This window comes from Furipterus horrens, unplaced genomic scaffold (assembly GCF_987537825.1).
Source record: "Furipterus horrens unplaced genomic scaffold, mFurHor1.1.pri manual_scaffold_8, whole genome shotgun sequence".
NCBI classification, from domain to species: Eukaryota; Metazoa; Chordata; class Mammalia; order Chiroptera; family Furipteridae; genus Furipterus; species Furipterus horrens.
In genome coordinates, this window is record NW_028327178.1 from 30,341,299 (window position 1) to 30,413,387 (window position 72,089).

Below are 72,089 nucleotides of genomic sequence, written 5' to 3' on the forward strand. Positions count from 1 at the left end.
TGTTGTGTTTTGTTAGTTTGATTTTGAGAGACTTGGTTGTTTTCATTCCATTTATACAATGAGAAGATATTTACAAGGTGCCTACTAGACAGTGAGCAAAATGCTAAGTGTTGAGAATTTCAGCACAGTGGGTTGCATATGTCTCAAGCAAATTCCCAAGTGCGGAAAATGTGGATTTTTAAAAAATGTTTATGTGTGTCCATAAAATCCCCATTAAAAATCCACATTTCAATTCATCAAAGAAATTTGCTTTTATTCAGTTCAGGTCAGCCCAGGGCTTAGTTTCAGACACCTCAAAGTCCTCTCAGTCTCTTTAGGGTAAGCTCAGTCAGTTTATGAGCCTATCAATACTCCCTGTCACCCTAGAGTGGCATTAAAATTCCCAGAAGATTTATGAGAATTCAGGCATCCTCCATTCTCTGCGAGTTCTCAATGAAAAGTCCCTCTTCTGCCTTGTTTGGTCATTTTGCTCTCATTTTGCTCCATGGAGATGTTTTGGGTCACCATGTGGCAACTCTTCCTCGGGGAGTGCATCCCCACATCTCAACCCCAGGGCTTCTTGGCTTTCACTAGCCCTCCAGTTGGTGGTCCACACTCCTCTCAGGAAGCATAGAAACTTCCACACTCCCCATTCCTCCCTGAGTGCTCCTGGAAGGCCGAGAACTGCTGCTGACATCTGCAGAGCTCCTGGCAGCCATTGCTTTGTTTCCACTGCTGCTGTCTGGGACCACGGAGGACTTCCCAAGGGGGCACTGCCCGGGTTGCGCTCCTGCCCATCCCCTCTATTCCTTCCCATCTCAAAACCAACCCCTCAACAACCAAAAGGCCTTTTCATAGGGACTTATCTGAATGCTCCTAGTGGAGAGCAAGCTAAACTCTAGAAAGAAACTATTCTCAAATTGAAAAGTATTTTCTCTATCCCTAGGAGTCTGAATATCCAGGCTTCTTACTTGTTTACTTACTGTTTCTTTGTGTCTTGTGTCTGACTGTACTTTTATAATCTCTTCAATAGGCATCCCTTGAGGCAATAAATGTGACTGATTCAATGAGAGAAAGGTGGGAAATTTGTTAATAAAGTGAAGGATAAACCAGAATTAATATTTCTAATTTTTATTCTACCACTCACTCAAAGAGTAGTAAAGTAGTTTCTTACAGGAGCACATACTAATGAGATTTCTGATTCCACCAGCCTGCAAATTATTTGAAGGTAATGTAATTCAGGTAAAAATCCCATTTCCTGTCTTTAGAATCACACATGTGTTGCCTGGAACTTCTACCTCTACTCCTTCTTCTGTGTATTGTTTCTGTTACTGAAACTTACATGCACACTTCACACATACACTGACCAAGAAAAATGAGTTGGTCCACCCAAAATAATGAGGTCAACCCCAACATTTCACTTGCTATTTCAGCCCTTCGAAAAATTTTCAGATGGGAACAGGAGGATAAGTACAGACTTGTTAATGGATAGGAAGAAAAAGACCTCAGACATGTTGTGACAATAGCATTTCGGAAAGAGTTACCAAGCACTGTTTCAGCCACAAGAGCAATTTGCTTTTCCCTGTAGTGGGACACTGTAAAGGAGTATTTCATGGAGGACTGGCAAGATACAGAAAGCCCAACATATCCTCTAGGAGCTTATTTATTTCTAGCATCCTGAAAACCACTGAACAATCATCAGTCTAGAGCAAAATATTTTTAGTTATCTATTGTTCAAAAAAATGCTCTCTACTTATGTTTACATGGATCTTTATGGGATAAAGTTAGAAGAGCCTAAAGAGGTTGTAATCACTGCATCTTGGTGAGATTAGGGAAGCAGACATGATCAGCCTTCTTGGAAAGGTAAGATGGTGCTAAATCAGAAACCTGCATCTCTACATCACTGCTATAGGCTCTCAATATAAGGAAAGCATATATCCCAGTGTGATCAATGACTTGTATTTTCCCTCTCAAAATTTTCAGTTTGAACAATAAATAATATGATCACCCTTTTTGAGAGTCTAATTGTATACAGCAAGAGCACGGTGGATTTTTGGGACACCTTTGACAGTCCAATATGGAGTCACTGCCAGCCATGACAGTTATGTCAAGTGCTTTGTCAAGACTGAGGTAATGGGGTGTAATGGGAACATCCTTAGGAAAGGCCTGGAACACCCACAACCACAAGTCTGGACTCTAGGATAAGGACTCAATCTAGACACCAATATGAGTGAGATCTTCATCCATGGTGGGCTATAAGAACTCAGAGCTCCAACCACCCAACAACACTCAAGCTTGGCTGTACCACGGGTCACCTCGGAGGTGTGCCAGACTTCCACTTCACCAGACACCTGCCACCACTGTAGCCACCTCACTTGAGACTGATGCCTGTTTCTCCACCTGCAGATGCTGCCAGTGATCGGCGACTGGGACTTAGCACAAAACACTTGCTCTGCTCACTTCTGTCATGTAAGCTCTCCCTCTCTGTGGGTAACCTGTGTGTGACTCTGTCGGCTTACTGGGGAGGTCTCCCTTAATAAACCTGGGATTGTGGGAAGACTCTCATGTGTGAGTGATTCCTTTGGGGGATGCTCCCTGGCTCATGACACTAGTGCAGTTTATGACCGAAGTTTTTCTCCCATGCAACTCTAAAAACTGCTAACACCCAAGTTCCCTAATGTTGCCCAGGCATCTACCCCCTCCCTCACCAGAGTGGACCTCTTCCCTTCAGGACTGTCTTCTGCTTAAGAAATGCACATTATCATCTGGCTGGTGTGGCTCAGTGGATTGAGCACCGGTCTGCAAACCAAAGGGTTGCCAGTTCGATTTCTAGTCAGGGCACATGCCTGGGTTGTGGGCCAGGTCCCCAAGTGGTGGCATGTGAGAGGCAACCACACATTGATGTTTCTCTCCCTCTCTTTCTCCTTAGCTTCTCCTCCCTGTAAAAATAAGTAAATGAAATCTTTTTAAAAAGAAAGAAAGAAATGCACATTACCACCCTAATAAACTTTGCCAGCTTTTATGGAATAATAAAGCCTTGCTTTGAAACACCTACTTTGCTTTTTTTGTTAGGAGCAAAAGAAAACATATCCCCCTAGTAAACATATCTCCTATACCATGGCAAGTGAGAAATTGCCCCATTTCCCCCTCCTTCACTTACTTTTTTTCCCCATGCAGCATTTAGAAAACTCTGTCCAAGAATATTACTCTATAAAAAAAAAAAAAAAAAAAAAACCATCATCTCAAAATTATTAAAATCTCTGTGGGAATTCATGATTAATTTTAAGGCCTGGCAGATTAAAATACATTATTATGTACACTCTAGTGCATCCTTTCAGATATTTTCAGAATCTGATTTTGCTCTCTTGATACACATCAGTGACTCTACATGTATCTAGTAGATTGCAAGGAATAGATTAGCATTAAAGAGGCAGCATTGTGTTGTTAGGTTGTTATATGTAACTTGTGCTCATACATTAAGAAAAATGTACCTGGCATTCCCCTGGACATGACCAGGCCTCTTAAAAAAAGAAAACGCATGAGAGAGTCATTAATACTTGGTGACAATACAGTTGTGGCAGCAGTTCTGAAATTCTGACCTTTTGAGTATTCACTGATGTTTTTATCCAGTTCCCAGACAGAAGATAAACCACAACAGCCTGATACAAAATGGAATACAGGCATTTATTTTCAGAAGCTGTCAAATTCCCACTTCCTAATCATGAAAGAATTGTCCTTTGGCTTTTCTTAGGGAGGTCACATATGCAGCTGCAGAGAGGAGGATAAGCCTACAGCCTTCTCCTCTTTGTCAAGGACAAAGTGTAAAATCTATGAAAAACAAATTAAAAAACATACAAACCTTATCATGTTTCACTTTCAGAATATTTAAAGGAACTGACAAAGAAATTAGCTTGTCTCTCCTTCCAGGATATGACACACCCACCTTTGATTACCTTGCTCCTTGCATGACTTTGAACAAATGGCATGACTTTGGTATGTAGGTGTGGATACCTGTCACATAGGGGTCAAGCTGCTCACCTCCATCCAAGGTATTTTGTGGGGCGTATGTTATTGTTAACAAATAGCACTCATAGAAACAAAAATAGAAGATTTTGACTCAGTGAAGAACTTCACAAGGCTTTTCCTAATAGTAATAACAATAGATATAAGTGTTTTTTATCCCAAAGGGAATCCACAACAAATTATGTTAAAACTAATTTACACTTTCCTTTTTAAATGATGCAACCAAATGTACCCACAAAGTTGATCTTGAACTAAAAGGTGAAGTATCTTTTGGACCTCCCTCTCCCTTACCCCTGTTTTCATTTCCTTTGCCAGAGACTTGCTCTGTAATTACCTTCCTTCCCTACTTGCAATTTTATAAAATATTTGAGTTTTTCAAAATCCTTGACATGTGGGGTTGCTCTCAGCAGCTTTACTTTTACTAACTACTGTTAGATCGATCCTAGCTCAACATGAGCTTCTTATGTCCCGACTCTCTCCTGCCTGTATCTTCCCGCCTTTGCTCTCCCCTCGCCATCCACTCCACCACCATTTCCCTGCTTGCTATTGCCAGCCTTGCTCGACCCTTTCCTTTACTGATCTCTTTTACATCCCCTTTTCACTTTCCCCATCTGGCTAGACAGTTCATGGATGAGAGGGACAAAGAAGGGGCTATTTATTGACAAGGAAGGCCAAATACTGCAGAGGCCCTTGCTTGTCTTTACCGCTGACTATATTGTGATATTCTTCTCACTGGCTTTTCAATTTTCATAAAAATGTGTGTAGGACAGACAGTGAGGGTATTTATTCAAGGCAACTGTAATCAATCATAGACATTCCACTTTTGAAATTATCGTTATATATACATGCACACACACACACACACACACACAAACTTTTTCATCGTTATTCTAAGACCCACTACATGGTAGTTATATGTTCATTAGGGATTTTTTTTAATATTTATAATTCGGAAGAAGATGCAGTGATGATAGGGACTCCCAATGAAATGTCTATTTCGAAACATCAGACTTGACCTTCTTAATCAGACTCCATGTTGCTGTAAAAGACCCAGTGTATCACCTGGGTTTTCATTCTGCCCTCTGATATTTAATGTTTGTGTATAATCCTTCCAGATAACATATTAACATGGGTGATATTATTATATTTAATACATTTATATAATTTATATATATTAAATAAAATATATTTATATTTTTACTATTAACATATATATGAGAAAAAGTTTCACCTTAATCAACTAAGATAAATGATTCCTATAGAGGGAAGGCTACCATGGCAGAGGTCTGACTGAGTTCCTGGGTTACATAGGTCCTCAAATAGGCATCTTTCCAAATTCAGCCAATGAGAAAACTGGTAGAAATAACTAACATCATAGGGGAAGGGTTTTGGTACTTATCAGTTCATCTCAGTTTTGCAAGTCAGTTGAGAATAGAACCATCTCTCAAACCTGCAATAGGAATCCGACAAGACTCACAGGGAGTTTGTATTGCTGACTTCAGAGGTGACCTTCCCTGACCAGCCCTTGCAGAAACACCAGCTCTCAAGGAGAGAGTGCCCAACTCCAGGGTCAGCCTAGGCTCCAGGGCTAGTCCAAAATGCAAGTGTGGAAATGAGGCTTTGCCAAGTACTGGCCCGGCTCAATTTTAGTCGATAACTATCACAAGGCAAGGACAGAGTTTCTAAGTTTTTATTGTAATGAAAAAGGTGAAGATGAAGATTTTGTTAGTTTCTCATAAAGTAAATTTTCAATTAATATTAGGTGGTGTCTAATAAATATACATACATACATATATGTACATATGTAGATAGATGATAGCTAGACAGATACCATGTCACTCCCGAGTCGGACTGCACAGCCATTCTCGGCGGTGCAGATAGACTCTTAAGAAGCTACACCATCGTCTCTCGAGACGGACAGCTGCCGACGACGAGATAGATGATAGATAAAGTGAGATACACGCACGCACACACACACACCAGACAAAGAGAAAACATTCAGTACATGGTAGTATTATCTCTTTTCATCACATTCATAATATTGCCACTAAGAGACTTGTATATAAACCATGTAAAATTAAAATAGTATCACTAAGTTAAAATTTTAAACAATGAATACCATTTTTAAAAAATAATGAAGCTGCCCTGGCTGCTATGGTTCAGTGGACTGAGCTCCAGCCTGAGAACCAAAAGGTCACTGGTTCAATTCCCAGTCAGGGCATGTACCTGGGTTGCAGGCCAGGTCCCCAGTAGGGGGTGTGTGAGAGGCAACCAGTCTTTCTCATATATCGATGTTTCTCTCCCTCCGTTTGCCTCTCTCTAAAAATAAATAAATACAATATTTAAAAAAAAATAATAAAGCTACATGATATATTGGTAGAAAAAGGACAGTTTTTGAAAGTTAAACAGACTCAAGTTTTAATACTCTATGGTTTACATACTGTGTGACTTTGAGCACCTCAACATCTCTGAGACCTGGTTTCTGTATCTGATAAAGTACAATAAAACTTATTTTGTATGGTTACTGTGAAATTCAAACACATATAAAGTATCCGGCACATGAGTTTTTAAACACGTTTTAGCTGTCTTCCATTTCGCACAGCAGCGATAGCATAAAGCACAGAAGAGGATACTTTGAGTTCAGACAGGAAGATAGCTTGCTTTCTTGAAGGGTAATTAGCAAGGACAGAACTCTGCTGCAGAACTGAAATCAAGTCCAAAACCAGAAGGGCTAATCATAGGGCCCACAGACAGCGAAAAATTAGGAAATAAATCTTGTAAACATCAAGAGTTTAACGAGCCACAGGACGAGAGGTGAGCAGTGTGGATTCAAGCCAGATGTGACTGAACCAAAAAACATAAAAGTTTTGTGCTCAGGAGATAGGAGCAAAAGAACCAAACTACAGCCTTGGTGATAAGTATTTAGATAAATCATTAAATGTAAACACATGATCTGGAGAGACTATTGATGTATGAAGGATTTACTGCTGTGGCCCTCTTTCAGAAGGAATTATTTGTTTATTTTTTGTTTGCTTGAGTTGCTCTCCTCCTTAACAGGAAGGAGAAGGCAGCCATGGTCAGGCTACTGTCCACATTCACAAGTCAGTGGCCTGGAAAAACAAGGGTTAAAAGAGAATATCCAGCCTGGGAGTGGGGTCAGGAATCCTTCCGAGAACCAAGGGGCAGCTGTCTGCCTTGGCTGTGTAGTTTGGGAACTTCTTGAGGAAGTTGTACAACATGTTTATGCAATGCAACCCCCCTCACACTCCTCCAGGGTTATTTCAGCGTTAATAAAAATAATATTAATGATAGCTACTTGGTATTACATGTTTACCATGTATTCTATCCCAAGATCTTTAAATAAGTTAATTCTTACCACACATGAAGGAAATAGGTGTGGTCTTGGTCTTGGTCTTCATTTTGCAGATGAGAAGACTGAGGCACAAAGAGGCTAAATAATTTGACTGAAATTACCCACCCAATAAACTAAGAATGCCTGGTTCCAGAATCTGTACTCTTAGTTACTAGGGAGTGGCTTGGAATTCCAAAGTCCGATGTTTGTTTATTATTTTTACTTTTTAAATTTTTGTAATTATAGTTTATATTTAATATTATTTTGTATTAGTTTCAGGTGAATAGCATAGTGATTAGGCAATCATATATGTTACAAAGTGGTCCCCTGATACTTCATGTCCCCATGTGGCATCATACATAGTTATTACAACATTATTGACTATATTTCCTGTGCTGTATTTCACATCCCTGGGATTATTTTGTACTACCAATTTGTACTTCTTAATCCTTTTACCTTTTTCACCCAGCTTCCAAGCCCCCTCCCCTCTGACAACCATCAGTTAGTTCTCTGTATCTATGAATTTGTTTCTATTTTATTCATTTATTTTGCTCTTTAGATTTCACATACAAGTAAAATCATATGGTACTTCTCTTTCTGTGTCTGATTTATTTCACTTAGCATAATACACTCTATCCATTCATGCTGTCACAAGTGGTAAGATTTAAGGATACAATATAGGGAGAAGAGAAAAAGACAACCCAGGTTTATTCTAACCACAGGACGAATAGTAATAGTGACAATGTCCACTATACTTTACTTATAAATGTGCCAGTTACTGGTGCCAAACCCTTTACATGTTACCTAATCCTTTCAGCAACCCATGGAGTGGTCACTGACTATACAGTTAACTTTGGTGAGGAAACTGAGCTCATAAACGTTAAATAACTTGTATCAGTTTTAAGTGAGATATATCTTGCCCTAGTAGTTCCTGGTTTGGGGTTGTTTTACCTTTTGTATTAGACAATTCATCTAACTTAGGGGCAGCCCTGCACATACATATGATGTTATATACACATGCACACACACACACAACACTTCCCTCAGTGTTGGACCCTAACTTTCTCTCTCTCTTTCTCTCTCTGTCTTTCTCTCTCTCTCAACTTAAGCTGAGTAATATAATGTAGGGCTCAAGTGGAAGGCAAAATTCAGGCCCTCTTCTTGCTCTAGAGCTTCATTTTTCACAGCAGTATTAGATAATAACCCATAAAATAAGCCCTGACCCTGAAGAGTTTAAGTCCAAACATATTAAAATTTCCACTTACTATCAGGGTTAAAACCCTGTCTTGATTTTCTAAAACATTACAGTGGAGTAGGCACTGAATTCTAAATGGCCTACAATATTAACTCCCCTTTGTATTTGTGGCTTAGCCCGCAGCTTTGGGCATAACTGTGAGCAGGAAAAAGGAGAAGTGAGAGGAAGGAAAAGGGGTAATCACTGGTACATGAATTCAGGGAACTCAGCCACTCCTAAAAGGATTCCATAGTCAACATGTAAAAGATGTTCTTTGTAAATTCCCCACCCATTTTATTTGCTTCACTTGCTGCCAGATTTTTTTTTATCTGTAAACAATAGGAAACCCATAGGAAAGAATTATCAAAATCAAGAAGAAAATAAAAAGGGGGAAAGCAATACATCTTCTTATCTACAGCATTGAAAGTAAAGTATTTGTAACCTCAATATCCTCTTCTGGAAAATTAATTAATTCATTCTTTTATTCAACAAGTATTTGTAAAACCAGCACAAAGCCAAGAGTGGGAGATACTGTATAAACAAAGAGATGATGTCCTTGGCTTTATAGAGTCGTATTTTAAGGATACAGAAAAATAAGTAATTAAGCATATGTTCAAATAAACTTATTATAAAAGAAATGAACATAAATAGTAATAAAAGAGGTTGGAATAATATCTTGGGACCATATCAAATTGGGCAGCTAGAGTAGAAAATATAAAAAAAAAATCACATTTAAAATTATAGAAGTTCCCATTTCAACAAGCATTCAACACTGTGCTAAGACTGGATGTACTCTTGTTTTTGATTGCAAACAATCTAGATGAAAAATGAGAAAGATGGACACATCTTTACAACTACCCAAGACAACCACTCCACTGTGGTGTGGAAGAGGATGGAAGAGTAATCAGAGAAATCTCCCAAAACATGAGATATTTAAGCTGAGCTTTGAAGGATAAGAAAAACTGAACAAATGGAAGTACTCATAAGTCTGGAAAGAAATGTAGAATCATATTATAATAAAGAGATAGATATCTGCTCTGCTAAGGAAATTACGCTTTATCCTATGGACAATGGGGAGATGCAGAGACTTGTAAGCAGAAGAACAATTCCATCACATTAAAGAAAGATCACAACGATGGAAATGCAGGGAGTAGGTTAGACCGGTCAGGGACAGAGACAGGGAGACTAGTTAAGAAGGAATTAGGTCAAAGGAGAAAGGCCTTTCTGCCATGTTCGTTACAGTGGGGATTATGGAAGAAATAGGCTGGAAAAGAGACCACAGTCATGCATAGCGCTTGCTCAGAGGTTGATGGACCATGGCTGGAGGCACGTGGGCATGCTCTCCCAAGCTGACAGGTGTAAGAGCTGCGCAATGGAGAACCAGAGGTGGGGGTAGTCCCTTCCCTGAAAGACTGAGCTTACATCCTCAAATCACTGTGTGCCTCCACCCTGTGCAAATACAAGTCTGAGGAAGTGACCTGGCCTACAGCTCTCTATGTTCTTTGGCATTTATTGAATGAAAAAGGAATTCAGCTGGTCTTGCTTCAGAAAGACACCTGTGCGAGTAAGAATCAGAGGATCACTTCCTCTAGCCCTCCAAAAATTGAATTTTAGTTTGAATAACTAATTCTAAGCTAGCGATGTTTGAGTAAAAAATAAATATATCCTCAGCATTAAAAATTTCATTGATCGACTTTATAATTATTCACTAGCTATGGTCCCAATTCCAATATATTTATTTCTAATATAATATATTTATTTTCTTTAAAACCGCACTTGGAAGAAGTGTTGTTTTCAGACTTGCAGCTGTCTTTGGTCTGGTTTTGTGTCATTTCCTATTTGAGAACTTCAGGGGTTGCTTTCAACTCTTGCTGCTCTTCTCCATCACTAATGATTTGTCAGCCTGACATATCTAGCAGGACCTTGAAACTAGAAGCCTCCTACGTCTGTAGCCAGGAGGGAAAAGTTACATTTCTAATATGTAAAGATGACAGGAGAATAAAACAAAGCTATCCAAATCCAATGGTAGAACAAACCCATTCCCTTTTTCTCATTCTAATTACTGACTTTTCATCTTATCTATAAAGGTGCTTCCTTCAAACTCAATCTCTTCCCCTAATAATGCCTATGATAACAAGTATCCTTGTTTTGTGATAAGAGGCTTATTTTGTTATGCAGAGAACTACCAATACATGTATCACAAATCAAGGAGATACAATTCTCTTACCATGTTTCCCAGAAAATAAGACAGTGTCTTATATTAATTTTTGCTCCTAAAGACGCGCTAGGTCTTATTTTCAGGGGATGTCTTATTTTTCCATGAACAAGAATTCACATTTATTGTTGAAGAAAAAATATCAACATTTATTAATATACTGTAGTCATGTCATCACAAATATCAGCATAACCAGTCAAATTCTGAATTCCATCAAGAATTTGGGGGAAACTGTAGCAATGATTGTCACTAGGTCTTATTTTCAGGGGAGGCCTTATATTTCTAAGCTTGAAAAAAATTGCATGAGGTCTTATTTTCGGAGGATGTCTTATTTTGGGGGAAACAGGGCATTTCTTCAGGTCTACCTACAGAAGCAATATGACTCCTCAGAAGCCTAGAAATGTTTGCATCATATAAAATTGTATATAAACCACCCCCTTTAAAACTCAAAAGCCAGGGATACTTCCCTGGAGCATCCTGTGCTTTGAGATCTTCAAATTTACCGCTGAAACCTGAATTACGATTTTTCCCTCTTGTAATTATTTTTCTACAATATTTTTTCTGCTTTCTAGCTCTATGCTTGTCTCTTTCCTCTACTCCAGAGAGATGTTCCCAGATCAATTGTGCATGTGTGAGAAATAATCACCCCAGCCTCCAACCTCCAGGAGAGAAGGGGACCAGATAAGGGCTATAAAATGGATTTTGTATCTGGTTTTTAATGGAAAACAATTGGTAGCACCTGATGTGAAACACAATGACCCAATTCCCTCAACTCAGGAAAGGCATTCTGGTTTACCCATCCTCATAAGTGATCAACCCAAGGGCAAGGAAGAGCAAGTAATAAGGTGTTCTTGTCATGCAGCTCAAGATTTTTAAAACACATTAACTATAATTTTTAGATAGACAGAAATTAGTGAACCATTAAAAGTGACCCAGTTCACTGAACCAAAGTGAACTGAACAGATGGAATTCCACCCTTACTATGCTTGAGTGACTCCAAGAACAATGCAGAATCTTCTTTTAAATCCCTCCTCTCAGCTGCTTACCTCACTTACATAAACATATGGGAGATCCTTTGGCCGCTCTTGTATTTTTCTATTCTCTTATTACAACTGGAAGCCGGTACGCCGAACCAGGCAAATTGATGGGACTGAGTATCGTGCTTGGCAGGCTGTTTGTACATTGCACGTTGCCATTTTTTTCTGAATTTGACTCTGGATGTGAGGCTCCATGATCCTGATTGTTTCCTCTTTCAGAACCTGTGTCTGATCCAGCTCTCTTGATTTTGTGACTCTCTTCCTCCCTATTCTCTTTCTTCCCACAAGCATAAAACTCATACTGGAGGTGACATCCTTCAAAGTCCTTTCCCTGCTGTCTGCAGCCTTCCAGGCACAACTGATTATGGATACTTAGAAAATTAGGCATCTATTCTTCAACCCCATTCTGTTAAGAAACAGAACTGATAGGAACTTCCTCATGAATTGGAGAACAGCATCTCTATGTATCAGAATTCTCTCCACTAACAATGGCAATGCATCTTCTGTAATTTAAAAAATCTCCAATATCCTGAAGAACAATATAATACAAAGGTTGGAAAATGAAAATAAAAGGCCTTTCAGAGCCTCTAGGCAGTGAGGAAACAGTGAGAATATCTCACAGAAAGAGATACATAAAAGGTTAAAATTGTGGCAAAATAAGAATAAAACCCAGAGACCAAAACAGAGCCATCTGTATCTACACAGACTTTAGAAAAATAGAGATTAGAGAGGTTTCATTATTCTGGCTTTCACGTGACTGGGGGAAGCTGTAAAACAAACTGTGTTACGGTCTCGGGATGAGGTCTTAGAAGTGGAACCAGAATGGGTGCGCATTTGTTTATTTTCGTCTGTATCAGCTTTAAGTGTTAATTAACATAGTGCATTGCATTATCTCTGTGTCTGTGGAGCAGAGAGAGGACCCACATTGCCCCCACCCCAGCCCTTACATGGCTTTTGTGGGGCAGTTTGGTGTGGCCTTCTGGCCTCAGTGAAGGACAGAGAGATGCAAACTTTATAGCCAAATCAGAGCTTGGCTCTGAATTTGGACGGCCAGTCAATTAACCTCTGCATCTCAGCTCACGTCTCTGCAGGATGGGAATGTTAGCACTGTTCATTATGACTGTGAGGAAGCTCACTGCTCAGTTCTGATAGGAAATTAGGTCAGCAGCATTCAAAGCAAAAGTTGATGTTTGAGATTCCTTACCCCTGTTTTCCTATCCTTTACCAACCTCATGCTCCCTGACTCTCCAGGCTTCTCTACCACCTACCCTCACTCATGCAGGTCATGAAGGCAAGTGGCCATGAGTGCTTGTGTGCAATCTGACTCCGTCTTCTTCTATCAGCCATTCTGATAGCGTAGCCAGAGGAGCCTGAGGCAGCATGGCCTCATGTTCCTCATTTGTCAGTTACATATTACATGCATGCAACTAATCTTACTCTCATTAACATCCATGTAATGCATTCATTTATTCAAAATATTTCAAGCCCCTACTATATGCAGGTTCTATTCAGACAGAAAGATGAATAAGGCAATCATTGACTTAAAAGATTTCTCGGGGCAATCAGATACATGTGAAGATAACAATAAAATAACAATGCAGTGGCTTGCACTGTTTGGTGACAGTGGCATTCAAAGCAAACAAGCAAAAAAGAAAGTGTCCTACCAAACAACTGAAGTTAAAATAATAAAGGTTTTTGGTGTATCGATTGCTTTTCAAAAAGTGGCGAGGACACCCTCAACAGGAACTTTGCTGAGAGGGAAGAATGAGGTGTTCTTTTGTCCATTATCTTTATGTCCTTGCCTTAAAATAGTCACAACTGCAGCAGCACTGAGGTCATCTGGAATTTCTTCATCATTCTCAAGCTTCAAGATGAGTGTGAGGAGCCATAGTGTGCTTCTTCCTCAGCCGATTTGAGGATTTCAGCAGGGATTCCATCAGCTCCAGATGCCTTGTTGTTTTTCATCTGCTTGATGGCTTTTCTCACCTCATAAAGAGTTGGAGGGATTTTGAGATTGCCGCTGATTAGGAGTTGTGGGATGGAGTTGAAAACACTCCCACTGATAAAATAATTTCCACTGAAGACCTTGAAATGCTCTTTTCAATGTGTGTTGACATTTTCTTTCTCACTGAGCAGTTTTCAAGCACTCTTATCTTCCTGATAGCTCTTATAGAGCTTCAGTGACATCAAACCTAAAACATATGGATGTAGAATTGACTTCACTGTGACATCTCACCATCTGCCCTACAGGTTGGACGGCTCCTTCAGCCACTACCTTGACTGACAGATGTAACAGTCTCTTCTTTTGGGATCAATGCCAATGCCAAATGCCAGAAAATTAAGAGTAAGAGAATCATGCCAGATTTAAGCTCAAGATTATTTTAAGATTACCAATTTGTAGCTACTAAATAATGTCCTAGAAGGAAACTAGCATACTGTGGCCCTTGGAATGTTCATGTTAAGTCAGAAGTTGTACGTTGATTCAGTTGGGAATCCATTGTTTTTTACTTAAAGTCTGCTCTCAATAGCAAATTGAGCTCAGTGTATTCTAATCTGGCAGGAGTAGTTCTGAGAAAATTACTTTCTCTTGTTCCGTGAGGAGATGGCCCTTTCCTATTTACAGGAACTTATTTGGATTATAGCTTCAAATTTTATCATGAGAGTGTGAGAGCGCCGGTATTGTTTTAGAGTTTTTATAGTTTACTCTCTAGGACCATGTATTCATATGACCTCCCTGGGCATAGGGACATAATGCGGAAGTTTTTTGCCCCCTTTTTACTACAGGGCAAGCATTACATATATTGATTAACTTGGATTTATTCTCTTATGTTTCTGAAGTTCAGAAATCTAAAACAGATCAGCAGGGCTGTATTCCTTCTGGAGATTCTAGGGGAGAATCCATTTCTTTGCTTTTTGCAGCTTCTAGAGGTTCCCCACTGTCCTTGATTCTGGACCTCACATCACTCTTACCTCTGCTTCTGTTGTCACATCTCTCTCTCTCTGGGTCTCATGCCTCCCTCTTATAAAGACGTGTGATTAAATTGGGCCTTCTTGGGTAGTCCAGGACAATCTCTGTACCTCAGAATCCTTAATGTAATCACATCTGCAGAATCTTTTTTGCCATATAAGGTAACATGTCCATAGGTTCTGGGGATTAGGATATGAACATCTTTGTGGGTGGGTATCTTTCAGCTTATACCACGAGGCCTTTAAAATGCCCAACCAAAAAATGACTTGGGAGAAGTAGGCACATCTGTGAGACAGTCAAGAAGTAGACTTATGATTTGGTGATTACATATGGGGTAACAGACAGAGAAGTTCACCCAAACCCCTTGATTTTTAACTTGATCAGTTGAGAGGAGCGGTGCCATTTTCTGAGAGAGGATGTGCAGAGAAGCAAGATTGAGGGAATGGGGGAGAATAATGAAGTAAAATGTTGACATACTATTGTGAGATGCCTGTGAGAAATCCAAGTGGGGCTGTCAGCTGTCAGGTGAACATTCAGGTCTGCAGCCCTGGAAAGGAATTATAAATTAAAAGGTATATATTTGAAAATCATGAAGGAAGAAAACACGAATTGAAACAATGAGAGTAGATAAAATCTGTCAGAAAGGGTATATAAAATGAAAAGACATAAGGCCTAGGGACAGAGGAATACCAATATTTTAAGGTCTAACAAAGTTTTGGAGAGTCCAGAGACACAGATGATGTAGCAAGCCTGTTTTTCTTCTACTAGCCCCATTCTTGCTCTTCCTTTTCCATCTCTTTTCTTCACCCTATGGTTGGAATTTATTTAACTACTCAGTCTTTCTCTGATCCTTAAGGAAGCACTCGATTTTTTTTTTTTTTTGTATATTACCCCTAATAAATGTTACCACCAACACTCCCATTGAGAGAGTAATTGACATCTCCAAGGAGACAGAAAGAAGAGAGCAGAAAAATAAATGTCCAGGAGAACAGTGTGCAGCAGTTGACAGGGTAAGTGATGGAGAAGCCTTTTCTTGTCCTGCATCCTCCCCTCACCTCAACACTTCCCTCCCTGCAACAACCATCAAAATCTATCAAAAGGAAAGGAGAGGAGGGGTCAAGTAAAAATTCTGAGTAGTCCCCATTAGCAGGGAGTGAGTCCTTCTGGAGTGGTGCTGGGCCTTCCTCTTCATCACATGGGACTACCACAGGTCAGGAATAAACAAGACTTCCACAATGCAACAGGGCATTAAGCATATAGAGGTGATTTCTGCATGTTTGAAATATCAGTTCATCATTTTCTATGTTGAGTTGCTGAAGGTTTAGCAGTGTCAGTTCGAGTATCTTGGGGCCCACAAGGCATCAGGGACAAGAGGCACTGCAAGCCCAATGTCTCTGAAGCAATATGTGGGAAGACTTAATAGCTCCCAATGTTTCAGCGGACTCTGAAAAATCTGAGACCAGATTCGGTCCATGGCTTAGACTCTACGTTTCATGTGTTGCTCTGCTGTGTTTATTATATACCCAGCTACAAGTCACATTCTCATCAACAAAGGCCCCCCAAAGCATCACAGCTTGAAAGAAGAAAACAAACTTCTAGGCTCTTACTTCATAGATGTACTCTATCCAGACCAGAATTAACATGGATTCCTAGGCTGAGTGGGAAACTGGCTGCTCCGTGTAAGAGAAGTTAGTAGCTGTCACAAGGGTTTCTTTGATCATCACTACATTCTCTCGCAATTCTCTTAATTCACCTACTAAATCTACCAGGTCTCCAGTATGGGCTTGAAGCAACTAGGGAGCGCGCGCGCGCGCACACACACACACACACACACACACACACACACACACGCCTGCGTCCTACTACAGATCCCAGGTCCAGCAATTCTGTTTTTCTAAAATGCCTCCAAGGTGATTTTAACTTGTAGCCAGGGTTAGAAAAACTCAAGAATAAATGCTGTTTGGTACAATTGCTGATGAGTGAGGTTTAGCTCAGGGGCAGACTGATTTCTGTTTTGACAGCAACTAGAAGTAGTGGCTGTCACATCCCTCATCTGATAGCAAATTCCAAACTACCACAGCCAGAGATTCCTATCAGATTTTGTGTAACAATGACCTATGCCATCTCTCTCCCTAGAGGAAGCAAATACAGGGCTTCTGGAGAGAAGAGTAGTTAAAGGAATTCTCTCACTCTGAAACAAAACAATGAACACACTCATGAGAATTCTTTCTGATTTTTTTCATAGTTAAGTCAGAAATAAATTACTCAGTTCCTATCTGTCATCTTATCATTTAAAGACAGACCTTGCCATCGGTCAGGATTCCAATCTTGGTTCTACAACTTACCCTGTACAGCCTAGACATGAGACAGTGTCTCAGAGTCAATTTCATGCACCTTAAAGAAGACACAGGAATACCTACCTACAAGAAAGCAGGTAGGACCCTTTCCTTAAGAAACCTCCAATTTAAATAGAAAATTAAGACAAAAATTTATGAAATGCTGAAGCCCACTAAAAAATATATATTATCAGTTTAAGACAACACCAGATGGCACTTAATTGCCAAAATGTTTGCAGAGACCAAACTTTGCGAGTGAGTTCAGAGGAGGAAGAACACAACGGATTATTCATTTGGGGCTCCTAACAGTGAGGGAGAATTTGCAAAGAAGGATGGATTTGCTCTAAATTTCAAAGAACGGACAGGATTTGGATTAACTGAGAGAGAGAGAAGGGTTTTACTGATAAAGGAATCCTGAGAATCAATGCAAAGGGCTATCACTGAGAAAAGGGCCTGTTTTTCTCTGTTAATTCTTTATTTTCTGGTATTTCATATTTTATTATAATGCCATACGTTTTCTCCCTTCCACTAAATTAGATATGTTTTCCTGTATTCTTTTTCACATCCCTGTTTTTCTTTTAACTCAGCCTACCGGGGTCACCCCTGAAAAAGGCCAGGCGGACCTCGGTATGTGGCAATGCTTACTGTGGGGGAAGCAATCAGGGCGTGTTTTCCTTTGATTCTGAAGGGCTGTTTGGGGCACTTCTTGGGGGAGAAGGTGTGGTGCCAATGCCTTCGTTCCTCCAGACTGGCACTTCAGCACAGAGGACGCCCGCCCTTTGTGATTCCCTGCGTAGTCTCAGCGAGGGCCCAGTGCTGCTCCCCCCAAAATAGTGATAATGATCCATTTCTTGAATTTGTAATCCCTCTGTATTTTGTCACCGCTTGTGAAGAGCTTTGTGATGCAAAAATATGCAACATAAAGTGATCTGGGGATGAGGACAGCTTTCGCACTCACCCGAGGAGGGCTTCTTTCCTTCTAGCTCTTTCTCCTTCCCCCTTGATCTAGATGAGAAATTGAAAATGGGAGGAAGACCTTCACTTTTTTGTACTCTATCAGGTGAGAATTGGGTAAAACAAAAGAAACCCACCTGTTAGGCCAAAGGGAGAAACTCCCTTCCCAGGGTTTGGGGGTGGGGAGTGGGGATGAAACCCAAGGTGTGCTTTGCCGAGCCAAGCGTTTTTCTCCGTGAACCGACCCATCTACCCATGTGCGCAGCAAGGAAATTTTAGACTGTTATGTTTCTGATTCATTTACACTTAACTCATCAAGATACTGTTTTGAATGAGCTGTTTGATGTCTGAAGCACCTTATGAGCCTTTTCACGACCCTTTTATTGGAGGAGCTGGGAATTATGCCTAGCCAAGAATAAACAGAACTCAAATGTTGACACTCAGTTCAAAATTCAGAACCCCAGTTAAGGCAAAGGCTGAATGGTCTGTCCTTTCTGAGTTCGGCTGTGTTTAATTGGAAAGAGGCTCATGGGGAGTATGAGACAAGGAAAAACCAACCCTGATTTAAAATGCCTTACTTTTCAGTCCTGGGCATGTTTAGGGTTAATTAGTATGAAAAAATATATCATCTTTTATATCCCGCCTATTTCTGAAGCAATAGCGATAAGCAGATTTCATTTTGTTGTTTCCTGAGCAGCCGTTCCTCAGCAGATGAACGAACTTGTTTGTACTAGTTAACTTTGCTGGAGTTTAGGAGTTGTATTTAAAACAGATTTTATCCTACAGTGATATTAATTTGATAGGATCCCTGATCTGTAAACCATTGGTTATCTTGGTCTCTCCTGATAAGGGAGAAAAGTGCCGAGGATTTCCAGTTGGTGAGCACATTTGGGCAGAATCTTTCACACGTCACAAATTGCAGATGGGAGGCAGTGATCTCGAACATGCAGTCACATTGCGTGACCATCTGACACCTTCCATTTAGAAAAATAATACTTTCCTCCCAGCATACGCTCCCTGCTGCAACCAGCACCAAAAATTATGCCTGCTAGAGCCGTTCCTCCTAGACCAAGGTCTTAAATATTTCTTAGGCATCTGTTAAAAGATTCATACTGCAGCAACACCTAGCTCACACACGCTAGTCACCCTTAGAAAAATCCCCAAAAGGTGACTTCTTAAAGATGCAGCTGATAATAAAAAACATCCACAAAGAACAAAGGGGGTGGGCATGGGGAAACTGGAAGGAGAAGAGAAAATTGCACCAGGCACATTTGTAAGGTGATTTATTCTTGTCTTCTGTGTGATTTCAGCATATTCATGGTAAAGTCAATGGACTTCTTTGTCGGCTCATTTTTAAGCTGCTTTACAGTAGCACAGAATTTCGCAGTCCCCAGGAGGGGCACTGGAGTCACTGGGATTGTATATAACTTGCTCATCCTCCAGTGTTCTGCACTAACCCCTGCTCATTTAAGACAAGGAAGAGCATCTCTGCCTGGCCTCTTTCCCTGTACATTTAATGACCCCTGGCAATAGCAAAGGCAGTGATTTCCGACAGACATGTTCAGGCAGAGAGATTTTTAGCCAGCAATTCAGGATTCTGATTGAATGTCCAAATGGGTACAGCTTATTTGCTTATTAACAAAGGCCATGGCAAATTCCATATTCAATCTCTCTATATATACACACATGCACCCCCCCACACACAGAGTTTGCATGACTCTAAGCACATGCACACCCACATGCACAGAGCATGTGTGACTGTCCCCCACCCCTTTGCCCAGAATGAAAGCAAAAATATTAGCAAACATTGCTAATATCCACCCTGTAAGGGTGAAGAGAGCCTGAGTAGCTACTGTCCCATGAAAAAAGACCCAAAATTGTTTTTTTTGGGGGGTGAGATAGATGGGGTTGGGGGAGGCTATTATCTCCATCATCACAGAACAAAGGTGGCCAAAACAATTCACCACCTGCTTAAAATAAAAATAAAAATACTACCTTCTTCCCATTTTCACACTATTCTAGGTTTCGGGGGATTTCCCAGCAGCAGCAAGTGAATGGTTTTAAGGTTGTATATACATCAGGATTTAACCAAAATGTTTAAAAAGAAAAAAACTTCTTTTTATTAAAGCCAAAATGGTACTTCCAAGATCAATAGCCTGCTATTTTTTCTTATAGAAAAGGGGAACAGATAGCCTGATAATTATGTGTAATGATAACAGCATCTTTCAGTATTATAATGCAGGGAAAGTGCTTGAAAAGTTGCTCTATCAGAGAGATAGACAAGTGGATTTGTTCTTAAGAAAGCTCTAGTGTCAACTACAGAGGATTTGACTTAGTTTCCTATGGCTTTTAAAAAACATAAGAACAATACCCATTTGTAAAATCAGCTACACTTCTGTAACCAAGGGACAAGAATAGCAAGCGGAGGACTTTAAAAAGAAAAAGTGAACAAGAGAATGTTGCTTTGATCAGGATTGCCTCAGAAAAAAATCCATTGCTCCATAGGTTTTGTGCAAATATCTTAGCCTGTTGAAGTTCTCTCTAGGTCTTTTACTGATAAAGTCTATAATAATAATATTCTTTTTTTTTTAAGTATACTTTATTGATTACGTTGTTACAGTAGTCCCAATTTTTTCCCTTTGCTCCCTTCCACCCAGTACCCCCCTTCCCTCCAGCAATTCCCCCCCCCCTTAGTTCATGTCCATGGGTCATGCATATAAGTTCCTTGGCTTCACTCTTCCCTACATTATTCTTAACTCCACCTGTCTATTTTGTACCTACCAATTTGTACTTCTTAATCCCTGCATCATTTCAACCCCTTCTCCCTCCCAGCTGATAACCCTCCAAATGATCCCCATACCAATGATTCTGTTCCTATTCTGGTTTGCTTAGTTGGATTTTGTTTTTATTTTTTAGATTCAGTTGTTGATAGTTGTGAGTTCATTATCATTTTAATGTTCATAGTTTTGACCTTCTTTTTCTTAAATAAGTCCCTTTAACATTTCATATAATAATGGCTTGGTGATAATGAACTCTTTTAGCTTTACCTTGTCTGTGAAGCACTTTATCTGCCCTTCCATTCTAAATGATAGCTTTGCTAGATAGAGTAATCTTAGTTGTAGGTCCTTGCTTTTCATCACATTGAATACGTCCTGCCAGTCCCTTCTTGCCTGCAAAGTTCCTTTTAAGAAAACAGTTGATAGTCTTACAGGCATCCCTTTGTATGTAACTCTTTGCTTTTCTCTTGCTGCTTTTAAGATTCTCTATTTATCTTGAACTTTTGACATATTAATTATGATGTTTTTTGTTGTGGTCCTCTTTGTGTCTAGCTTGTTTGGGACTCTCTGTGCTTCCTGGACTTGTATGTCTATTTCCTTCACTAAATTTGGGAAGTTTTCCTTCATTATTTTCTCACATAAGCTTTCAATTTCTTGCTCTTCCTCTTTTCCTTCTGGCACCCCTATGATTCGGATGTTGGCACACTTAAAGTTTGTTCCAGAGGTTCCTAAGCCTCTCCTCATTTTTTTCAATTCTTGTTTTCTCATACTGTACTGGTTGACTGTTTTTTTCTTCCTTATGTTGCAAATCATTGATTTGAACCCCAGTTTCCTTCCCTTTACCATTTTTGTGTGGATTTTCCTTTGTTTCATTTAGCATAGCCTTCTCTTCTTCCCTTATGCCTTTGCCGTACTTAAGCATATATGTCAAACCTGTAAGCATCTTTATCACTAGTGTTTTGAACTCTACATCTGTTAGGTTGGCTATCTCTTCGTCGCTTAGTTATCCCACTGGAACCTTAATCCGTTCCCCTTTATGGGCCATACTTCTCTGTCTTCTCATCTTGACAGGCTCCCGTGTTTGCTTCCCTCTGTGTCTTAGGTAGACCTGTCGCACCTGTTACATTGTAAGGGGCGGAGTCTTAGGGATTCGTCAGTACAAGGAAACCTGTTTCATCACATTGTAGCGCTATGTGGCAAGGAGGGGTCTGAGAGGGAACAATGCTGTTTGCTCAGCACTTGCCCTTTTCCAGACACTTCTCCCACTTTCGTATGGGCCCGGTGCCTCTCTAGCTGTTGCCCTGGCTGTTGTTTCCAGAGTTGCTGGGCCTGGGGACATTCTAGGACCATGGGAGCCCTTTAAACAAGCAGACTCTGCTGAGAGACCAGCAGTTTCTTCCTCCACCCCAGCCCCCACTGGTTTCCACAGTCAGAAGCAATGAGGCTTTATTTTCCCCGGCACAGGAACTGTGAGCTGCATGGTCTGGTCTGGTGCTGGGAGCACTCCCCAAGTGTACCTCCCTAGTTTTTAAAACATGTGACTGCACTTTTCACTGGCCTGCCACTGCCACCACCACACTGCATCCTCTCCACCCTGGCTCTGCCCCTCCTACCTATCTGGATGAGTATTTCTTCTTTATATCTTTGTTTGTTGGACTTCTATGCAGCTAGATTCTCTGGAGCTTCTCATTGTCTCCAGTTTTGAGGTAGTTGTATTCCTTTTAGTTGTGGAGGGAGATGCAGCAAGTCTGTCTAGGCCTCCATCTTAGCTAGAAGTCCTATAATAACAATATTCTTTGTCTTACAATCTAGCTCTCATTTTCTCTCTCTCCTTGTTTTTACTTGCATGTTAATATTCAAATATATGCATACATATTAGAGTTCATGCAAAAAAACTTAAACAGGTATTTTGGAAAAATCCAAACAATTAAAACTTTCTAAGATAATCTGTCTGTAAGGTCTACAAACACCATAGCTTGGTACTAGGGTTGAACAGTGTTTGACAGCCTGATGGTTTCATTAGAAATCACTTGTACGTATAACCCCTATCCATTTGTACACCAGAAACCTATTAATATTTATACTGTTACATTAACCTCATCACTAACTCAGTGACAAGGTACATTGTATGACCCAGATAAATTAAACAAATGGAATGCATAATTCCTAGAAGCTCCAGATAACTAAAGAAGTTTGATTTGAGTCTGAACTTCTGTCTATAATGTCCAGATAATAGCCAATTTCTTGATTTGATGTTGAACTTGGGAGGTCGATCATAAGTGGGAGATAATAATGACAGATCACACTTATTGAGCACTTATCATGTGCCAGGCATAGTTTTAAACACTTTAAATGTATTTGAGCAATGTATTAAATGTATTTAAATGTATTTTTTTCCAAATAATAAGGTCTTTATTATCATACAAATCAGAGCAACATGAGACAAGTAGTTCTTCAGGCTGGGTAACCTGGAAGGCTGGAAAAATCCTTCAAAACTATCACATGAGACCAACAATGTCCATGAGGAAAGTAAACCTTTCCTGCAACCAGAACACAACTCAGGTCCTCTTGGATAACATAGGTCATGTCCACACTTTTACCAGTTCACAAGAAGGAAGTTAGCCCCCCTTCCCCATTTAACTCAGGTTTATTATCATTTCCCTAGGGATTAGAGTACAGAGTTCTGCCTTCTCTGAGGATATCAGGGTAACTAAACTGGTAGAGTTGAAATGTTTTCAGCCACAAACATTGACACTGAGAAGTCTGGTAAGGAACCTGAGCAGGTCTGAAAGTGCAATACAGCCCCTGAAAGCTTCCCTTGTACCCATCAGTCATAAGGTATCTCCTCAATGTTAATGTTCAGAAATGAAGTTCAACATCTAATGTCTTCCTCTCACACTCATAAAGAGGGGACCTGAGACACAGAGAAGTTAATTATTCAAGCTAAAATGGTTAATGAATAGTACGTCCAGCAGCATTTGAACACTGGCAGACTAAAATCCTCACACATGCTCTCTGCCTCTATGTTAAGCTGCCTCTTTGGGAATTCTGCTTAGGGATGCTCACCATTAGTATTTGGAAGAGCTGCCTCTCTGGGTAGAACTCTAATCAGGAGTAAACTACATGGAGTAGAAGAAATTTCTTACACTGGTTGAAGGGAGGTGGTAGTTAGTATACTTGTGCTAGACTTGAATCTATGATTTTAATGAGAAAATTATTTTATGCTGAAAAGGGTAGAACAACAAGATGGAGTGTATGTTCTAATGACATCACTGACCCTACCCAAAAGGCTCATCCCAAGTTACACATCATAACAAGAAAAAAATCAAACACTAAATAAACGTAAATGTAAATGTGGGCATTTTAAATTGGAAAACTTAGTGCTATAGTTAGATATAATATTTTATGTGTATCTTAAACTATAAAAATTGGTTTATGTGAATCATAATGCAGTAAAAAAATGGCAGCAATATATTTCAAGAAGAGTGGTAAAATAAAAAGCAATATTTGTGTAGCGATTACTATTAAATGCATTTACTAAATCTGAACTGAAGGGTCTTAACCAGTGTGTAATGTCTTCCTCAAAGTTGAAAAAAAATTGATGTAAGCTCAAAAAACATTATGTAGACTAATCACTTGCCAATTTTATTTGTAACTGAAGCCATTTTGTAGTAGCTTCTAAAAGGACAGATTCATGCAACATTCTGTACCTTGCCCTCCAATTTCTTCAGACAAGGAAGCACAAATTTCTTAATATTAAATTGAGTAAATACCAGACAGAAACTTTGGGTGAATGTTTCTCTGGGTGGATGTTTGCTGTCTCCTCTTTGATAAGAAAAGGAGAAATTTATCATCATTCATTTAACAAATCTCTAAGGAATGCCTGTGGTGTGACAGGCACGGTTCTAGGGATATCACACTAAATGAAACAGAAAAAAATCTGCCTATACAAAGCATACATTCAAATTAAAGGAGACAGACAATTAACAAACAAAAAATAGTAAAATAAGTTACAGTAATAAGTGATATAAAGAAAATAAATCAGGAAGAGAAAATTAAGATGGCTTGGGGGGAGGACAGTGTGATTTTAGATAAGATGGTTTTGAAAATGGCACTTATATCATGGCCTGAAGAAGGGGAGGTGGCAGCCCTGTGGATACAGAAGGAAAGAATGTTGCAGGCAGAAGGAGGCTGAAGATGCAAAGTCCCCGAGGCAATAGCATGCACAGCGTTTTTGAGAATTAGCCCAGGAACAGAGTTTTAGCTGAACAGCTGAATGTGAGCTCTGTGACGTTAACAGAGATAGCCTGTCAGGGGGGCCCATTTCAGATGACCTGGGCTTACAATACCCTCATAGAGGTAGGGCTGGAAAAGAAACCTTTTCCTGTGGCTATCCTTTGGTTGATGTCCTTCTTTCTCAGTCTCTTATGTGGCTTGAGTCCGTTAAGTGCAGCCAGGGAACTAAGGCTGTTCACCATGTATCAAATTAAAAAGATACTATCAGCTTGAAACAAAACCAACCTCATGTGTTCATTTTTTTTCTTTACCATAATTCTATATACCTTTGCAAATTAAATCTTTCTTCTTGATATTTTTAAGACTTTTATGAGCTTTCATGTTTGCATTGTCCAAAAATGTGTTCTTATTGTAATAAATTTTAATCTAAAAACAACACTGAGTTTTAGTCATTTTAAAAAACTGCAGGGGAAAAAAAAAGCTCTCCTCCTTCCCTGTTCTCCTTAAAAACATCCTTTCTTTATCCTGCTTTACTTGGCATTTGCCTCTATATCTATCATTTGCTTAGATTGCTGTGTCTTTGTCTATCACTTTTGACTTTCTGATTCCTACCACTTCTCTCCAATTCAATATAATTATGACAAAAAATAATTAAATAAAAAATCAGTGTTTATCTTACTATGTACAAGAGAGTGAAATAATTAACTGTGATTACATTTCCTTTCTTAGTCAATATCCCTTTTCTGAAATGTATCTTTGCCTTTGTCTTTTACTTGAATAGATTGTTAGAACTAAATTTGTAACTTTTTCCAACTACTCCTTTGGAGCCACTATACATCTATAACTAGTTGAATTTTTTTTTCCTTCAAATACTCAAACACAGCTGATACTTTAGCAATCTTTCTTTCATCCTGCCCCACCATTTTTTTCTGAAAGTTTCTTCCCCAGAGCCTCCAGTTTTTATTCATTCTAAGAGTAGAAGATCTTTAGTCACATGGCACAGACTGCATATGATTTCTCTTCCCAATCTTCATTAAATGTACATTTTGGTCCCTGGGCCCTATGTCTTTTTTTTCTTCACTTACTTATTGCTTCTGCCAAAGCATATTCTCTAGTAGCTGGCTTAAAATGAATGAATTAATTAATTTTAATAAGATACACAGGAGATGCACTATAAATGGCTTTATTCCATGCTCAAGCTCTTGCATGATGGTTTAATTAGGCAAAGAATCCTGGACTGAAAATTATATCTCTACAAAGAATTTGAGGTCTTTGTATTCTTAGGGCCCTACCATTCCCAGTGCTTTGCCAGATATGCTCATGTCATTTCCATTTGTTGTGTGGTCCTCTTTGAATCTTAAATCTCATGCACTTCAGGAAGTTCAAATTGTATTTTCATTAATCAGTTACTCCACTCTATTCTGCCATCTTTTTCTAGAAGTCCTATCAATAGGATGTTAGACCTTTAGGGTCTTATTTTTCTTATTTTTTCATACCTCATTATTCTTATTATGTCTGAGGCTATTTATTGCTGAGCTTTGTTTTTTGTTTTGTTTTTTTGTTTTGTTTTTTCTTTTCATGATTATTGTGGAGGTTGGTAGTAGTGATGGTAGTGACTGATTTTTAGTATTTTCTTCCGTGACCAGCATTATCTCTATTTCTTTCCATTTTATTATTTTTTGTTTTATTTTCTAAGTTTCTCTACCTTTTAGACTTTGATTTAAAATGGGGTAACACTTATCTTGGTTTCTATTATACTTAAGATTCACATAGTGAAGTGTGATTGGACATTATGTCATTAAACAAGATTGTTGACTGGCAAGCAATGTCCTTGAGTCTTGAGGCTCTCCCATCTAGTTCATTCATAGAATAGCTCATAGTCCTCCACCTGGTCAAGGGAAAAGTAAAAGAAGGTGACTCTACTAGGTAAGGGGGTGTTCTTGTGACCTGACATTGTTAATATATTTCTAACCATTGCTGGTTTTCAACATTATCTTCAACCATGCTCTGCACTAGACTGAAAAATCTAAGTCCAAGTCCCTTTGAGATTCTTAGGTACAAATTAATTCACTTTTTCTTAGTATTCACCACTGCAAGACCTTTAGGCTTTAGCCTTCTTCATGATCCTGACCTCATCAAATACCATTTTCCAAAATATGTTGAAATCTCTCATCTGCTGCTCTCTTCTTTCCTTTTATCTTTGTTCCTTTGATCTGTTTTATCCCTGTATTAACCTTTTAGAAATGACCTAGGGGTAAGGGGGAGGCAATAATATGATCACACAACCCAACTATCTCTGATCTATTCTTGTAATTTTGATTTTAAACATTTTATGATTGTTTTCTAAGACTTTCTTACTAGCAAGTAACAAATCTGAGAATATGTTGCTTTGATTCGGCTTCAAATTAAATAATGTCTAGCAGAGCAGTTACTGATAAACATTTATTTGCAGGTAGTGAATATAATGAAAGTGTTCTGTAATTTAATGATTACAGTGTAAGCTGTTGAGTGGTCAATTACTGAATTAGAGCCAATGCATAGCATCAGAGAAATATTTTACTATGTCTGTATGAAGAAGTCTTCTCTTTATTTTGTAAAATAATAGGGGCTTTTTTCTTATGAGGTAGTGCTACTGGTTAATTTTTTAACTTCATGAATATCAATCTCATTAGTTCTAAAAATATATTAAAATAAGTTAAGTAAGCATTCTGACAGGAAACTGCTTTGAGTTTTCTGGCTGAAAGAGCCTGTATGGACCTACAACTGGTTGCCCCCAGATTGTATGATACTGTGTAATAATATCAAGCCCCCCATGGAACCTATGCACTGCTATGGTCAATCTAGCCGAGGTTTACTGAGATTCGGGGCACAAAGTGTCCCTACTAAGATTTTGCCATCAAAAGAAAAATCTCCTCCTGGATTTTTTTCTCTGACAGACCACAGATTGTTTAAAAAACAAAAACACTAATATGGTAAATCGCAGCATGTCCTTAGATCTGTGATTAAGCAGGATAAGCTATAACATTTGACAAGTTGCCTTGATAAATTTCAGAAGCGAAATTAAACTGTTGGCTCTCGGGAATAAATTCACTGGAGGCTGTTACACTACTCTTTAGGAGTAGTCACTGGAGATTTCCCCAGGACTCAGCAGGCTGAACAAAAACTCTTAGGAAAAAATAAAATAAAATATCAGGGCAAAAGCAAAAATAAGAGAAAACTTAAAATCAATTTTTTTGTTTGATAACAGTTTCATTGAGATATACTTCACATAAAATTCACCCTATTAAAGTGTGCAATACAGGGATTTTAGTATATTAGAGTGCTGCAGCCACGATCACCCTCTACTTTTAGGACATTTTTATCATCTGAAAAAGAAATCCCACACCTCTTAGCAGTCACTCTCCTTTTTCCTTTGTCTCAGCCTCTGGTAACCACTAATCCATATTTTGTTTTTATGGGTTTGTCCATTCTAGACATTTCATATAAATGGAGTCATACACTATTTGATCTTTTGTGTCTGGCTTTTTTCACTTAGCATAATGTTTCAAGGTTCTTCTATGTTGTAGCATGAATCAATACTTTATTTCTGTAGCCAATAATATTCTATTGTATGTTTATACCTCATTCTGTTTATCTATTTGGCAGTTTGAAGGACATTGAGACTGCTTCAACTTTTTGGCTATTATCAACAATGCTTTTGTGAACATTTGTATACAAGCATTTTTGTAGACATACATTTTCTTTTCTCTGAGATATATTCTGAGGTGTAAAATGGCAGTTCATAAGGATTAAACTATTGAGAAAATGCCAAACAGTTTTCCAAAATCACTGCATTTTTTATAAAACCAGCAGAATATGAGGGCTCTGATTTCTTCACAACCTCATCAACACTTTCATCATCTTTATTTAAGCTATCTTAGTGAATGTGAAGTGGCATCTTATATTTTTTATCTGCATTTCCCTAATGAATAATAGTGTAGAGCATCTCTTCATGTGTTTATTGGCCATTTGTATATCTGCTTTAAAGAAATGTCTATAAAATCTTTTTTATAAATTGGGTTTATTTCTGGGCTCATAATCCTATTCCATTATCTATATGTCCAATCTTATGCCAGTACCACATTGTCTTTGGTTATTTTGGGTTTCTTATGTTTTCATATGTATGTTAAGATCCACTTGTCCAATCCTACCAAAAAAGGCAGCTGGATTTTTTTTGAAATTATGTTGAATATATAGATCAATTTAGAGAATATCGCTATCTTAACACTATTGTCTTTCAATCCATGATTTCATTTTATTCAAGCCTGATTTCATTATATTCAATAATATTTTTTAGTTTTCAGGCTACAAACCTTGCACGTCCTTCGTTAAATTTATTCCAAGTATTTAGTATTTATAATACCATTATAAGTGAAATTGCTTTTTTATTTTAACTTTTCAGTTGTTTATTGCTTAGATATATAAATAAAATTAAATTCTGTGTAGTGGTTTTTTTTCTGTTCTGAAACCTTGCTGAACCCATTTATTAGATCTAATACTTTTGGTGTGGGTTCCTCAAGATTTTCTTTATAAGCTCATGTCATTTATAGACAGAGACAAATTTATTTCTTCCTCTAAAATTTGTATGCCTTCTTCCCTGGCTGGATGGCTCAGCTGATTGGAGCATCGTCCTATATACTAAAATATTTGACTCTGGATCAGGGCACATTCCTAGGTCGTGGGTTTGATCCTGGACCAGGGTTCGTATGGGAGGCAACCGATTGCTGTTTCTTTCTCACATCAATGTTTCTATTGATGTATCTCTCTCTCTCTCCCTCTCTCTCTTCCTCTTTCTCTAAAATCAATAAAAAATATATATCCTCAGGTGAAGGTTTTAAAAATTATATGCCTATTAATTCTTATTCTTGCCTTATTGCCCTGAGGATATGTTTTTTTTTTTTTTTTTTTAATTGATTTTAGAGAAAGGCTGAGAGCAGGCATTCTTGTCTTATTCTTGATTTTAGGAGAAAACATACAATCATTTCTCAAAACTGTATCAGCTGTGGATATTTTTCTAGATGCCTTTTATCAGGTTGAGGAAGTTCCTTTCTATTGCTAGTTCGCTTAACGTTTTTATCATGAAAGGGTGTTGGTTTTTGTCAAATGCTTTTCTTGCACTTCTTGATGTACTAATGCCATTTTTGTTCTCTGTTCTAATAATATACTAGTTACACTGATTAATTTTCAGCCAACCTTGCATTCCTGGGGTAAACCCCATGTGGCCATGGTATATAATCTTTATTGTATGTTTTTGGCTACTAGTTTAATTGTAGTTATAATTAAATATTCTGCACACTATTTGGAATGTGCTGACTTACTGTGAAACACTAAATATAACAACAATAATACTATGCCCGCTTGACTCCATGCTGGACATTTTTACATCCATTGGCTCATTTTGGCCTCACAACCGTCCAAGGAATTAGGTCTTACTATTATCCTAAGTTTACAGATTATAAACCTGATTCTGAGAGAAGTTATGTAACATATCCAAGGTCACAGAACTTGTGAGTGGAGACTGTGGTGTTCTAAACCAAGTAGCCTGACTCCATAATTGAGCTTTTAACCACCATATCCCAGGAGTGTATATTGTAGTATGTAAACTCTTGCCTAAGTAAGAACTGTACCTTCTCTTTATATTTTCACTTCCATTCATCTGTTGTGTTCAGGGTACAGGCCTCTATCAGTGTATAAACAGTGCTGGGTTGTTTTCTGGACAGAGGTATAGGTACATTCAATTAAAGTTCAGTTTGGCACCCACATGCCATAATCTATAAGGATAAGAGCAGGTAGGATGACTAAAAATAGATCACAAGTGCACTTTGAATTTAACTAGATAATGCACAATTTCTTCCACTAAAATTCAAAATTATAATATCTTATTCCCCATCTTTAATATCTGTATGATTCTTTGCTCCAGATGTTTAGAAAGACTTTCCTAAGGCTATCTTACCAGATCTGTTTGGGTCCTTCATGTAAGAGATAAATTAAGGACAACAGTTCACAGAGAAACAAAGTCTTAAGAAGAATATGCAAGACTCCTATAGTCTTAAAAATAAATGAAAATATGTTTGAATGGTGGAACATTGTTTTCTTTTCCCAAAATTCTCTTTAATCTGATCATATTGTTTTGCAATTCAGAAGGGAAGAGATATTAAGTGAATAAATAAGCCAATTTTGAAGGAAAAAAGGAACAGATTATAATTTTATATTCTAATATCATTTTGAATCTTTTTTCTATTTTTAATCTAAAGTTGTATGCCCTTTAAACTTTCTATATTTAATAATATCCTGGGGTTTCTTCAGAAAACACTCAGAAACCTCAGTTGTCAAGATGAAGAGTGTTTATCTATGCCAAAATATCATGTTTTACACAAAACTGTCATTCAAATTAAATATGAGCTAAAATGCATTAAAACTCCTTATTTTCTCCCAATGAATGTCTCCATTCTTACCAGTAGCTAATTGATTGTGTCTCATAGTATTTAGACACACAGTATCCTCAGTTTCCAAAAGTACCTCAGACTCCAAATTTTAATTTCAGGAACTAATATTTAAGCAGCAGTTCATCAATTCAACTCATATGAATTAAATTTCAGAGGAGCCCTAATCTTTATCAGTAAAAAAAAAAAAAAAAGGTGGAAGGAAGGAGCCCAGCTCAACTTTCCCTACCCTAAATTCTGTGATTTCGTGCTCTGCTTTTTAAAAAATTAAATGTATTAGGGTGACATTGGTTCATAAAATGGTATATGTTTCAAGTGTGCAGTTCTGTGATACATCATCACTGCTTCTCCACAAAGCAGCCCTGTGTGAAGTGTCAGCTCTGTGCTCTCCCCCACTGCCCGTCTGTAGCGCTGCACGGCTTTGCATTGCTTAAGGATAAACAGGTTGGAGTTGCATATGGTTAACATTTTTTGTTTGAGCTGGTGCAGGGAGAGATTGTTTAGCATCTGCAGGTCTCACATGGTGTCACGGGCAGTAAAGGAATGACTGAAGTAGTTGCAGACAGCATGGAGTCTACATTCCTCTCTTTGCCTAAGAAATCATGGATAATTAAATTAACATGGATTGAATGCAAAGCGTGAGAGCAGAGGCGATAGAACAAAAACCCCCATCTCAACATGATATCACCATATTTACCTGTATTATATGAGGTAATAAAAACCAGAGGAGAAAAGTAATAAAAACAAAACAGTAATAAAAACTTAGATTTACATAATTTCTCTCTGCCCCAGGATCTCAAAACATTTAATGAAAATTATATAGAAAAACCTGTCGTGGGATATGTGACATATAACTGGCAGAAGAACTCATTAGCAATTAAAGGTGGCCAAAGGGACGAGAGTCAAAGTGCATTTTAGAAGAAGAGTCCTGTTTTGGGTCTCCTGGCTGAGCCTGTTACCTTTATAACTATAAATCAGACTGACCCATCTCAAACATTCTCCCTCATGTAGTTTGAAAGTGGTGAGAATCATTAAAAGGCACAAATTTGCCAAATCACGTCAACCTGGAAGGATGAAATTCATATTTACTTAGGGAATTGTCAAGTGCACAGTTCATTTCCTTTTGTTCTCTCTTCACCAGCGCTTTCCAGGCAGAGTGAACGGACCAGGCTTTCATCTCCTGTGCCCAGCATTATCAGGTTTCCCAGGCATCTTCCTGTACATGAGCTGAGATTCCTACTGTGGTTATGAAATCACACCAGCTATGTTATGACTTCAAAAGATTTGTAAGTCACAGATGTTAGCTCCAGCTGTTTTTGTCAGTGATCTGCAGGCTAAGGTGGTCCTTTGTAAGTTGTGCTCTTATGAATGCCATTAGGGTGTGTTCTACTGATACTCACATATTGAGAATCCCCACATAAAAATAGATTCAAGAGATCAATCAGCCTTGAACTCAAGAGGATTTTTTAAAAGACTTCACAGTAATAAAATGGCCACTACTACAGAACATGAGTTGCCTTTCAGCTCAACAAAAATCTCTTGCATGTGTCAGGCAGATGCCAGTTATTATACTCTTAATACAACTATTTATAATAATAATAGTGAAAGCACACTATGTATGTACTTTGTAAAGTCTTTAAACGATTACCTCCTTTAAGCCTTAACAACATGATGAGGTAGAAACTACTTTTATTCCCATGGAAGGATAGCAAAACCAGAGAAACACTCTACTGTCAGTAGAATCTCATAAAGTCAGAAATGAGACAACAAATACAAAATCATCCCTATGTCCTCTGTAATGATATAACATCATTATTTTTTATCCGTTCACCTGACGAAGACTATATATTTTTTTGTTATAGTGGAGATCACAAGTAAACTGTTATAATGACAATTACATTAGAAAAACAAAGCATAGCACCATCTCTTGCAAAGGGATTTTGTGAGACAAAATATAATAAATACTATTATCTATTAGTGAACTTCTGCAATCTACTTATCCACTCTACACACTCTGAGCCTCAGTTTCTCTTCTAAAGTCCTAACAGCCCTAAAGTTCAATGATACTATAATTCTAAGGCACAGCAGTTTTTTGAAATGATGCTTCTTTTATATGCATTATTCTTTTTATGTCATTCAGAATGTAAAACAGTTAATATTAACCAAATATTCTCAAATCGTCTCACACACATTCACTGTTCATTACAACAATCTTAACTCCAACAAACCTTCATGAATCAACCTGTAATAAAATAGAGCATCCTGGTAAGGCAGATAAATGTTATCATCTGCTACAGCTTCCCAAAACATTCTTCATAAATGATGTTTTATGCTACGTGATTAGAAAGTACTGTTATCTTCCTTAAGGTTAAACCTGTGATAATTATACATGTAGAAAATAAAATCCTCTGCATAGAATTGTATTTATATCATTTATGAAGCAGAAGTAAAGAATCACAGGAAATGAAACATTTCCATAACAGCAGAGAATCATGGCTAATATTTCATGAGCATTTGCTCTGTACAGCACTTTACAGACATTACTTCATTTAAATTAAATGTATTCATGATAACCAACAAAAATGACTAAAATTTTCTGAGTATTTCCTCATTTAATACTCACAATAACCCAATAAAGTAAGGAAGTAGATAATTAATATTCTACATAACATATTATTGTTTAGAATCTTCACATTTCATTTGAATTGTGATTCTCAAATTTTCCCCCATTAATAGCAGAGGCTATCTTTGCCCAAAACATTTAGTCAACCCTTTCTCCTTTACTGAAAGAAGCTTAATTGTGTTGAAGGTGCCAATATTCCAATCTAAAAGCCTGCATTCCCAGGCTCTCCTGTAGGGAGAGGTGTTTCTGTTACACTCTCCTGGCCAATACTACATAAACAGAAATTTCAAGTTAAGAGATTCTTTGTAAGCCTTTTAAAATGCTTAAAGGGTAAAATTTTCTTCTTTTTTTACAGCTGACTAGTGTTCTCTTGTATAATGTCCCACTCATCTACTGATGGACACTTGGCATGCTTCCAAATCTTGGCAATTGTCAATAATGCTTCAATGAACATAAGGGTGCTTATGGATTTATTTATTTGTTTGTTTGTTTATTTATTTATTTATTTATTTATTTATTTAATTGTATTTTTCCCATGACCATTCTCCCACCCCCACCCCCCGGCAATCACCATTAGTCCTTTTTCCTATGTTCTTTTGAATTAGTGTTCTGGGTTCCTTCAGATACATTCCCAGACATGGCATCACTGAGTCAAAAGGCAGACCCATTTTTAAATTTTTGAGGTATCTCCATACTGCTTTCCACAGTGGCTGCACCGATCTGCATTCCCACCAACAGTGCAAAAGGATCTTGGAGAACATTATGCTAAGTGAAATAAGCCAATCAGAGAAAGACAAATACCATATGATTTCACTCATATGTGGAATCTAATGAACAAAATGAATTAATAAGGAAAATAGAGACAGACTCAGAGACAAAGCAGGATGACAGCTAAGGTGAACATGGAGGTCAGAGGGTAAAGGGATTGAGCAAACTAGGAAAAAGGACTCATAGACATGGACAATAGTGTGGTGATTGCTGGAGGGAGCGGGTATAAGGAGACTATATGGTAATGGAAAAAATAGAATAAAAATAAATTAATTAAATTTTAAAATATATAAATAATTAGGACAGTCTTAGTTGGCTTGTTCCCTTTGCTATTTTGTCATTTATCCTTCTTCTTATTCCTGTCTAAAAGACTGGAGTGCTAGCTGTCATTTTTCAAGTATTAAAATGAGACCACTACATTAGGATGGCAGAGCAGCAATCTTGGTCCCTGAGTATATGTGGAGACCCCCTCACCAACACTGAACTTCTCATTATATGATGAAGAAACAGTAATGCAGGAACCATCAATACTCTTAGTGAGTACACATTGGTACACCTCTAACTGATGAAACTTTAGAAAAACATATCCATTTTTGAGTTCCTAAAATTATGACAAGCTATGACCCAGTAATCTGTCTTCTAAGAATTCACACTAAGAAAATGATTACAGGTGTACTGAAGATTTATTTACCAAGATTGTTTATCGTATGCTCTTTTAAAATAGCCAAAACCATGGAAATAACCTGAAGTCCAACAATAGGGAATTGGTTGAATAAATTGTATATAACGATATAATGGAAGATTATAAAACCATTATGAATGAGATTGAAAAATAATATCAAGGATGATAGAAATATGTTTGTGTTATATTGTGGGAAAAGCTTAAAAATAGTTTATACAGCATGACTCATTGTTGTATATTTGTAATAAAAAATATCCCTGGAAATAAAGAAAAACTATGCAACTGCAATAGTGGTAATTTCTGGTTGATGATACTGCAGTGTTACATATTTTCCTTTATCCCTTACCTAACTGTATAAATCTTCTACAATGAACATCTGTTATTGTCATAAGAAATTATTATTTTAAAATATTAAAGTTAATGGCAAATAATTAGGTAATCGAGTAGTCAAGTAATAAATTTTGATGCAATACGAGAATGTTGGCTTGAAATATGTAAGAGGAGAGTATGAGAACATTTAAATCCCTGTGTGGGAATGAGGAAAACAATTGTGTAATGGAAATAATAAAATCAAATAAAACAAGTGTGAAGAGGAAGACAATCTGAGATTTGGAACTAATTAAGAGGAAAAAAGATTCTATCTATCTATTAGATTAGGAGAGGAAGTAAAGAAACATCTTCTAGTATATTTTAATATTATAAATGAACTTCCTACATACAAAACAATGTGTTTTTATTTGGTGCAAGTGTGATAATGGCCAAATTACTTACTCTAAAATGCAAACATTTTAAAGAGGAGCCAGTAGAGCACTAGAAGCAGTTAATTGATCTCCAGCATGACTGGGATTTTCAGGCTGGTGTTAAGTTTAACAATCTTGAAAGGTGTTTTGGAGTTCAAATGCAAAATAAGTCCCTCCCTTGGAGGGAATTCTGTGAATTAGTTGGAGACACAGGCATTTACAGCTCACAGGTTTCCTCATTTGCTGGAGGATATCGTTATCTTTATAGGTCCATATATAAAGGAAGCAAGTGTCCTAGGTCATGCCTCTTCGCATGTAAACTTGATCCTGTGCTGAAGGTTGAAGGGAAACCCAGAAAACTCTGCCAATGGACAGAGATACAGAATACATAAACAAACACAAAAGCACATCAGTTTAAAAAAACTGATGCCTATCCCCGACCATAAAGGAATTATCCTCCTAAGGGGAAAATTGTTATTTCTGAGAATTACTCATGAACACTACTAGAATTTTCCTATGCTCCAAAAACCCACCATATAAAAATTTCCACCACACTGGTATTCATATTTTCCAGTATATAGAATGCTGCAGCAATAGGCTACAAACTGGACTGAAGGTCTTGTGGTTAATGAAACCAACTTGCCTTTGAGAAGTAGGTATACCTGAAATTACTATTGAGATCATTTTCCTTATATGCACAATTAAGGTAATTTCTTAGTTTGCAGCATTGTTTAGAAGTTAAAAGTGATAATACTACATAAATGCCTGGTCCATAATGAACAACAGCTATTAAGACATGGGTTTTATATTTTTTTTAGGGGAGAGTTGGAGAAGGCTTGTTGTAAATGTGTAAGAAAAGAACTAGGTGTAATTTGAGCTGATAAACATCATTAGAATAACAATGTTGTCATTGACTTCTCATCTGAAATATTCAAATACCTCTATTTATACCAAAGTTTAAGATTTATTTCAAATTTATATTTTCATAAGGTATGGCCAGTATTTTAACAATTTTTTAAAGTTATTTTTTAGCTCCATTCACATTCACAGTGACAAGCACATTTGTACCATTTTTACACAATTCTATAAATTTAATATGACATATGTGAGGAAACATGCTTGTATTAATGTCAAAAGACTAGTGATATGGTTTCCCTGCTCAAAATAAGTAAAACATTTCTGTAAATTTGATGTCTAAATCAGTAAAGAAATGAAAAAATTAAGACATTGTTAAGCTAATTTCAGTCTGAGGATTTTTCTTCCTTTTTTTCTTTTTTTCATCTCAACAAAGTAGGCTAAGTTTTGCTTTTATTCATAAAACATAGTTGAGAGAAAAGAACCTTTTCAGATATAATAATTTCAAAGGAAATATCCTATGCAAGCTTATTTTAGCTTGTCCTTATAGAAGCAAACTTTCTGAGCCATTGATTGCATTCTATAACCATTACAATATGGTGACATAAATGACAATGATATGGTCAATCAATCAGCAATACGTTAATTTCAGTTTAACGAAATAGGATGAAGTGCTTTAGATCTAGAAAAAGATTTCAGCCCCCTACTTTCAGAGGGCAAGCTGTTAACAACAAAATGTGATTTAGAACTCAAGCCCCTAGCTCTAAGGCAGAATGTGAAGTATTAACATTTCTGAGAAAGGATCAGAAATAGATTTTTTTTAACAGTTCTTTTTTTATTGTATTTTTCTCCATCACCCGTCAGTCCCCTTATACCCTCCTCCCCTTGGCATTCACCACACCGTTGTTCATGTCCATGAGTCTTTTTTCCTTAAAAATCAGTTGTTAAACACAATATTGCAAAGCACACCATATACATAATGCATCTTAACTAAATGGTTTTTCTTGTAATTTCCAATGTTGTGAGTAGAATGGAGTTCTAGAACAGGATGATAAATGTTTGAATCTCTATTATTTATTACAACCATAATGCCTTCAGCATGAACTTCTCCATCAACAAAGTGGGGATAATAGCATCTTCCTCACAGAGGTGTGTTAAGAGAAGGTGAGATAGATAATAAAAGTAAAATCAATTTGTAAACTACAAAAAATGTAAAAATGCAAGAGGGGAGTGTGATCACCATTAATCAGCTTACAAAATCCTGGCTCCTTTATTATGAATGAACCTGATTTCAGAGCTCCCATGGCTTATTTCAGCAACATAGCTCTTAGATTTAGCATATTGAGGTTTCTTACCAGTGAGATTTTTGCTATGCAATAAGAAAATATAAGTAATTATCTAAAATAAGACCATCTAATTATATCAGGGGGTTCTGATAACAGCACAAACCATGAAAGTGGAACCTAAGTGCTTTATTATCAGAATCATAAAACAGAATTATAGTCTGTTATTGCATTATTGCAAATTCTTTATTGTTATAATGCAGATTTGAGAGTGCTTCCCAAATTGTCATTTTATACTATGTTCCTGTTAATTTTTCATATTGATATTAGTATTATTGCATACTATCATGCCATTTTACTAACAGATTTTTTAAAAATATATGATATAATGGTTTATACATTTAAAAAATATGATGGAGTTGTGGGCTCTGCTATAGTCATTAATTTTCCCATGTTAGTTGTCAATCGGGCATGTATCCAATTGGCAAAATATACATAGGGCCATTTGCACATAATTCATACCCATACCTAATGATAACTTTGTAAACTATTCTTCCACCATTGAAACACACATATGTTTAACTTGAAAGGAATTGCCAGAAGAATGCCTTTGAAAAAAACTCACTGCAGATGAAGTCTCATCAATTCCTGCTTTTTTTCTGCTGTATACTTTATGAATTGCCTCATCATAATTAACTCCAACCACTGGAATTAATTGCTACAGATAATTTGGAAATTGGTCTTCTTGATTCCGCTGAAATTTGTTGAGATAATTCCATGAAAGCAGGAGGAAGGGTGTGAATAGGATGTCTTTGAAAAACCAAACATGTTTTAGTGCTTTGTTTTAGAGAAGTGTGCAAGAGGATGACTTCAAGCACATGCTATTCCCTTTTAATTTCATGCAATTGTAGACATTAAGAGCTGAAAATGATCAAAGTACTTTGCTGGTTCAACCCCCTCATTCATACCTGTGGAAAGGGAAACTCTAAAAGCTTAGGTGAGTTGGCCAAGGTCACAACATAGCTCAACCAGAGTAAGAAACCAAGCTCTCCGCCTCCACAGTAAAGTGTTCTTCATACTCGGCCTATGTTGAAGTGATGGGCTCATGATCCAAAACCCAGGTGCTGTTCAGAAATAAAATAAAGAAATCAGAGAATTGATTTTACAGGCTTTCTCATACAGAGATTATACATGGCACTAAAGGGTCAGGGATGGTGAGGCTACATTAAAACCACTCAGAAAACCCTGTGATGGTCATTTGAGGAAGCTTTCAGTTTGATTCCGCCCATCTCAACTTTGTCCCAACTGTTTTCAGATTTGTCATCATATCCTTCCCTCCCTGAAGCTGTTACAGTTAGAGAATAAGCATTTATATTTTATAGAAACCAATTCTGTGTCAGAGAACTTCAAGGAAAATCAGAATATAGCTGAGCTGTTATGATTTTTTAGCTATTAGGGAAAAATTTATCTTTTATATGACGTACATATTTTTTAATGTCCATTTTTCCAAAATGTTAGTATTATATCAAAAAATGTTAAATTCTCTCTCAGAAACAGTCTGTGAAACCTAACCAGAACGGAAATCTGCCAATCAGGGATGTAAGGCATGGAATGTCCCAGAATATGTCATAGCTTTATAAACAGCAAAAGTTGATCTAAATGAGATAAATAAGAATAAATGAACAATAATCACAGCAAGCTTCATCATTGTTTTCCCGTATCTCTTCTGTGAGCTTCCCGTATAACAAAGGGTAATACAGTTGTGTCTGTTGAGTCTTCCTAGAAGCCAATGCCAAGACAGAGCATGAAGTTCAGGCTATGGCTGGAAATAAAACCTGTGAAAGATAAAGAGGAAAAGAAACCAGAGAAGTCAGGGAAAACTTCCAGATAGCGGTCTGGCACCTGTGCACATACTGGGGAAGGAAAGAGAGAGGGTAGAACAAGCCTCAGCCTGTGTGCTGCTCTGAGGAAGCTTCAGCCAGCTCCACCATAATGAGCTTCCAAGAGCAGCCTGGAAGCGGCAAGCCCTTGTGTTTCTGCTCTGCTCACTTGCTGACTGGGAGATGCCTTGCATGTGCTTGGTGTCTGCTCATCAGCTGAAGCACATCCCAAAGTCACCTAGAGGCAGAGATTGTTGTCTGTGTGCCTTCCTTGCAGCAGGTTTTTCCTTAAAGGTATTGTCTAATGATTCACCACCATGACTATCACTTGCAGGCATATCCCTTCCAGTGTGGTTCTGTTACCGTAAGTGTTTAGCTGGGAAAGGGGAGCAAAAGGGAACTAAACACTGAGCTTAATAAACTGGGAAGCAGGAGCCTACTTGCTCAGCCAGGAAGCTGCAGCTTTATACTCCAAAGTATTATAGTACTGTGCTCTGCCAGGGGATTAACACTCCTCCCTTCTCCCACTCCAGTACCATATTGTTGGAGGCGGGGAGGGGTTGGTGCAGAGGGAGGTGCTGGACCATAGAGGAGTGTCAGTCTAGGTGGAATATGGACACTAGCCAAAGCCCATGGAAACTTGGGAAGTTGATTGGTCATTTTGAGAAAGCACCTGGTTCATCCCCAACCCAAGCTCCTGGATATAATCCCAGGGGAATAAAGAAGCGATCTCTCTCTCTCTCCCCCTCTCCCTCTCCCCCTATCTTGCTTGTGACCCACACTCACACGATAAATGCACCTGTTCTCTCCATTGCCATTGCCATGTGACCTTAACAGCCACATGGCCCATGGCCTTCAGGAGAGCCTGAATACCAAAGCACAGCAATGGACTGCAGCTGGAAATGCATGCTAAGCTAGCCAGATCCTGGACTGGATTATACTTGAATATGGAGCATAGACTCTGGGCAGTGGCCCTCTTCCTGGGCCCACTGAAGACAAGGATGAACTTTTACCATGGTAAGAAGGGACATTGGGAAGTCAAGAGAGGAACTCCCTTAATAAACCATGCCACACGACCACATCCTTCCATGCAGGTCTTAGGAAATTCTTTTCCTTGGGGCACTGCAAGAATCCCACTTCCACCAATAAGAGCTGCATGGGCTGAAGTTTACAACAGCCAGTCAGGTCATTACATCAGTTTTAGCAAACTTAGTTTAGATGCACACTCTTTCTGAATGACTTACCCAATTACTTTCATAAAGAAATTCCTTTGTAAAAAAATGTTCATATCTTATCAAATAGAAATAATGTATCATAAACACTTCTGAAACCCTCTCGGGTCATCGATCCTTACATGTGTCCCACATCCCTATCCGCATTTAAAGCACTAAATGAAAGTAACTTGTGTTTTAGAAACCAACTAATTCTGAAGAACTCCCTGCTCATTCTGGAAAGTGTATTCTTTCCCCTGAGTATCCACAAGACATTTACTCAACCTTGATTCTTCTCATTGATTTTGTCTCCCCACTGAAAAGCAGCTTCATCTTTTGTCCCGCTGATTTGTTTTAATCAAGTTGCTCAGTGATATAAAACACAAAATAAAGGAAGCTGAGTTTTGCTTGTTGACTCTGGATGTGTTCTGGAGTAGTTTTGATGTCTGCTTCCCTCTTTCCTGGGCTGGGTCTCTGTGTGACATCAATTGTCACCGGCCTTTCAGTGCCCACACTGCACATCCCACACAGGATGAGCTGACCCTGCTTCTGGGGCCCTGCCTCCTAGGGCACTTAATGTTTTTTAAGGCAAACTGATGCAGAACAAAAGCTTTTTCCTATTGGTCAAAATTAAAATCCATGTTCCTTCCATAGTTTTGAACTATATGTACAATGTTTTCATCTAACAGTGGAGGATGATGTATTTCCAAAAGAAGCCCTAAACTCTCTCCTGAATTCCAAAGCCATGTATCCAACTACCTGCTCCACATTTCCATTTGGTGGATGATCAATAGAGAAAGACAACTCAGACTTAACATGGCCAAAACAGAACGCTTAGTTTTTGCTACCTAAACATGCTTCTTCTCCTTAAGTCTTGGTAAATGATAACTCTGTCCCCTGGTTGTTTTGGCCCAAAATTTTGAATTCGCCCTTGACTCCTGTTTTTCTCGCCTTTGTGTACAATGAGTGAATGGGTCACCTCACCTCTCTGTAGATCATTTCTAACCACTCCCCGTTTTGTGACCCTGGCTCAGACCACCATCACTTTGCGCCTGGATTATTTCACTCGACTCCAAGGTGGTCTCTCTGCTTCTTTTGCTTCCTCAGTTTATTTTTTTGTTGTTATTGCCAGAGTGGTCCTTTTTAAGAATAAGATATATCATCCCACTCCCTTTATTAAGACTCTTCAAAGACTTGTGTTCTCGTGCAGTATAAAATCTGAAGTCCTTGTCACTATCTATGAGGCCTTTACGTAATCTATGCCCTGACTAGTGCTCTGACCGCATCTTTTGTCACCATGTCATTTTCCCTCTCTACTCAGCCCTAGGACCTTCTTGCTCTTCTTTAAGTAAGTCAAGCACACTCTTACCTTATGCTCTTTGCATTTACTGTGCCTTCTGCTTGGACCAATCTTCACCCAGTTGTTCTCAGAAGGACAAAGAGTAGCTTTTGGAAGAGAAGCAAGAGAATGAAGGAGACTTAGAGGAAGCCTGGGGCTCAGAGCCAGGAGTGACATAGCAATGTACAGACATCATGGAAAGTGGATGTGGGGCTTGAGTCACTATTCCCTAAGCCCCAAACTACACTAAAAAGCAGTGAAAAAATCCCCCACTCTCTGCCCCTCAAAGGAAATACTTACTGGTGGCTACCAAAAACTAAGTTGTTTACATATGTTATTCTTGCAAATCTCCACAACAATACCAGGGATATACATGATTGTTATTATCACTGTTGTACATATAAAACTCCAAAGTTCATGCTCTTTATTCGTGTTATGAAGGCTCCCAGTGAAATAAAACAGGTGTTTAACATGCTTCAGACCATTCACTGCAATCCCCACAATTCCCACCTTCCTTCTTAGGACATTCCTTTCAAGTACCCTGCCCCTTCCAATCCCTTTCTATATGCTGACTTATACTTCCAAGACTAGCTCAAATGATCAACAGGCTTTTCCCTACCACCTTCCTCCCCTGCTCAAGAATCAGAGACTCTCTCTTCCCCACTCATGGTTTGTAGACATGGTTTGTGTCTTTGTTCTGGCAATTTTGTACCTTCATTGATGTTAGTTGTGTACATGTCTAACTCCACTCTGTCAATTCTAAGTAACTAAAGGTCAAAGCCATATTTTCATCATATCTCTACCCTCAATATGTAGGACAGTGCCTTGCATACTTTGGATGCCCACTAATGCTGTTATAGTTGAAGGGAACTGACTGGAAATAATGCTACAAAGTTTGAGTTTACTAGCCATTGGTAACAATGGCTGTCATTGATCCCTTACTAGGTGCTAGGTGCTTGTTAATCCTTCATATGATATATTTCAATTTATTCCTAACAATAATCCTCTTACCCAAATAATGTTATTATTCACATTTAACATGAAATAAAATGGAACAACTGAAAGATGAATTAACTCTACTCGTGGCCTCAGAGCTAGAAAATAGCAGGGTTTGAACCCAGGCAGTGTGAATTTAGAGACCCCATGATTGAGTCACAGCACTATCCAAAAGTGAATTCTGTGAGCCCAGTGAGTACTCCAACAATTGCCTCTTCTATGCCAGTCCTGCCCACTGCAGCACCATATCATGCAAAACTGTGCACATACCCATTTAAGGTGTGTTTCAGGGCAGGATCCAGAAACTGGACAGATACATTTTTCAATAGGTAGATGCCAAATCTGTGGATAGTGTCTGCACATGCTACAACTAAAACAAGTCCCAGAATCTGGAATACCCAATTGAGGTTTTCATTACATCCAAATAATATCACTGTTGACGTGAAATCAATCTAGCCAGACTTACTTAACTAAAAACTAAAGACTCTTTCTTCTTCTTTTTTTAATGCTGAAGACATGTGGAGACTCAGGTGACCTATTAAAGTCTTACAGTGATCATGGTTTTGGCCTGCAGTAATCATCAGGCTTGAAAGAAATGATGCCTACAGCTATTAAACTGGGGACATGGGACCAACACATGGGTGCATGCTGGCCATGGCCACCCAGCTTTCAAAACACCTACCAGGCAATGTCGTTTCTGCCTGAGACAGTGGGGCCTCTGCATGAGCTCTTACAAACGAACCTGCAGAGAGTGTTAAAATCTTAACAATCTTCTATGTTAATGGCCAAAAGTTAACTAAAAATTGAGACTTAACATTTAAAACTAACTTCTTTTTTCATTTGGATGTCTATTTTTTTCTGCAGTTTAAAAAATAAGCATGCCTTTTCTCTAAATAAAAATGTGTAATAAGTTTTAAAAACCTGTACAAGATGGATAACTGCTTAATTTGCAAGTGAAAATTAATCCTCACATCTATGATGTAACTGGATGGATTTCAGTACTGATTTGAGACATCTTGTACAATTTCTAATAGCAGCAGTGAGGGAGGGGTTTGGGGAGTTACCTCTGACATTCTTCAATTTGGTGACAATGTTGGATGTTTGTCATTAACAGAGGGACTAAGTGAGTTTCCTTTAGCTGGGTACAGCAGGGTTTACAAACAGCAGCACACACATACACACACTTAAAGGGGATGGAGCAAAGGGAAGGACTGGTATCATTTAATTGTGTCAAGTAGCAGAAAGTCTGAATTTAAATGCAGCTCATTTGATTTTATTACCAAGTACACTTGGAAAGGGTCAGATCTGTCTCTTTTTGCCCGTGCCTGCTGCCCTGTTTTTGGTCATTAGATTATTTGATTTGACACCCACCACACAAAAGGGTTGTTCCTTCTGCTGATATGAGGAGCAGAGGAAGAAGAAAAATTGCACAGCTGGTAGTACAGTGAACCCAAAAATATACAGAAATGTACCAGAGGGAATAGTCATCAACACGAAGTGAACAAGCACCCAGACTATTGATTACATGCTGCTCACAGAACACCAGGCGTTCCTGCCAAGTCCTTTCTAGTCATGCGCTGAACTGCAGACAGCATGTTGTACCCTGCATCATCGGTTTTGATGAATAACGCACTGATAAGCACTGCAGCCAGGATTCCGGGGAAGCTGGGAAGCCAGATGTCATCTGGACCTCCAATAGTTTGAACCCCGGGTCTCTGACAGACACGATGAACACACGAGGCAAGTGCTACAGAGTGGGCAAGGCCACTGCAAAATTCTGGTCAATATTTTGGTGTTTTGGAAAATAAACAAGAATTAGCTTTGTCATAAGCAGGTGTGAGGGGACTAGGCTTAAATAGCGTTCATTTCTAAGTGATAATGTTGGCCTGGTGAACTTGAATCTGAGGCTTGTCCAAAAAGTTCACACAAGCACGTGTAAAGAACGGGTTTTTGAGGGAAAACCATTTTTAAAGGGCTTAAATCCACATTGGCTGCCAATGGGCCATTGTGACAAACAGATGGAACGAGATCTTTTCCTTCCATGATGGAATTCAGAGGGTGGTGATGACAGATTTAAGTGTCGCCTTAGTGGGAGGATGCACAAGCTCTGATCCCCGCCCCCCCCCCCACCTGTGCGCTGCATGCTTGAAGCATTTCAGCAGGAGCGCTGCACAGATCATGTTTTAATTCCATCATTACAGGTAAATGTTCAAAAGGATCAATTAGACACAAGTTTTTCTGCACCCGGTAACTGCAGACCTACCTCACGTTGTTTTATGAGTGAAACCTGGAGTTGGAGCAACAATCGTCTTTGCCCTATTTAATTCTTCATCTAGACAACAGATTTTTCTGACCCTAAATTTTACAATGGTCCCTGACTCTATCAATTGCAATCGCCCTTCCTTCTGGGCTCCCTTTCAGCCCTCTCTCTCCCGACAGACTCTCCTCACTGCGGGGGACCCTGCTTCCCTCTCTCAGGACCACCTCTTCGACAGCATTCCTCAGTCTCTCTGACCCAAATGGTCAGGTTTGAAAGCTGATACCTGGCAAATCTACTCTCAAAGATGGAAGGCTTCAACATTAAATCTTCAGCGAGGGAGATTTAAGCTACAAGCATTGCAAAAATCAAGCTGCTACTCTGAAATTGTCTCATTTTGGAAAAGATGAATCACGGTATACAATCGCTCCCCGCCCCGGGGGGTTTGCCGTTTTGCAGATGTTCTAGCCCCTGCGCTCCAGATCTGACCATTCAGGGAGAGAACCAGAGGGAACCCTGGATTGCCATTGCTTCGAATGTACAGAGAAAAAACATGCCGACTTTGGGGAGGGGGGTGGCATTTATAAAACCCCTATTTAAAAAGTCACTTCAGTTTCTGATACATAATAGGCAAAACTCAGATGATGTCAAAATGGTTTTTCAAAATCCTTAAAATAGCCCATGAAATATAATATAATACAGTTTTGTGTATACAAACATATAAGAGACAGTCTATAAACAGGCATGTCTATATAAAATATTTTATAATAGGATTTCTCACTGCAGGATAAGCAGCTCACCTTTTGGGAAGCCCAAACTCTCACCTTATCCTCACTCCCTGCCTGTGCTCTCTGAGTGGAGGCAGGTTCACCTGGACAGCTTTTGCTTAGGGTGTTTTTGTTTGTTGACTTGTTATTATAAAAACTTGAAACACAAAAAAAAAGTAGAAAAAATAGAAACTGAACATCTATATGGCCTTTACTAAGTTGTAAAAAATGTTTATTTGGGCCTATTTGCTTCACCTTTTTGGAAGAAGATTGAAAAATAAATTCAGATATTGTATTTTACCTGAAAGGCTTCAGTAAGTACATCTTTCAAATAAGGATGTTTTCTTTCCTGGCTAATATTGTTATCATGCCTAAAAGAAATTTTAATTTCTTAATATAGTCTAATATCTGATCCATATTCAAATTTTTCATACTACTAGTATTCCTCAAAATATCTTTTATAGCTAATTAGTTCAAACTCAAGCTAATTATGTAGCATGCATTGTATTTTCTTTCCCCTGAACTAAATATTTAAATAGGTATTCTCTTTCTTTTTCCCTCTCTTTCTCTCTCTCTCCTTCCCTCTCCCACTCATCTCTTGCTCAGAAACCATGTTCTGTGAGCAACCTTATGGAACTTACATTATCTATGCCTCAACTGAACGTTTAGACCCACCAAAAGCCTAAAGTCCATTTTGGCCAATAGACAGAGAATCTTTGGTTTCAAAATTTTGCAGCTCATCTATTGTTACTATTCTGCTGTCATATCATGGTTCTAGTTGAGAAAACAGCCCCTGACATCCTGAAACGGGTCTGACACCCCAAAACTGGTCTGACACTTAGAACTAGGACCCATTGTTGTTTGAAACTGTCTTGATGCTCATCACTGGGCCATTATATTCTTCTGTTAAAAATAAATAACTTCACATGACACCAAGATCAGATAAGGTAACTTAGATAGAACAAAGTCACTTCATAGTTTTGTCTAAACATAGACCTAAGCAAGGTCACTGTGCCACTCACAAAATACTAAACATCCCTCTCTATGGGCTAATATGAATGATTGTTTTTTCTTTGCTATTGCAGCTTTCCCCAGAAGCCCTTCCTGTAGATAAGATTAATTGAGATACCGAATTACAGAATTATTTTTGCTTTCTATCCATTCCATTAGACTCTCCCCCGCCACCAAATCATCCAACTAAACCCAAATCCTATAATAGGTTCTTTCTAATACCCTTTAACTGAGATGTCCCACAGTAACCCGTCATATGCATTCTCCCTTTCTATAAGGATAATAAACCCAAAATTCACCTAGGTATGTTCCTGGTGGTCTCTGACTGGAAAGCATTGGCATAGTAATAACTATCATTTTTTTCTTCTCCAGTGGTGGCACAAACCTAGGTTATAATTCTGGCTCTATAATATATTAGCTGTATGACTTTGGCTAGCAATGCATTTTCAGTGCCTCAATTTCCTCATCTGTAAAGTGGGACAATATCATAACTAATATGCAGTTGTAAAAATGTGTATTAGTCACTGATCATAGTGCTGGCATGTGGAAAACACTCAATATGTGGTCTTCTTATTTCAGTGAGGTTAAAATATATATTATTATAAAATCTAGGAAAGAAATAGTGTTTTTTATATTTAAAATATCCCAGTATATCTTGCATTTGACACTCACCTAAATAAGTGAAACTAATACTATATATACTTACTTTCCTAGGATGAGAAATTATTTCTCCTTGATGGACTCTCACGTACTCTTTTAAAGTTTTGGCCTCTTCAAGGGATATCATATCAGTTAAAATTATGTGGGGCTTAGAAGCTCCTTGGGTTGTTTGTAAGGTTGAGTTGTAATAATAGATTCATTAAATGAGTCGAATGAAAGCAGCCCCTATCCTGCTGAAGAAGCCTCTTTGGGAAAGCATGTTTTGCCTTCAAGACTTGACCCTTTCGGATGCATTTATTTGGGATGTTGCCCACAGTGCTGGGCTGTTATCAGACTTGCATACTCCAAAAATTCACCTCATCTTTGTTCTAGAGACCATCTAATTCAGGGATGCTGAACTGTGCTAGCAAATCATATAACAGACTGGCATATATATATATATATATATATATATATATATATATTCCCTTTAAATAAACTATACAGGGAGTCAAATTATGAAATGGTTGGATAGAATCAGAATAAAAAGGTTATATGATTGTGATGTTTAGTAATATCAGTTCTGATGGGGGTTTTAGGCAGCTATTCGATGGAGAAAAAAAATAGGTACCTAACTGAAGAGTCCATCTCTTATGGACAGGCCTAGAGTAACCTGACGAAAGCTGCCCTCTCACTGTCCCTTCTCTGTCCTTCTACTGCTGGAAACTCAGTCCTTCTATTTGCCACATTTCTTCTTTATGCAAAAATGTGACAGCAAATGAATAACCAGAAATTTGAAAATGTATTGACCTTACACAATTCTATGTTTGTCCTGTTGGACTACCTGACTTAACTATAAACCTATATGTCTAAACAAGGCTGCTATCTGAAGGGAATGTGTCTTTTTTTGTTATTTATCCTAAAAGGAGTTCAATAAACTTCTGTAGAAATGTGCCCTCAGATATAGTTCTTAAATGGGGGCTGGAGAGGAACTGCAGGAAGCTGAGTTATTTGGACCTGACTACAAGGCCTGGAGAAAGGTCTGGAGCAATTCTCAGGGGTAGTGGAGGGGACAGGTAAGTTCCTTTCTGTGATGGCACATCTGTGCAGAAAACAGACACTACAGTTAGTGTAGGGTCTGAAGGTGTATCATATTCTTCAGGTTGATCTGTTTAATTTTTATTTAAAATATTAATGAAGCCTGGGGATATAAGGAAAGATATCAGAGTAAAGCCACTCACCGAAAACTAGTAAATATTAAAAAGAGAAATGAATCTTTCTTGAAACAAGGAAATAGTCACAGTGCCAAAGCCCCAAATATGAAATGTACCTGGCAGGTACTATGTCAAAATGCAGTTTCATTTAATTAAATTAATTAATGAATAATGACCACACTCCCACATGCTGATCAAGTGGATATTTGGTTTGAAAGAGAGATGTGCCCTCACAGGACCAGGGCACTGCCCATAGACGAGTCACAGAACAACAGGAAGACTGGACTTCAGGAGGAATTTTCTTACCCATCATTTTGATTGTCTACACCCTGAACATAGACCCACAGCCTAGTGTGAGGTGAAACATGAGGAGTCAACAGAATCATGATGCTAAAAATCAGGTGAGAGATACGGCCCCAGGAAAAGGATTCACTGATTCAGTGAATGGCTATTTGTATAAGAAAACTCAGACAGAAGTTGTAACTTATCCCACCTAATGCTTCGCTGCCCCTTATCTTTATTTCACCCCCAACCTCTGCCTTTTGGGATATTTTATAGCAAATATTAAGTTTTAGTCAAGTATAAGTTGATAATCAGACAGGAGAAACTATGAAACATGTGCATAGAAAATGCAAAAAAAAGGAACCAAATAGAAGTAAAGGGCATACAAAGAATAACCTCATAAAAATAAATAAATCAAGGAAACAGGAAGCTAGAATACCAAAATCTAAATAAAATTAGAAATAGTATTATGTCTCTTAGACAAACAGGGATCAAAAAAAGCTATATGTGTTCAAATAAGACACTATAAACCAAGAGAAAGAGATCAGCTAAAACTGAGCTGGTAGAAAAATAAGAAAGAAAGAGAGTAGGAAATTTAAAATATTACAGAGATGAAAGCCCATTAAAAGCAGCAAACATAAAACAATCGTGATTAAAACCTGTCAGGAGCAGTATGAACATGTTTGAGAAAGGTACTGAAAATGCAATCTTCCAGGAAGTATCTAGAAAGATGTGTGTGGAAGGTGATTGTTTTTAAGCCCAGTCTTTCAAACCCTGAGTTTCTAAATAACTGCAAAGAAAATAATGCAGAGGAAATGACAGTGCTAAAAGTGTCAGACTGTTGGGTGTTAGGGTAGATTAACTCCCAACCTTGTGTTACCAGGCCAGCAGGAGGAGGCGAGATGGGGGTTCTGTTCAACCTATTGTGGTACCATGAGTTTGCAGAAGGTGAGGGTGTTCTCTGGGAAAACTGCTCTGGCACAAAAAGAAGAGGCATTTAAACTCTGGCCAGGGTACTACCACTGGGAAGTTGCAAGTACAGCAGCTCTCAGAAACAGAACAGGGAACTGCGTAATGGAGAACTTTAGACACCAGGCATTCCATCATTTGCATACTCAACACCAATAATTCTTGAGTTATAATGACAAATATTTGGAACCCTTAATAAATATTACTGATTTCAAAATATAGCAAGAATCCAGGAAATAGACTTTTCACAATTACACCTTGGATTTAAATACAAATTTTGTTTGTCCACATACACGAACATGTTCAAATTGTATGTATTTTCAGAACATGGGTAAAATTTCAAATTTTCTATTTAAATTGTATTATTTGGAGCCTCCCACTTAGCTATATTAAAATTTTTATATCTCTTCTTTTACTTTTACTTTTTCACACTAAACTCTTGTGTGAAAGACACACACACACACACACACACACCTGTTACAGAGGGGTCACATCAGCATGAAGATTTTTGCCAAGAAAAAAAAGCCCATCTGTAACATTTCCAGGTTTAAAAATGGACTTGGAGTTTAAACTATCCTGAGTATATAACCCCTAACACTTACTTCATGGAGCTTGGGGTGGCAATCCTAATAAAATGGATGTTGCCTTCAGGATCTGGACAGAGGTTAGAAGTAGCCTTAACTTTAAAGCTGTTCTACAGTCAAAATCTGAGCCATCTTCTTCATAATATTTGAACAGACTGCAATCATGTCGTTTGGTTCAGGAATCCACGGTGATCTTAGATGAGTGATTTTTAAGCTGAAATTTTCCAAAGGGCTGGAAATGTTCAAGAGCAGGTGGGTATAATAGCAGTTACTTGGTGCCTACACAGAGGGCAGGCATGAAGTACCTGGATTTACGGTGATCGACTCCAGTGTCCTTAGAGGAAATAGCTGGCACTACCGACATAATATCAGACATTCTTTTTATCCATGTCTTTTGGGTAGAAGTTTACTAGAACATAGAGACAGGCAAGAAGGAAATGTTTCACCATATCCCACCCTAGTCTCTTTGCTTTGATCAGGATAGTCGTGGTTAAGAACAAAAAAGACAGTCATGGTATCTGAATAGAAGAGAAACTGAGGAGAAAAGCCCAAAGCAAGAGAAAATTATTCTTCCTTAGCGTCTGTGAACTATGTTCAGTAGAGACAACTTAAACAAGAAGCGTGGCCCCTAGAGTGCCTCTCCAATTTTAATGTGCATATAAATCTCCTGCAGAACTCCTTTGAATGACAATTCTGATTCAGAAGTTCTAGGCCAGACCTGAGAGTCTGCCTTTCCAACAAGCTCCCAGGTGTGGCAAGCGCTGCTGTTCTGGAGGCCACACTCAAGCATGGCTTTAGAAAACTAACTAAAAATACTGCTCTGAGATGAACAATGACAAAACCACCTTCAATATCAGCACACCTTTTCCCGTGATCCAAATTCACTTATTTACTAGGAAGACATCAGGGGTTTCACAGCTGAATTTGAGGAATGCACTTTGTCAAGTTTCTAGTCCAAAAAAGGACAAAGACATGATTAGCTGTCGGCTGCCCTATAAATTATGTCAGGTAGAAAGGATGTCCTCAGAGAATTTCGGAGGGCCTGCTGTCTTTCAGTGGGTTTTCTAGAAATGCTAACTAACTTAGATGATACAATCATATTTGTTAAATCTCCAGAAGAGAATAAACAATGCTAAATGAACATTCTTTTTTTTTAAAATTTACACAATATTTATTGAGGACCCACTATGTCTTGGGCACCTGGCTAGATGCTCAGGATACACCTGGAATTTAAGCAGTCACATTATGTGGAGAGCCTTAGATGGGATGGGAGAAAACAATTCCTCTCAGGATTCAAAGACAATTTTCCATGGAGAATTCTGAAGGTGCAGGAGTATGTACACGAGCTACCCCCACCACTCTGCAGTAGTCTGGAGAGGAAAGGAGACCAAACCCGAACTTTACCCTGAAGTGAGTCTGGACTTAGGGACAAGTTATGAATTCTTCCCCATATTTCACACCTATTCCTTTATACCTAAACCTTAAGTAAAATCTCATTAAATTTAAAACATGATATTTGCAAATGCTATCCTGTGGGAAACTGAGGCAGGGCCCATGCAAATAAGGTTCAGAAAAAAAAAAGATCCTTCCCAGGGATAGACTGAGGATGGCAGGTGCAGTTGCCAATAAAGTTAGCTGTCCTTAGTGGATCCGTTGTCTCGTGAGGGACAGCTGAGTACAGGTAACTGCATGGCAGCGAACGAGGAGGCCAGAGTAGACGACTCTGGAGTCTGGGTTTAGAGACCATGTAAAGCAACATCTTGGGAAGTGCCCTCATACATGAGAACCAGTTCCTTTAGGGTGACTGCATGTGTTTCGTTCCATGTGCACCGAATCTATAGCTTGACTCTCAGAGTGTGACTTGATTTCCCTTATTTCCAAGTTCTTCCATGTATTCAGAGTATTGAGGCCATTTAATTAAATACTGTCTTCCTGGTGTCCTAACTTACAGTGATCAAGAAAAAATAGCATTTATTAAAAAGCTGACTTTTCATTTTTCCTTATTTCTCTCCCTTGCTCCTCCTTGTCTTCTCTGTTCTGTTTGCCCACAGCGTTCACAACTCCATCTGCAGTGCAGAATGTGGGCACTACTTCATCCTCAGGAACAGCCCTCTGCCATCTGTACCACAGCAGCAATAACTCTGGCAGGACATATTTAAAACAACAGTATGTCTTCGCAACACAGGGGTTTCTGAAAAGGCTCTTTGGGAGTACAAAGATTCCTCCCATGATCTCCTTTCCATTTCTCTTTCTAGAATCACTTTTGTTGATACACTGAAGTGCTTCAAAAAAGGTCCCACTTATTCTAGAAGTAAATTTTAAAGTGATAATTTTTTAAATTGTAGAATACTTTTGAAAGCTGAATTTGAGCCTGTGGATGACTGAAACAGACCCCATCACTTCTAAATTTTACCGTTCAACAGTTTAGGAAAATACATAGAATTTAATTTGAATCTGTTTTAAGGATTAGTTGGTAGTTTCATTAATTTCAAAATATTAGAGTCTCTTAAATAATAAGTTACTTCAGTGAATTTGGAGCATTGTGTTTGAACATATCTTGAAATAATGTGACTGCTGTGTAAAAGACGGAACCAAATACAATAAAAATTCTCAGTGAGCAGTTTACAGATTTAATAGCAAGTTTACTTTGCAGAGGTCACATAGATGTGCACATGAAAAAATCATTAGCACAACCTGTTGGCAAAAGGCTGTATATATTGAAAACAGTTATTGCTAGGCACTCTGCAAGACCTGACAGATGTCATGCTATACTCCTGCAAAACAGGCACATGACTTTCCCTTGCCACTCAGGTATGTAATGCCCAAGAACATTGTCCCATGTTCTGCCAACAGCCCTCTCATGAGGAATATACTGGTGAAGATGAGAAGTTTCTCAAGACTATGATTCAAAAGCTTTGACTCACTCTTGAGGGCAAGGTGGAAGAAGTTAAGGGAGGGAAAGGGGAAAGAAAATTTGTTGAATTCAGGCACATACCAATATTTTGTAAAATAAGGAGAGAAAGAAAGAAAGAAAGAAAGAAAGAAAGAAAGAAAGAAAGAAAGAAAGAAAGAAAGAAAGAGAAAGAGAGAGGAAGAAAGGAAGAAAAGGAAGGAAGGAAGGAAGGAAGGAAGGAAGGAAGGAAGGAAGGAAAACCAGGGAAACCTGTTAAGAAAAAACATCTTAAAGTTTGAGCCAAGTTATTTTATGATAAGAGAATTTGGAGGCAAACTCAGTATAATTCTCTAGTATCATGTACAGGAAATTGGGATTAGAAATCTTTATTTTGAAAGCTCCTATGCTAATCTGCTTTTCTAAAAATTATATTTTGTTTATTTCTGCATCAACTCTCCCTCTCCTACCCCACTCTTACCCATTTTAATAAATATTTCTATCAATACACAAAGAAAAGTAAACAAATTATAAGTGTGTAGTTCAATGAATTTTTACACAATTTTTACATCTACATAACCACCACCCAGACAGAGAAATAAATACCACCACCATCCCAGAAGCCTCACTTAGTCCCTGTCTCTACCTTTTTCTCCAATAGTAACACTATCCTGACATATAACTCAATAGATTAGTTTCTCTAATTTTCAGCTTTATATATGTAAAGTGACATAGCATGTACTTTTTTGTATCCGACTTCTTCCATCCAATATTGTTTCTGAGGTTTATTTATGTTATTGCAAAGAGCAGTGGTTTGTTCATTTTTATTGATGTGAAGAATTCTATTGTGTGAATATAATAGAATTTATAATTTATCCATCTTATTTTTGGTAGACAATTGAGTTGTTACCAGTTTTGAACTATTATGAACAATGTTGCTATGTATATCTTAGTGTGTGTGTGTGTGTGTGTGTGTGTGTGTGTGTACACGTTTGTCCAGAATGTATCCAGCCATGCAATATGAAAAATACAGATATTTATTGAAGAAGATAAAGATACAAGAAACATTGTACATAGGACAATGACATTTCAGTCCCCTTCAAAGTAGGCACCTTGAGACCTCATACAGTTCTCCCAATCACCATCAGCTGCTCTGTTGTATTTTCCTGAATCTCATTGATGGTCTGAAATCTCTTCCCTTTCAAAGGTGATTTTAGTTTTGGGGAAAAGATAGAAGTTACAGGGTGCCAAATCTAGGCTATGGGGGGCTGAATCAACTGGGTGATTTGATGTTTCACAAAAAAACTGCACGAGACATGACACATGAGCAGGCGCATTGTCATGATGAAGCTGCCAATCACCAGTTGCCATAGCTGGGGCCATTTTTATCGTATTGCATCTCTCAACCAATGAAGGACATTGAGGTAGTCCTCCTTATTAATTGTTTGGCATGAAAGGATATACTCGTGATGGACACCTTCCCAATCAAAAAATACAGTTAACATGGTCCTGATCTTGCTGCGACTTTGCCATGCCTTCTTTGAGTGACTTTCATTGGGATAACTGGCCTTTGTTTCCAGATCATAGCTGTAGACCCACAATTCATCTCCGGTCATGACCTTCTTGAGGAAATCTGGTTCATTGGTAGTAGTTTGAATCAAATCATTAGCAACTGCAACATGAGGTTCCTTCTGCTCTGGTAGCAGAAACCATGCAACAAATTTTGCCACGACATGTTTCATGCCAAGATCCTGCATCAAAATCTTAGACACAGTAGTTTTCAGAATCCTCAGGTCAGCTTCTAGTTCCCACACTGTCAGTTGCAAATCTTCGTTGATTGTAGCCTGTACACATTCAACATTCTCAGGTGTTCTACTGTTGCAGTCATTCCAAATGTGGATCATATTCAATAGATTCTCAACCATCTTTAAGCATTTGTGCCACACTTTTATTTGTGCTGCACTATTGCATCATCCCAAAAAGCCTTCTGAATCATCTGAATAGCGTCTGCAGAGAAATGTTCAAGCTTAAGGCAAAATCTGATACAGATTCGTTGCTCTACTCACTTAGTCATTTTGAGTGTGATGGCCACACAGTACACGTGCTCATTCAATGGTGCCTACCACCCCCACTGACTAGTACAGTGAAGTCATCATTGTTCATGCATGTGCATTCCAGTCCACTCTCCTTGGCTGCCAGGTTACATCGATGTTGCACAAACCATTCTCACTGTATTTACAATGGCTGAAATTTTTCTAGGTAGACTATATATATATAACTTTCTGTTAGAATGGAATTGACATAGTTGCTAAGTCACAGGGGTATGCATATCATATTCTGTTATAGTAGATATAATGGTTTTCCAAAGAAGTTGTCCCCATCAGTAGTGTATGATAATTTCAGTTACTCCATAGTTTAATCACATTTTTTCTCAGTCTTTTTAATTTTAATCTCTCTAGTAAGTAGTATTATTTCATAATAGCTTTATTTTTTATTTAATTTTAATTTTATTTATGACTAATGACATTGGGCACTTTCTCATATATTCATTTGTCAAAATATGTACTCACTATTATTAATTACTTGTTAAAATATTTTGCCCATGTTTTTCCCATTGGGTTGTCTGTCTTTTTTATTATTGATTCTTAGACATTGTTTATATAGTCTGGATATAAGTATTTTATTGGTAATATTGTGAATATCTTCTCCATGGCTTAACATTTTACTGTGTTGGTGATACATTTTGATAAATTATAATCTTATCTTTTCATATTTTCCTTTATATTAACTTTTTTTGTGTTATGTTTAAGACATATTTACCATCTGAAAGATCATGAGTATCTTCTTTCTTGTTACTGTTAAGAAACTTTAGTATCCTATTTTTCATATTTAAGCCTACAATCCTCCTGAGCTTGATTTTTGTTTATGGCAAGTTTCTCAATCTTGGCACTATTGATGTTTAGACCAGATAATTCTTTTTTGTGTGAAACTATTCTGTACATTGAAGGACATTTAGCAGTGTCCCTAACCTGTACCCACCAGATATTAGTAGTACACATTGTCTTCAGTCATGACAATGTTTTCTCCTGGTGTCTTCCTTCTTGGTAATTGGATGTCATTGTCGAATACCAGATATTGTGCAAATGATCTGAAGCTCTGAATGATGTCATCTTCTTGGAGACATGATTTACTTTTGCTTCTGGAAAGCAGTAAGAACGGGGGTAGTTTATACTAATCAAAGCTTGGATGGATTTGAATTTCCATTTTTGTGAGAACTATTTTTACCCCACCTCTACTAATAAAGTGTAGACTTTAGACCTCAATGAAAAACTGGCTTGTTTCCAAGGTCCTGCTTTCTTTGTAGGCTCCGATTTGTAATTTTGTCTCCCCAGGACCACAAGACTACTGAAAGTTTATGTGACTTGCCACACTCTTAGCTGAAGGTTTCCCCTTGGCTTTTCAATCTTTTAGTTGATGCTCATAAATTAATAAATGTCATTGCTCTTCAGGACTTTGAGTCCTCAGGCTCTGACTGTCCCCATAGCCCTGAACTCCAATGTTCATCTTCCCAGCATTGTAAAACTGCCCAAAACTCTACTCAGTTTTACAGCTCTCAAACCTACCCTACCTATGGATTGGCACATGCATGGAAGGGAAATGTGGCACAAAATATTGGGAAAACCTTGATGCACTTCCTCCTCCCTGAGTTCATGGCCCCTCCAGCATTTACAGCCTTAAGTAACTATCCCTAACCCTAACCCTCCAATCAGAGGGTTAATACTGTCAATCAGAGACTTTTGAAGCTTCTTTCAGCTTTTCTACTTGTACTTGATGGGAGGACTATTTCAATACAAGGTAATGTTGGAGAGAGAAACATCACTCACACACTTCTGAAATAACATTAGAGAAGTTCATTCTCCTTTGGCTGTGCCAAAGTGAGTGGAAACTTCAAAAGGATTGTTTGGGGGGGGGCTGTTTAAAAATAGTATTGCAGAATACTTTCCAGTTTGGCTAAGGTGATGAAAAAATTTGACTCAAATGAGAAAACCCTAAAAGGAAACTGTTAAGGGACACTTAAGTGTTAATGTTACAACTACCCCTTTCCATCAAGAGGTTTTCTTTCTAGAGTATAATGAGTATACAAAACAAATAACTCGCACATAATGCCTCTAATTTCGCAGGCATCATTGCTGAGGATTTAAATAGGTGGTGCTGTGATAATCCACCTCAGGCAGATCTCATAAATTAGAAACGTGGTGATTGGGAGGTATATAGACACGGCTTTGTGAAGACAGTACACAGGGATACTTGGCACCAAAGTTTAAGTTTGGGATTTCAAGGATGATTCTTCAACTTACCATTTCCCATGCCTTGCCTTTGCCTGGAGAACTCCTTTCACATCCACAGGGCTGTGTAACCTATCTGTCTTATTGCAAGATCCAGCCCAAATGCCAACACTTGGGTTTCCTGGCTCCTCTGAACACCTAATTCACATTTCCTGGACTGCTCTTCTGCAACTTGCATCTGTTTTATGAACATTGTATTTGTTAATGAATGTTTTCTCCCACTCAGAATTAAATCTCATTGACATCAGAGACTGAAATGTTTTCATCTCTGTTTTCCCTGAAGTACTTTGTGTGTATAAATAGTTGTTGGCAAAATAATTATGTTGAAAAGCTTAATTATAACGAAGGGCTGTATGACATTCAATATAAATCAAATTACAAAAATAATTCTCTCCACTTGTACTTGTGGATAACTCAATATACCAAAATGTAAAGATATATAATAAAAATAAAGGTGAAATATAATTACACTACAATTGCAGTGTGTGTATGAGTGTGGATGTTGGTAGAAATACCCTTTCCAGCTAACAATGGACAGCCAATTGTTGATCACTCATGCCGACAAATTCATGCTTCAATTGTAATTATCTATGTTTATTTGCATAAAAACAATTCAAGTAAAAGCAACAAACAGATTGTTTGAGTTCCTACAATGCCAGACACTATATTGTGTATTATGAGATCCACAAAGAAGTATAATATGGGGTGGGGCAAAAGCAGATTTACAGTTGTTCATATAGAAAATAATACAATTATTAATAAATAATAACACAAGAATAAACTGTTTTGTGTACTCACAACTAAAAAACTACTTTTGCTCCACCTTGTATGTTAACCCTGCTCTCAAGAGGAAACATTCTGAGGCATTAAGACATTGAAAATAAAAATATTGATACAAGAATTTAAAAAAAATAACAATCGAAGGGATGTCACCAAGCAATACATGATTAATTGCCTAATGAATTGTAGAAGCAATCATTGCTTTAGGAACTGGCTGCAGGGTGAGCACATCCTGAGGAGGCGGAAGGCAGGGCTGCTGCTTGGGGAAGAACATTTGTGTTCTGCATGGAAAGCCCAGGTGGATTGGGGGTAGGGCAGCTGAAATCCAACCCCAGCTCCATTAACCAAGCCCTCTGCCCTGATGCAGCCTGCTTCAAACTAGAGAGAGGCCCTTTTCTAATTCCCACAAAGACAGAGGATGTGCCAGGAGACTAAGTGGGATTTTATAAAAGGTACAACATTTGAGTGGGGATTTTATAAAAAGTGTAAGATTTAAACAATTTTGAGTACTGGTGTAATCTGTTGTAATAGGTATGTTTGGAGGCCAGTAGTGTGGGGAGACTAAAGTGTTTAGAAGGGGGTTATTTCAAGATAAGGAAACATGGGAAGATCTATGAATGTACGCATACATGAATAGTCTCGTTCTCCAGGAAAAAGAGTATAGGATATATTTTATAGCTATTTAGAGCCAATAAGTACTCTTGAACAGGTTACAAGTGGTTGGTGTTTTCATGACATTTGTCTAATGCAGTACCTTAAGTGAATGGGGAAAATGAGAAGCAAGAGTCAGGGCACCTCGTTAGGGCACACTGTAATCCTTCAGGCATGATGTGATGAGGGTCTGGTCTAGGACAAAAGCAACAGCAACAAAAAGAAAAATTTTGAGAAATACAAGAAAAAATGTGAGATAGCCCTGGCCAGGTGCCTCAGTTGGTTGGTGCATCAACTCATATACCAAAAGGTTGCAGGTTTGATCTCTGGTCAGGAGGGCACATACCTAGGCTGTGGGTTCAATCCTCGGTTGGAGCATGTATGAGAGGCAACCAATCCATGTTTCTCTCTCTTTCTCTCTCTCTCTCCTTCCCACTTCCTCTCTCTAAAATCAATAAAAAACATATCTTTGGGTGAGGATTTTAAAAATTAAAATTAAAATAAATACAAGATAATTATAAGACTAAGAGAATTAGAAAAATCTGGAGGAGAAAGAGTTTTATTTACAATGAAGATATCTTGCTGATTAAAAGGAATATTTCTCCTTCAAATAAGTTTTATATTTTTTCCTACCTTAAATAAATGTATTCAGTGGTCTTTCTTAACAGAATTTCACCAGCCCTCAAAAAATTCTTCAAAAAATTATGTTTACAATTTTACATAAATCTTGGGACTAAAGCAATGAGTTTACACATATCATAAAATGGCTGAAAACATGGCCTCTGGAACTAAACTTCCTAAATTGTATCGAAGCTCAGCACTTACTCCTTACATGAGCTTGGAAAAGTTCCTTGATTTCTCAGTACCACAATTGCATCATCTGTAAGACAGGGCGATAACAGTGTCACCTTGTGGGATTGCTATGAAGAATGAAATAGCACCTGGCACATAGTGTTAGTTGTTGAGAATATTCTAATTCTTATTACTTCTTGTATTTCTTGGGTCCTATTAGCTTAGGGCTAAGAAATGGCCTTCAAAGCTGGTAAAAAATATTTCTCTGTCTCCATTACCACCTGCTTTTCGGCAATTTCAACCTCCCTCCCCAAGCTGCCCAACAGTTCTGGAAATCACCAGGTGATGTATCGTTGAGCCATCAGGATGCCCAATCTTGTTTCTTCCTTAGAGGCTTATCATGGCATTATGTCAGGCTCTGCTGCTGCGTATCACAAGCTCTGCCATCGTTGATGCCAGCATTCAATTTTGAGGGCTTTTAAAGGACCATAGAAAGTGTGTCACTATCAAGGCCACCACTGCCAAAGCCACCTTTACTAGTGTGCTTGGGTCTCCAGCACCACCACTTCTAGGACAGTATGACTTCTCCTCCTTCCCACTGATGTTAATGCTGCTTATCTCTTGTGTTCTTATCCCTCAGAGGTGGAGAAATTGCTCATTTTATTTTTACTTGGCCTTCTTTTTCTATATCCCTTACCCCAAGTACTCAGGGTTATGTCCTGGTAACTAACTGACTGGACCCTTCACATGGCAAGCACCATGCCATACTTAGAATCTCCCTGATGAGTTGAAATTACCTTTGCCCTTGAACCTCCTTAAGAGGAACTCTTTCCTAAAAAGTTACTAGAGGGCAGCTCTACCTCCAGAAGCACGTCAAAATCTTGGGAAATACAACATAGGTTCAAGGTAGAATTCCTGTCCAGTTGACTTAAAAAATAATCATAATGTTACAAAGGAAGACCACTTTTCTCAAAAGAATCAAATTCATAAAAACAAATGTTAACATGAGGAGATATGTTTTTCTGTAAATGAAAGCTAGGCAATGAACAGAAAAAAATGTGGAGGCATTAGAGAAAGAAAAGTAGTCAATATGATGCAATTTCAATCCCCTGACAATGACTGATAGACCACAGGAATGGAATCAGATGGATGCTTGTCTCTGAGTGCATTGCAAAAATGTTCCCTCACACAGCTTGTGAAGCAATCAACAGGACCAGGGGCTATTCTGGACTTAGTCCAAGGAAATGAAATAGGTGAAATGAATACTATAACGTGGAAGCTAATAAACCCCTAGGGGAAAGTTATCATAATATCACCAGATTGGAACACAGTTCTGAGAATATTTGTGAATGGTAATAGAAGTATAAAAATATTGGAAATGTGGAATGAGTGAAAAAAAAAGTTGATTGGAATAAACTGTTGTGCATATAATGGAAAGGTACATACAGTGCTGAGAAAGAACATATGTCATTTGCTATCCTGAAATTCAATTCTAATAACAGAAGTCAATGTGGTCTCATAAAAATGTAGTAATGGAAATCAAAAACAATTTCCTTGTTTAAAAACACTATCAGCATTGCTATAGGATTAGAAAGGAGAGAGTCACAAGCAGACTTCAAATATTTATTTAAAGTGTAGTTTCAAAGGAAGCTGTATGAATTGCAGAAAGAACAGGGAATTTGGAGTCTGACTGGCCTAACTTCATGATGCTATACAAGACACTTCTCTCATTCTCTTCAATACAATGGACAGAGGAATACCTACTTGAAGGGACCTGTGGTCTACAGGAAGTCAAATCAGTCATGTGAAAACACTTACAGAGTGGATGGCATTGGGCATGTGCTCAATAAACATTACCTCCACTCCTTTTGTCCCCCTTCCTTTTCATGGCCAACAGTGTACCAACCATTAGCTCTCCCTTCTCATGTTCTTCTTTCTCCCACCGAGATAATGGTATCCGCCAGGTCAACTCTTAAAGTCAGATTGCCCAGTGAGAAAGATGAAAGAGTAAAAATGGCCTTGATAAATCTTGAGAGACTAAAGCATATAAATGAACCACGTTGCAGGAAGTAACATGATCCTGATGAGGATAGCTCTAAAACACACACACACACACACAAAAAGGTCAGCGATGGGCTGATTTTTTTTTTCAGTATGTAATGGAGACAATGGAGACATTGGAGGGGCAAGACCAAATGATTTCTAATGTTCTTCCAACCCCTTTCTTCTGATTCAAGCAGGATTACCGTGTTTTTACAAGTCTGGCTTTGAAGGAAGAGGGCCGATGAACCACAGCAGCCTCCTCAGACCTGTGGCCCCTAACAGGTAGGCAGCACAGCCTCAGGAACACAGATGTGCCATATGGAGGTGGTTTTCAAAAGCTACCAAAATTGTACATTTTTAAACTGAGAGCACAGTTCAAGCTTACAAAAGGACATGCACAATAAAATCAGGAGTGCTCTATCTATCTGCTATTTTTACCAAGCTCAGCTCATTTGGTATAATCAGAATGCAGTTGTATTTTGGTCTTCCCTCTCCCTTTAAAATGTATTCAGTGGAGGAAGGTATTCCCAGCCATTAAATAAACCTTTTCACTTTTGTGTTTACTGTGTAGTAATAGATGGTGCTAGAGTCACTCTAGGTTTAATCGTCAGGTGCCCATAGCTAGTAATTAGTCCAATTCTGGACTTGATTTAGAGGGAAATCTCCCGTCCACCAGCTGAGTGAGTTTCAGGAGAGCTGCCTGCCACCTGTAAGGCAGGACACTTCTTTGTCCAGTCAGACTCTTCTGCTCCTCCTATTCTACTCATTAGCTATGGTTTCTTACACCTGCCAGGTTGTAACACGGGGAGCCAGACACAGAAAAGTAGGCAGGGAAGATTCTTATACGAATTGGTATTGCTTTAAGCTGACTTTATACTTGGCTCCTGGAAGATGTTTAAGCTCTTTCTCTCAGGTAATAGTGGCTAAATTTGGCAAGGTCCCTGCTGGTCACCTCCAACTATATCTCTAGTTTATGTTTCCCCTTGAAGCCCCTCTCCTGCACAGACCCCCACCCCCACTCCCACCCCAGCTTTGGCCTCGGTTCTCGGGTGGTCCATTTTATAGAGACTTTTCTCAGCTGAAATCTTATTGCTTCTTTCAGACCAGCTTCTTTGCCAGGTCATAAAATGGCTTCAGGCCATTCCTACAGTAGATCCCTGGTCCCTAGGGTTTTACCCCTTTGAACTTCTGGCAAGAGAAGTTCCATTATGGATGCAGCAGAAACTCACCTCCACTTAGCTGCCAAACCAGCTCTCCGACACATCTTGTCTGCTCTTCGATTTCCTGGGCTGAAGTCAGACCCAGTCCACTCTGGGCTCAGAGGAGGGACAACAAACAGTCCTTTAAGTTGTCCCTTACACTGAGTGAAGCCAGATGGTTCTCAAAACGCTGTCTCTTCCCTCTCTCAACATTTATGCCTCCTCCATTTCAATCAATTTTCCCTTATTATCAAGCTCAAAATGTGTGAAACCACCTCTTAGTTTGCTTTAAATATGCACACTTTGATTCAGCACCTCACTTCACTGTGCAATGTCTATTGTATCATCAAACATTGCTCAAAACAAATTTTAACTTCCTATTACATATACACATATCAAATTAAAAATAAACACTGGATAAAGAAAATATCCACCATTTTAGTATTAAAGGAATATTGCACCAAAGTAAGGGAAGCTACTCAACTATACCTGAAATACTGAGGCTTCCATGTATTTATTCATTCATTTATTCAATATTAACTGAACATATGTCATATGGAGGTCCCATGCTAGATTCTGCAACCATACTGGTAATTTAAAAAAAAAAAGAACCATGGTCCCTGATAATGGACCACATGGTCTACAAAGAAGGCATCTGTCCCATTTTCACTTGCCCTTTTTATTTTTCAAATAGAGATTTTACTAAGCTCTTGTCCCCTCAGTTCAACTTGGGGAACACACCCCTTTCTTCAATGTCAGCCTATATGAGGCAATTAACTTAACATATATACGGAAGAGCCAGTTCTTGGCAAAAAGTAACTGGAGTATATGATATGAGATGGTTACCTAAAGTCCTTGCCAAGGTTTTGTGTTATTGAAACCTGAAAGTTCACTTAATCAGAAGTACTTCTGGTTGAACACCACGGGTCAGTAGGTGAAGCACTGGCATGGAAAGGACTCTGGGAACATGAATTTTAATTTGATTTTGCCTCTGACTATGACCTTGATCAAGTGTCCAAGCCTGTATCTCAGTTTCCCTGTTATAAGAGCAGGAGAAGCTTATAATGAAATTGGTTGAGTGTTGTGTTCTATTTTCTTTATATCTAGAGAAGGTAAATTAACACCAGAATATCCTTTTTGTATATATTAATCTGAGCTACAAAAAAAAAAAATATATCGCAAAGGATGTTTCTGGATTCACATAATGGATAAGAAGCCATCAAAAAGTTGAAACTGAAAAGTCTGTAACTCCCCAATCTCTTTATCTTGGTAATATTCTTGGCACTGTTAAATATGAATTCAGGTTTTAACGTTTCTGTTTTTATTTCTTTCTACTGTCTTTCACAGAAAGGTTCTATTGTCACTCTTTCCCATGCTTAGTGAAAGAAATATGTAAGCTGCCTCTTGAAGTCATATTTTTTTTACCACATTGTTTAAGGATGATATAAACTAAGGGAAACAAACATACTGAACCCTTGTCATGAGTCAGACACTGCTGAACACAAAGTGTACAAAACTATATGATCAAACAAGGCATATAGTTGTTGAGGGCTTACTAGCTGCTGAATGCTTGGGTAGATTTTTCTTTTAATTCTCAAGACAACCCCTACAGAGTAATAAACATCTATTTTACAGATGACAAAACTAAGGCTCAGAGTGGTTAAACATCTTTTCCAAGATCACACAACTAGTAAGTGGAAAAAGCAGAAGTTTTTTCCAAACTTTCTAACTCCAGAGTCCATGTTCTTATCCACTTATGTATTCTGCCTTCCAGAGATGAATAAGGTTAGACAGAACCTCCTGTGAGGCAGTTTATCGATGAATGAAGGAGAAATATTTGTAAATAACTGTTATGGAAGTATAGAGAAATATGCAATTAAATTTGCTTAGGGGTGGAGCAAACGGATATGTGAGAAAGTGTTGCAAAGGAGACAATGTATGATCTTGAAGGGCAAATGAGGGGTTGGGATAGGTATTCCAGAGGCAACAGTATGGGGCTAAGATACTATAAATCTCTGTTGAGAAGTAGCTTGTGCAATGTAGAATTGGCTCCTTCCTTCCCATGTCTCCATCCACTCTTAGACCTTGCAATGGCTGCACCGAACCTGAATGTAGATATAAGACTTCTCACTACTCTGCCCTTTTGCCCAAAGCTGATGGGGTAGGGAAAATCTACAATTGCAAAGTATATTGCCAACTTCACATCAACCACTGAGAAAATAACACCACAACCAGTCACATTGTCCCCCAAGTAAAAGCATAAAATTCTGAGAGAACCTTATTTAACCTAAAGATGAATGAAATTTGTATGATTGTGAAGCCAGCAAAAGATTGATGGTAGCTTTTAAGACGGTGGCCTCTGGTCCCCAACTTCCATGTTAACCACACAATTCATGTGACACCAACATAGAGGCAACACAATGAGTTAGAGTTCAGAAAAGGGTGCAGGTGATGCTACTGAAAGTCAGACAATGGGAAGGAATAAGTAGTAAGAATGAGAATGTAAGCAGACATGATGGAAAAAGAGAAAATTCCATTCAGAAGCATTTTTCAAAGGCTTATGATAATCCAGGATCATATCTAGGCTAGAAAGCAGGGACTTTGCCCTTTATTTTATGTTATTTTAATATTTTAATTAAAGTGTTATGGATCCCTAATATGAAGAAGGAATAAAACTAATTTTTAAATATAATAGCATCCATCAGTTTCTGCCTCAGGAGTCTTCCTCTTTTGTCTGTTGTCTTTCTTTCTTTCTTTTTTTCTTTCTTTCTTTCTTTTTTCTCATAACAACTCAGGGGGAGTAGTTTAACTAGGATTTAAATTAAAATACATTCTAAACCATTCTACAGTTGGATATCTATTTGGTTTAAATCCTGACCACACACGCAAATGAAAGCCTTGATTTGCATATAGGAAATCCAAAGAATCATAGTGGAGCTCATTTTTGTGTTTTTGGAGTAGTGACCATGTAAAATGTTTGCTTCATGATGTGTCATACTTAGAACAAAATAGAGGAGGATTTATATTTGTTATCCTTAGACTTCCAGTTCATCTCATGTGTTTTATTTCATGTTACTAGATGTCTATCTCTGCGTGTAAGCTTAAAAACATTTTATACAGTGGTTTTATGTATATTTCCTCATAAGCTTATGTTATTGTTACTTATCAAGCATAATAAAGAAAACGATTAGAGACTTTTTGAAAGAACTAGGGAAAAAATTAACGAGAATAGCCAAATTGTTAACTTTGTAGAATATAATATTTGCATTCTGAAAGAGAAAAGCATAAAATTCCTGAATAAAAAAAATATTCAGGTTTCATCCTGGCTGGTGTGGCACAGTGGATTGAGCGCCTGCCAGTAAATGAAGGAGCCACCGGTTCTATCCCAGTCAGGGCACATGCCTGGGTTTCAGGCCAGGTCCCCAGCTGGGGGCATGTGAGAGGCAAACCACAGTTTGATGTTTCTCTCCCTCCCTTCCCCTCTCTCTAAAAATAAATAAATAAAAATATACTTTTTAAAAATCCAGCTTTGTAATAATGAGGATTACGATAATAATAATATCTACAACTAATAATTTTGCATCTATTATTTTTAACTGTTCAATATTTTGCACTCTGACACAGGTGTCATTCTTATTTTATACTTGGAGAAGCTGTGTCTTAAGTACCTTACACAAGTTCACATAGCTCATAAGTGGTATAACGTGGCCTCAAACTCAACTCTACAAATACTAAAGACTGAATTTTAATACTATATTTTACTGCTTAAAAATTAAATTTAAGATTTAATTCCAAAGGGATATATAAACTCATAAATCCAGATTTACAAACAGCTTCCAAATTTTACATTTTAATGCTCTCACAAAATACTTAATTCTTTGCCCTATTCTTCATCTAATCTAAAAACTTCTTGTGGACTCAGGCAGACATGTTTATTCCTATAATCAGCTCTGGCCTGAGTCAGAGCCATGTGAAAGGCAGAGAGTCAGCATCAAATTCATGCTATCTTGTGCCTATATTCAGACCTTTTGAATGGCTCCTAATCTCTTGTTACTGAGGGATTTTGACCTGGACTCATGACCCCATGTTGCCAAAAACTTCTTTTACACCTCTTCATCTTGTATGTCCCAGAATCCTAATCTCAGTATCTGATCCCTAATGCCTATCTCTCTGGATTCTGGTCCTCCTTCTTGCTCATCTCCCCCTTAGCTGCCCTCTCTGGTATTAACCAATTATCCACCTGCCGGTACGTTTTGTGCCTAACCAAACTCCCAGTCCTGGTCTTTATGGCTTTATCTCTGGTCCATTGTCCCCCAAACCCTGTTAGAACATGCTTTGAAGAAATAGTCTGACTTTTCCAAGAAGCAAAATTAGTTTGAAGCTTTCCAAAACATCAACCTGGAAAATAAACAAGTCTGCAAAAACCAAAACTGAAGATATTGGCATGCTTATTACATGTGAATCTACCATGGCACCAGTCATGAGTCAAAAGAGGAAGGAGAGCAGGAGAGCACAGAGAAGAAATCAAGAATCCACTTGAATGGTGTGTATTTTCAAACACACAATTGTCTGTGTCTAGCTCATCTCTCTTAACTTACAATCTCTTTGAAAGCATTTTTTTAAAATATTTTATTTATTTATTTTTAGAAAGAGGGGAAGGGAGAGAGAACTAGAGGGAGAGAAACATTACTGTGTGGTTGCCTTTAACACACCCCCAATGGGGAACCTGGCCTGCAACCCAGGCATGTATATGCCCTGACTGGGAATCAAACCAGTGATACTTTGGTACTCAACCCACTGAACTACACCAGCCAGGGCTGAAAGCATATTTGAACTTCATTCCACTTTAAATCCCACACAATGTCCAGCGTAATGCCTAGAACTAGTTAGCCCTCATAAATATATATTGAATTAATTAATTGACTGACTAGTGCTTAATGAATTCACTACAAACAGCCTTTTGATCTCTTTCTCCTCCAAGACTATATTTAGCACCTGAATAAGCAAGTAAATAACGCATATTGATAACCCTTTTTATCAGTTTACTTTCCCTATGCTGTGAGGATTTTAGAAATCAACAAATGACTAAAATTATCTGTCTTGTGGTTTGACATTCATCTTCACTTCCTGAAAAAAAAAGAAATTAAATAATAAATTAAAGACAGGCAACACTAGTATAACACTAGTCCATGTTGTTCAGGCCTATTCACATACACACACACAAAAGTCTTTCAAGGTACATCTACATCTGGATAGATTACAGTGAAGCACAAACTCATGACAAAAATTAAGATAATAGAACATTCTATTACCAACATCCATTTGGGAACAAATTGAAAATAACACTAAGACTTTGAAAGTGATGGGGGTAGTCCTGAGGATTTCAAAATGAACTGCCTTCCGCTCTGCCTGAACAACAGCACCATACAAAGGAACAAAGAGCTGAGGGGCCATGTTCTAGCCAAGAGCCCCTACATGCTTGCATTAGTGAGGTAAGGGACTGCGAGGAAGGAACTTAAAAGAAGAGCTTTTATTGTTCATGGAACCTTTCAAGCATTGCAAGGGTGGAATTCCATCTGTTCAGTTCAGTTCAGTTCAGTGAGCCGGTTCACTTTTAATGGTTCACTGAGTTGTGACACCTAGTAGAAATTACAATCAATGTTTTTTAAAAAAGCCCTTTACGTGATCATTTATGAAACTGGCATTTATGGAAGTTTACTTTCATAAAGTTTTTGGCTCCTTGTGTTTCTGCTGTTTCCAGAGCATCTCTCTTTTGGTAGGCATTAAAAATGGCACTGAAATACAGGAGTATCTTTGTTAAGTTCTCTTTTGAACACTGGCTTAATTTGTGCATGATTTCAGACAAACACAGGAAGTCACAAAGCTTTCACTCAAGGTTTGCATTCACTTTACCATGTGCTTTTTACCCATGGAAAGAGCTACAAATACCTAATAGTCCTTGATGGAGCTTAGCAGCTCCTCTACCTAAGGAACAGGTAGAATTCCACTCTACTCGCTTGAATGGCTCACTGAACAATACCAAGTTATTAAGTTTTTCAGGAGAGAGAAGGTGCTGGGGGAGGGTGCTCCATCTGATACCTGCTCAGTGGCATCTTACAAAAAGCCTGTGTGCTCACATAGATCTTTGAAGGAGGCCATGTACTGATCAGTGATGATTATGATCTTAGATCATTATTTTCACTTACCTAAAGGAGAAGAAATAAAGTGGTGAAATGATACAATGGCATAGTGATGGGTGATTATTTGCAGTATTTCTTGCACATTGGGCAAGATGAAGGAAAACCCTTGCAAAAAATTCAACAAAAAACAGAATACATTCTCACTACCTAGAAAAACCCACCTCCAGACTACCAGACCTCTTTCTCACGGGGCGAGGGAAGCAGGCAACCTTTTAAGAGAAAAAAAAATAGAGAGGAATGCTTAAGAAGGATTTCCACTGCATGTACTGGAGATCTAAAAGGAATTGAAATAAATCTCTAAAACAAAAATCTAAGGTAGAAGGAAATGCAAAATGGGAGACCACATTAGGCACCAAGTCTACTTGATTATGTCTTCATCATCAAATGCCACTGATGTTTTTGTCTTCATACATAAATCATATGCTTCAGCTTGCTTCAAAAAGTAGTTCCAGCATTTTCATTTGATCAGTAGTCAGTAAATGAAGGGTTATACGATACAAAACAGATGAGCTATCCCTGAATCTCAAGAATAGAGACCTTCTCACTGGAAATACCATTTCAGCAAATAAAAGGATTCTGATTTTTTACCAACAAAGGAAAGAAAATAATTCAAAATTCGTGAGTTCGTTTAAGTGATACTTTGCCATTTTTTACTTTCTATGCATCCCTAGATTGCTGCCATTATTTTGCTGCTTAGTTTACCATATTACTCATCCTAAGACTTTCTTTTGAGCTGTGCTCTTGTCTTTCTTCAACATCACTTCAGGTATCATCATCACCACATTAAAGCAGGTAGGGCAGAGAAATGTTCACCGTGAAGAAAAAATCTTATTAGGTGAGCTTTGCTTTTCCAAGGTTTACTCATATTTGTTGAGAAATTTCTCCCTCTAGACTTTTTTGCCGTAGATCATTGGATGTTTTTGTCCTGGCCGTGTCCATCTGCATCTGTCTCAGACTCTAACTCTCAGTTATCCTCATCTTCCATCAGAGAGATTTGCCAGCTAATTTTTAGTAAGATTGGTCAACAGCATGCTCTCTATTAGTATTTAGAGCATTTGATATTCTTGGTCTAAACTCCTTTGGACCTGTTTCCTCTTTAGTAATCTTCCTTTCCAAATCTTCTCATTTCAGATAGTGAACTCTGTTAAGCAAATAAGTTTTTATCAGGTGAAGACTAAGTGACTTAGGAAGCAGCTAATAGCTTAACTCTGTTCACTGTAGCCTATCCACTTTTCTTAAGAAAGAAAAAAAAATGGTATAAAATTCTTTACATGTTAATCACCTCGATAAAGAATAAGCACCATAAAATCTCTGATGTTAGTCCTGAATTTTTATTAAAATCTCTAACAAAACGAAGTGCTTCTCTCCAGAAATGAATGTGGAAATAAAAGGAGAACACAGTCAAATATAATCTTTTAAAAATATGATGCTTCTGATTACTCTCTGAAAAGTATGGATCAGTTATTTGTCTGTTTGTGGGTTCAATCTTTGAAAC